Source organism: Corapipo altera, unplaced genomic scaffold (genome assembly GCF_003945725.1).
Source record: "Corapipo altera isolate COAL_440 unplaced genomic scaffold, ASM394572v1 49, whole genome shotgun sequence".
NCBI classification, from domain to species: domain Eukaryota; kingdom Metazoa; phylum Chordata; class Aves; order Passeriformes; family Pipridae; genus Corapipo; species Corapipo altera.
The window spans coordinates 684,603-756,691 of NW_020884879.1; the positions used below are offsets into that span (position 1 = coordinate 684,603).

The following is a 72,089-nucleotide window of genomic DNA, read 5'->3' on the forward strand; positions in this document are numbered from 1 at the left end:
GAGAAACAGGCATGCAGAGCCAAGTACCTGTTAAACTTCAGAAAAACAGAGCCATCTAGCTCTTTCCTCATCTATTAATGCAATTACATTGGATTTTCCTAAATTCTGAAATTTCAGAAATTTCAGGCTTTTCTGGCTGTAACTGAGGTAGGATAAGAAGCCAATGGTCTCCCTCTGTTATTACCTCTTTCATGATGTCAGTGAGCACAACGGAGTATATGTTACCACCTAGCAAATGTGCATCAACATATTCTTGGTTTTTAGAAAACTGTTAGGAGACTTAAACTGAGATCATGTTGGCAGAACTGCAAAACTACGGGGGGAAAACTACAGTTGTAGTTATGCCAGCAGACCTGAGGGGACTGTAATCTACACCTGAAGGAATCGTGATAAGAAAATTAAAGACGTGAAAAAAACAATGGAAATAGATGGGATGCTGAGTAAAAAAACTACACATCTGACAGATGCCCAGTTTTCTGAGATCTCTAAACAGTGCACAACATTTATGTCCACCTGCAATGGTGAACACTGCGAGAGCCAATAGCCTCATCCTGATCAAAGCTCCACCCTAAGGATTTGTTTGGCATTTCAGACTGAGGGAAAAATTTTGTCCCTGGAACTATTCCCGAGGTAATAAACTTCATCACATTCATCTCTAAATTAAGAAGGAAAGTTTTCTGGTCGTCAAGGCTGTCACCAACAATTATCCTCAGGGATCCCTCTTAGGGCAGGAATAATAATCTGGTACATAAAATTCAAAAGAACTGTTAAACATTAAAATATAATAAAGAGCACTCACATAGGCCTGAGGAATTTGTTCATCTTTAATCAGGGTAGTAGGTCAGAGGAAAGGACCATACAGAATCTCAAACAAGGCTTAACTATTGATGAGAATAAAATTTCTTTTTTTTTTTAATTCTGTTTCACTTGGCTTTGTTTTATGAAATCATGTATAAAAGCATTGCAACAGCATGTGTATTCAACAGCAAAAATTCAGGATGCACTAGAAAAGAGGAGATTTTTGATGCAGAATCCCCTAGCAGTGTTCCCTAAATGCCATATTAACTTGGATTCTGCAGCTAGTAACATAACTAAGCATTACTCCCACTGTCATATCTTAGGTAATCAGCACAAATAAATATAACCAGTACATTTATGTGCAAGCCTCCCAAAGCAAGCAGAAATTGCTCCTTTATACTGGCTACCAGATGAGGTCAGAAGTCTCTTAAAGGCTACGAATGACTCAAGCAATGATGTCCAAACCAACGTCAGTTCAGATCAGCTTTACTGCACCTACTTCTTTTGCTACTACCATTTGTCCCTTTCCATTCTGACTAAGAGTATGTGACCTGCTTTGTGAGGAGGAAAGCAACACGTTCCAAATCTCTCAGAGCACAGTGGCCCAAGTAAATATATATTTTTTTCTGAGCATGTATGATTTCACAGGTTTCAGATTTTTCAAATATGAAATTTAAATGAAAAATAAAAAATGAACGTGCCTGTGCAAACTTCCAAATCAAACCATGCAAAAACCAAAGATACAGGATATGTAGTTGCTGCCAAAGCAGGGTTGAATGTTAAGTGTTCATCATACACAGTACTGCCCTTGAAACAAAAGCAGTAGTTATTTTAAGTAACCATAAGCAATACTCATGTGCAATTCAAAGGAGATTGGATATAAAGAGATAAAGATTAGAGTACAGCAATACGGCTTTCATTATACAATGTAATCCAGCGTGTCTGATGTAACTGGATGTGACACAAATGTAAATAGCAACAGGTCTGGAAGTACAGGGTTTTCCAAGTTTAGCATGCTTTCAAAAATAACTTTTAGTAAGTTCAACAACAACCTGTGAAACAATGCTTTTAAAAAAGAACCTGCCACATTCTCGCTAAAAGTAAAATATGCATAAGTAATTAGAAATGCTATTTGGGAAAGAACACAATATTTAATCTTGCAAATAGATGCAGGTACCAAACACAAAGATGCCAGCCATTTGGAGATGCAGATGCATTTGAAGGCAAAATGGATATTCTGTAACAAAAAAAAATTTGAAGTTTAACATAAAGCTTAAATAGAATACTTGCTTCAGAATAGCAAACAATGACAGATCCATCATGCGGTGACACAGCACTCCATTTCCTTACTGCACTACTATACTCGTATATAATTTACATTATATCCAAGGAAGATGTTTCACTTTTAAACATCAATGATTTTATTAATAGCTTTAAGAATATTAAATAGAAATTAACATGACAAAAGCTACCCACTTATTCAACTAACACTTAAAATATTCAGATTCAAAAGAAATATATTTCAGATTAAAGAGAAACACTTGTGTTTTGCTAAACTCCCCAACCTCAAAATATTGATGCCAATGCTCAAAAGCAAGCGACTAATTCTAATTCCAAGACAAACTGCTTTTCATAATATGATCATGCAGTACAATAAGCAATGGGAACTTGGCCCATGAATTTTAGGAGGTGCTACTATAAAATACCATTTTTTCCATGGTCTTAAAGAGTGATAGCTAGAGTGAGGCCTTGACTACCAGACTTATTTCTCAAAATGAAGGAACTAGTTTAGGTTTATCAAAACTTTTTATTTATTTTAAAAGAAAAAATTCTTTGCAGGAGATGCTGAACCCCTACAGTATTTTTCTTTTTAATCTAATTGTTGGAAAACAATCCCACCAGGTGTTTTCAAGAATGTTTCAGTGTTTCCTGGTTACTATCACATGTGCCATAGATTAACCTTTGGCAGGTACTGTTAAAGATCTTCAGAAAATCAATCTGCCCATCTCCTTCAAAAACTCAGGATACAAGTCCTGTATTCCCCAATTACAAATCACTGAACCCACATCAGTGCTTGAAATATCTTGGTCTTCCTTCCTCCATCTCTATTCCTCTGTTCCTCCTTCTTTCTTTATGCTCTTACACCTGTATTATCCCATATAACCCTAAAAATACTTTATTTGGCTTAATATATACTTGATCCTACCACACTTTTTTGGTTTTGTTCAAATTCCACAAACAGATTAAGAATTGTACAAATATAAATGATCACTTTCTTTAGAAAGTAACTCAAATATACGAGAAATTTCAAAGATAGCCTATATTTAGGAAAGCATTCTTCATGTACTATTTGCACAAATCTTCAACATTAAGTTAATGCCAACTAACAATGCAACACAGATGAGGAGTTAGTGAATGCTGAGCCTGTCTGAAGGGATATTTGGGAAACTACATCCAGCAAATGGCAGCAATGAACCCCTGCCCTGGTAGCTTCTCATACCATATTCCAGCTATGCTAAAGCATGCAAGAGCAGCTCCTCCCTCCTTCCTGGGCAAGGTCAAAAATACTAATTTAAGCCAAAAGAAATAAACGGGAGGGGAAATTCCTAAAAGCAGGCACTGGCCTTGGCTGACTTGCAGCTGAGACTGGTGGCAATTTCAGCTGATGTCTCCTGAGTGAATACCAAGTGGTGTCAGTCCACCTGCACGGCTCATAGCACCCAGAGCACTGCAACAGACTTGAGAGCCCACTCAGGAAAAGCAGTGCAGCAGCAGTAAGGGAGCTTTACCCAGGTAACATGTGGCAAACAGGTTGCAGGCTGGCAGGTAAAAGGTAGCAAGTCACCCTGAGTCCTGTCCTGTGCAGGATTAAACGGACTGAACCACCAGGAGTTTGAGGTGTTTAAGTCACCTGTTCAACATTTCCTTATGAAAATGAGGAACGCTCAGACTACTAGGGACAAGTGCATGACAATTTAAGAAGCAGCCAATTTTTCCACTGCAATGAAAGAATGTCTAGCCTGCAAGACTCCCAACTCAAACCCTCAGCTATTCTTTCACACCCATATGGTGTGAGTCTGAGCTTGCTGTCAATTATGGGACTGGTCAGCTCATCTTCTCCCCAGCTGCTCTGCTATTTAAATCACACTGTGTTTGAAACTAAGCGTGATGGTCTCTCCACTACCAACCAAAGTCAGTCTTTGGTGCAACCCCAGTACTATCTGTGGCAGCTGATAGCACACATACATAAGCCAATAAGTGGAAGGCACAGTTAACAGCTCAGCCTTTCAGAAACCCATCCAGTCATTACTTTTATTGGTCTTAAGGAGAGAAAGCAACAGAGAGGGGTGATAGACTGAGAATCCCAACAAACCTCTCGGTGTCACATAGGCATAGCCAGGTGCTATGAGAAAGGACTGCTATGTAATCCCATCCATCAACCCTAAACCTGAAACCCAGAAGTCAAATTACAGTGACAGCTGGCAAGGGCCAGTATGTCTCTAACTGCAAAGCTTTAGACCAGTGCTGAAAAAATTTCTTAAATGAGTAATTCTGAAACATAATGAAGATGATGACACAATAAGGGCTCATTGTGTTTTTCATATACGGAAGTTTTACCATTGTGCTGTAAAATTAACCATGCAGCAATGCTTGCCTGTGTATACAAACCCCCACATACGATACTGGAAGTCAAACCTTGCTTTCACTCAAGACTCCCATAAGCCCAGCTGGACAAGTGAAGAAGCCATGGCAGACCCACAGCTCCAACCAGTCTGTAAACATTCCTGCTCAGTTAAGTAATTCATTGCCCAGGTCAATTTCTAAAACTCACTGTTGCTTTCTAAATTAAAAATCAATTCGTATAATGTTAGACTCCTGACTGAACAGGAAATTATAAACTCCACCACTCTAACAGGATTACAGGACAACAATTTATGGTACCGAGTCTCCAAATCTAGAACAGTTTTGCCTTTTTGTTAACTGCTTAGTGCATTTATTGCCCTCTAAAAGCAAATACATGTATTGTATTTGCTTTATCTGAAATTTAAAAATACAAATGGCTTTACTCTGCAGCATTGCCTGCAAAATAAATTGGACATCCTGTCTCCCTTTTTTTCTTTAAACTAAACTATATTAGGTTATCATTAGTGATCAATACAATTACTGTTTTACAATCAGCCTTTAAAGCAAATAGTGGCAAGAGATATAAATGTAAATTTGACTGAGAGCTGAAAACAATAAACGATAATGTTGAATGAGAATTGCCGATATGCCCATATAAACTTCGATGACTTTGGTTCTTTAGGTTGTTTTTTAATTTATTTTCTGTCGCTTTTTCCTGGAGTCTGCAGTTCTAAGGGTAGATGCATACGAACCATCAAAGAAGCCCAACTTCACACAAATCCCATTTTTTACTTCTTTAAATGTGAAACGCTGACTTCTGGAACTGCGGTGAGTGGGAGACCCGTAACATAAAATACCCCGGAGTTATTGCCGCGTAATTTACGGGCTCGTTCCCTCCTTGCTCGGTATTAGGGCGACAGTTCTGTTCTGCGGTGCAGACCCGGGCACTCTCGAGCCCCGGGCACCGCTCCCCGCCGGCCGCTGCAGCGCCTCGCTCCCCCTGCAGCACCCGCACTGCCGAAGGGACTTTTTGCATCTGTTTGACCCGAAAGAAATTAAATGTACCGAGCCTAAGGCATGTCCCACCCGGAGACGTCTGGGAGAGGAGTTTTAAAAGTTATTTTTGTTCAGCTTTCACGCACCACGCCGAAAGGGTCCGCTGCCGAAGTCTATCACGTTCAGCTTCTCTGCCGAGAGGCTCCTCGAGCTGACCCGCCTGGCACGGCGGGAGGAGCAGCTTCCCCCGGATCTACCCCGACGAGGGTCCCCGCGACCCAGCCCCGGCTCCAGCCCGGGTAGAAAAGGCTGGGAGCGGGCGGCCGCGCTTGGCCGAACGGCGGAGCAGGGCGAACCCCGGCTCTCCGCCCGCCGCCCCCGCACGGCCTCGCACGCCTCCACCATGTTGTCTCGGTGCGCAGCGGCGCGGAGGAGGCACCGCCGCTGCCGCCAGCCCGGCTCCGCGGGGGCCGCCCGGCTCCTCCCCGCGGCCTCCGGCTCGGGCGTGGAGCCGCTGCCCCGGCCGGGAGGCGCGGCGAGCCCGGCCCGGGCCGCATGGGGGGAAGCTTGGCACGGAGGAGGGGCCGCGCTGCCCGCCGGAGAGCACGGCCGTAGGGGCGGGGAGTCTCCTCCTCCTCCACCACCGCCTCCTCCTCCTCCCGCAGCGAGGCTCCGGCTCCCCGCACGCACCGGAGCGCTCCGCTCCCTCCTCCCGCTCCTCGTCCCTCCTCCCTTCCCCTCCTCCCCGCTTCCCTCCCCGGGTCGCCGCGGCTCCGGGAGGAGCGGGGGGGGCCCCGCTTCCTTCCCTCCCTCCCCCCCTCCTTCTCCCACCCGCCACGCCGAGGAGAGGCAGGTGAGGCCCCGGCCGCGTCCCCGCTCCGCCGCCCCGCGGGAGCGGCGGCCGCGATGGCGGCGGCGATGGAGGCACTAGGCCCCGGCCGCCCGCCCCCGGCCTCGCCCCGCCGCCGCGCCCCGGGGGCGGGGGGCGTCCGGCACCCTTGGACCCTTCTCCTCCGCAGAAACTTTCTCGGCAACTTTCTCCCGGGCCCGAGCCCCCGCCCGCGGGGCCGAGGGGTCGGGCGGGCGGGCGCCGAGCTGGGCTGGGCGGGCTGCGGGAGGCGGGCTGCGGGCGGTAAGTTTGTGGGGGGAGGCCCCCGAGTCCCCCTCCTCCGCCCGGTTCCCCTGCGGCCCTTCCCGCGGGGCTGCCGCGGTCGCGGGCGCTGCAGGGCGGCCGCTCGTCCCCCGGCGGCGGCGGCGGCGGCGTTCACTGCCCGGGCTGGTGCTCGGCGTGAACCGGTCCCGGCTCAGCTCCCGGCTCTCGGCCGGAGGATGTAAAAGGGCGAAATTCAGGAAACTGGTTTGCGAGTCGCCTACAGCTTGGCCTGCGTGGATGTCTTTTCTATTAATTTCTCCCCTCTTCCCTTACTGTTCCCTCTCCCTGCATCGAACCTGGGACATGACTGCTTTACATTTCTGAGTCATTAATTTAAGTGTTCAGTCATCACATTTCATCAAGCCTCCTCGTCTTCCTTAGAGTTTAAAAAAAAATGTGTTGGACACACACAGGCCCCGGTTCCTGCGGAGGCTGCGTGTAACTTTCTGCACTGTGTGGATCCGCAGGCTCGACGTGCATAAAGTTGTATGCTCAACCCTCAGGCCCAGGGCTAGCGCGTCTTCTTCTCCATTATACTATATTACAAGTATTATGGGGTTTATTGTTCCAGGTGTCTGGTGTGCATGCGGGTATGGTCCACTGTGCGCTGGGAAAACTAGGGCAGAAGTATTTCTGAACCTCATGTTTTTGAGAAGGTGTATTTGGGTGTACCTACTGGATTTACCTCTGAGCAGAGACTGGTCGTTAATTAAAAATTAGGTGTGTGGGTTTGCTTAAACTGGCAGAATGTTCCAAAACCAGTTTAAAAATTGGGACTGTTGACAAGGAAGAAGTATTGTTTTATTAATTCATAGACAGGTGAATAAAATTCCAGGCAAATTTTACAAGCGAAATTGACCTTTAGTCACGGAAGCAAGATACAGAAGTTTACTTCAGAGTCTTTTGCTTTCCTCTTTGGAAAGTAAGACCTTGAAGAGGGATATCTAATAAAATAGCTTTATCAGTTACACTTGCAGTATCTCTGTTGGTAGGTATTACAGTTTTGCTTGTTTCTGCTTCACAGATGTAAGAACCGTTCCTTTCCAAACAACAAAACCTTACCCTTCCTACTCGTGTTTCTGATGCGTATCTGTAAGTTTAGTTATAGGAGGTTCCTACTGAGCACAGGCATAGGGTGGAGACTGTGTGTGTTTTGCACAGCTAGGGTGTTGCGGGTAATTTTGGGACAAGGTAGCATCTGTGATGGAAACAGAAGGACAGCAGCACTGACACTGTGCTGAATTTCAAAGAAAAAGATCCAGTGATACCAGGCCTGTGAAAGGGTGACAGTAGTTGGTAGCAGCAATTGCCAGTAATTAATTATTCCACATGCATTGTTAGCTTTATTTTCTTAGCAGATGCAGCTCAAATGTAGCTGTAAGATCTGTGTGCCTTCAGTCCTTCTAATAACTTTTCTGGCCTTTACCTGATTTCAAACAAATTTGACAGCAGAGGTCTCCCAGGTGAGCAATTTCTACAGAATTTGTGAAAGTAGGGAAACCAAGTAGAAGAATGCTCTTAACCTGCACACCAGAGAGTTCACGTCAGTACTTACCTGAGGCTGGACACTGATGCAGGAAATGGGGCCTCCCTGGTTTTGCTGGTTGCAGAGCTACTGGTACAGTTTTCAGTAATAATTTAATATCTGGACCCCAGTACCATAACTTTGGAGTAACAGTAGTGAACCGAAGGTAGCTTTAATCTGTATTTCATATTATAAAGGTAGATTTTCAGGGAAATATTTGTTACCCGACAACAATTTTTTGACTACAAAATAGATGAACAAAATTGAAAATATATATAAATTGCTGATTATTTGAAATAGCTAGAAAAATAATAAATCTTTGGTGTACTGCAGACTGTGTAACAATTAGTGAAAAACTTCACCGTTTAGGTTTTTTTATCAATATTCATGCATCATATCAGAACTATGCTTCTGCACTAAGGGAATGCTCTCTATTTTGAGCTTTTTATACTTCTGCAGCTTCTGAAGAATGAAATCATTGCTCTGTTTGGTCTGATAAATGATGGCTGTCATGTGACCATGATGTGAAAGTCTACAGTGTGGCACATGTCAGTTTATATGGTCAAAGTTTACTTTATGAAGAAACTAACTGCATGTTTTTACTTTTCTTATGTGTGCTGCCTTTGGACAAAAGCTGTGTATTTTCAATAGATAATTCCTTGTGTTCAAAAGGTTAGTTAAAAGAAACAATGTTCTTTCATCCATATTCCCTCTTTGCATCCAACTCTTTTGCTGCATACTTTGATCACAATTTGAGTAAGATGCCTTGATGTTAATGTAAAAATTGTTGTCAGTACGAACACAAAGACTACTTTAGGAACGTATCCTTATTCTGCTGTGTCACATCAAGCAGCCTTTTTCAGACAGGACACCTTCCATGTGTACATACACAGCCTGTGGTTCCTGTGAAGTCCTCGTGAAAGGTTTCAGGCTTCTGTTACTGGAAATCCCATGCTTGCTGATGGAACAGATTGATCAGTGAGGGAGAACTGTAGCTTTCTCTAACTACTGTAACAGAATGGGTTAGTTTTTATCCTGGAGGAACAACTCCATATACAAGTAGATAAAAAAGTCTCAGGATATGCTTCATTTTTGTTCTCCTTGAGAGTGCCAGTAGGAGGCTGTTTTATAGTGATGAATTTTATGATGTGGCAACCACTAATTTTTTTTTTTTTTTTTTTAATACAAACTGCGTTACAGTTACCGTATGGGAACTTCTTGCAATCACTACAGTCCCTGGCTGCATTCACACCAATGACTGTAGGGCTCCAGATTGTATTATCAATTGCCAGGTTGTGAAGGCAAACCTGGAAAACTTTCTGAGTGTAGGCTGAATTTAATAGGGAAAAAGTCATATTGAAAAGATACTGTCAACTAATTTTAGGTTTTAAGAGGTTGTTCTTACTGCCTTTTGCACTTATGGGGATTTATCCTTGATGGTGCCAGTGCATCAAAACAGAAACTGGCACCAAAGTAAGTTATTGAAATGGGTGAGACTGCACCCTTAGGTAAAGTTAACATGCCCAACTGAATGCAGGATCAGAGATGATAGTAATGTTAATGCTAAAAATTGAGTTAAGTAAACACTATTACTTATTCATGAGTTTTGTTCCCTTTAGATTTAAACACATATTTTTTTAAAAATTTGAAAAGGCAAAGGATAGCTGGAAATAGGATGGGAAATACTCTTTTGCCACTTCGGATGGGCACTATATAGAGCACCAGGTTTCATGACGTGTCCCTGTAAGTCAGTGGATCAAAGTCATGCTCAGCTGAAATGAGGCCCTCGAGCTGAGGATCTCCTGCAAGGACTGCTAGCCCTGGCTTGTATCCGAGCCCCACAGCCCAGTGGAATACTGCTGTGGGGATCATCACTAAGTGCATCTAAGGCTGTGTTGACTGTTGTGGCCAAGACTGGGGTTTTGCTTCGATTTTTCATGACTGTAACGTTACGTAATGTTACAGAGTATGGTTGGAGAGTGCTGAGGAAGTAAAACCTCAGACTGGAATCATTTCTGTATCAGCTTCTTGAGTACTCTTAGTTGTTGCATAGGAAAATAGATAACTTTTTTTGCTAACCTGACTGTATTTTATCTTTGTATTTTTGGAAGGCAAGTGCTTTTATAATAGTGTTATATGAGACTAATAAATATCAGTATTGACTGCACCTATATCTTAAATGTTTACATAAATTTTGAATTCTAATGGTGCTACTGAACATCAAATAATTTGTCTTTCAAGTTGTTGCTTCAGGGGTATGAAAAACTTCTATGTCTTAAGATGTTTCTCTTAATGTTTCTGTGGCTTTCTTCACACAAGAGGTCTAGAGAAATCTGGGAAAATGATTCTTTGGAACTGTTGAACCACCTTCTCAGTTCAGGTTTTAGGATCAGCTAAACTGATCCTAATAACAGGATCTGAATAACTTTATTTACTTCCACTGGCAGTGAAGTTGAGTAAACACACCCACGTAAGTAAATCTTTGTAGATCAGGGCCTTTAACTTCGTTTTGGACAAACTTTCAGGAGAATTTTGTGGCATTAATCAGACATTTAAAGTCAGTCTTCATATTGGAAGACTGTGATTTAGTGGGGTAAATTTCCTTTGTTTCCACATGCCCAAAGCACTTTGTAATCTTGCAAAACAGAGACAGTAACAGTATTTTATTCCTAATGTGAATGATGGAATAATAATGGAATAAATGCAGTCAGGTCTCATTTATGCTTACCAGGACTGACAGCCCTGTAGCAAAAGAAAGGTCGGACTGGAGGACTCTGTTTGTGTTCCAAATGTTTGCCCGTAGTTCAGGCAAGTGTATTCATGGTGCATGTAAACTTCAGCTTCAGGAATAAAATACAGTATCTGGACTAAAGGTTTTGGAATTTTTGGCCCTGCTTAATGCCCTCACAGTTTTAAGGAAAGGCAGTGCTTGTGTGAGGTATTTAAAGAGTAATTAGAGGGTGCTATGGGTCTCTTGTGTATTGCAATTGTATAGCATTATAACTGTTTTGGCAGTCAGCCAGGAAAGGAAGACTTGAAGCAAATTAATAGTGAACAATCCAGTTTTAATAAGTTATTTTAAGTATGGTTAGATAACAAAATTAATATTTATGCTTAAAATGTGACAAAGGAAAAACAGGCCTCAGTTGTTGAGTGTATCTTCTTGCTTTTCAAGAACATCTTACTGAAAACTCAAATCATGGCTGGCACTTGTAACCACAGAAGACTAAAAGAAAAACTATCCAAAGTCCTTCTCTTCCTTTGCATATTCTAACTATTTCAGTTTGATCTTTACCAGCTTAGTGTGTTCAACAGAAATACTATTTTCTCAGTAACAGTATACCCCAGAGTCCAGAAGCTAAAAGACTGAACCAAGGATAGCACAGCCACAGGCTTTCCTGATTCTTTGGCTCCCTTCCTGAGCATCCAGTATTGCCCAGCATCTCAGATGGTGGGAACCAGTGGTGAACCTCTGGTCTAACTCAGAGGTGTTTGGGCTTTGTGGACTTCTGGTCTGGTTCATAACAGCTGGTCTTTCCATAGACTTAACAGGTGCCTCGAAGATGAACAACACTTTTAAGGTTTTGTTTAAAGTACTCTCCACTGAAAAATGAATATAGAATTAACATCTAGAAAATACTTGTTTTCAAAGTACACATTTATCTGAAACTAACATTCATTTGCCAAACTGTAGGAAAGAAAACATTATCAAAGCTGAGATTGAGGAAGGAAATTTGAAAATAAATACGAAAGTTCTGTATTTCATTGTAAAGCGTTTAGAACAAATCGATAAGTTTAGTCGTACATCTTGTTAGTTCTCTTGTATTTCCTTTCTTTGCCTTGATTTTGACTCTGTTTTTCTGGAGGTCTGCAATTGGAAATTAAAACCTTACCTTACTGATTTCCAAATCGACGTCTTAAGAGGCATATTAACAGAAAAAATGTGTAGTGTTTTGGTTAGAAGTTTAACAAGGTTAGTCTGTGAAAAACAGAGAATTAAGTGTGACATTTAGGTCTGAAGTTTGTATAAAACAGTGGTCTCTGAACATCTTAAAAATTAAAAATCTGCACCAAACCGAGCTGCAAAATTCACATTTTAACGATCTATAAAAATGTAGCATTGATATTCATGTGAGGACTAAGCAAAGATGAGATGAAATAAGAGGAAAGCTTATGGTGATGAAAACAAGTGTTTTGTGTCCTTTTTCCCATAACTTCTTAAACTGAAAACAGAACGTGCCAGCAGAACATTTTATGACTTCTGGTGTTTTGTTGATCCATAGTATTTAATATTTGTGACTAGCTCTGATTGCAGTAGTTCAGTTGAAATACTACACGTTTCCTTAGAGCTGTGAACTTATAGCGATGCTCTGATGAAGCTGCAAGCATAGGTAATAATGCATCTTATGAACTTATAGGTAACTTCTCTTGATAGAAAATCTTGCAATATTTCAGTGACAAGTGAACCTGAAAATATGGTGGGTTTTTTCTGTTTTACTAATGCAAATTCATGCAATGCTTAAATAAGTTCTATAGGGCAAAGACAATTCTCTAGTTTGTGTGATGACTAGCTCAGGTGTTGTGTATCATTCTTATGAGGGTTTTTTTGTTTGTTTAGTTTGGGGTTTTCTTTTTTTTTTTTAATCCACTCCATTCAGGAGATAGACTTAATGTCTCAAGTAAAAGTTTTTGGAAGTTTAGTTAGAGGGAAATTTTCAGAATTGAGTGGTTTGAGCAACAGATGGCACTTCTGATTCTGCCTTTTCTAAATAAAAAGTATTCAGGTTTTCTTCCAGCAGTAATGTCTTAAAATATAGTGTCCTCCTAGTTTTCTGAGACGTGATATATGGGATTTTTGCCAAAGTATGTTCTTTGGTTTTGGTTTTTTGGGATTCCCCCTCCCATATATTCTAGGATAGAAGATACATGAATAGAATGACAAAGTCCTGAAAGCAGAGAGAGAGATAGGTTTGTTTAACTGATACCGATGTTAAATATTTGTTTAAAGGATTATTAAAGGTTATAATAGTATTGGCCAGATCAGCTCATCTCTTCGTAATTGAAAAACATGCACTGGAGAGAAGAGTATACTAGTTTCACTGTGGACAACCATGTTTAATTCTGTTTTCATAGTGAAGTTAAATATTCTACTGAAGAACACTTCCAGCATAAAGCAAAATACTATTCCTTTTGAAAACAATTATCCATGAAGGAAAGAGAAGGGAAAAGAAGGATAATTCCTGAGCTGTTACTACCAGTCACTCGGGGAAGTTTTCCTGAGTAACATTTGTTTTCTCAAACCTGAAAAGGAAGTATTGTAGTAACATTCTGTAGTTGGTGGAAAAAAGGGTTATGTGTTTTTGTTTAGTGTTTTTTTAGAGTTTTGTTGTTGTTGTTCTGTGATTTTAAATGAGTGAGCAAAATGCAAATACAAAAGTCTCAGCTTCAGAAGACAGAAAAATTAAGTGCTGGCTGCATATGGCTTTAAAGGCTAAGATGCAATAGTAATATGGGTACTTTTTTTTTACTTTCAAGTATAGTTCTGTACTGTATTTTAAGTTATAAAACCACAATTCATAAATCATAGTGATTGAGGCTATTTAAAGCGATAAGCTTTCAAAATATCTTGCTGAATAATTGCATATTTGTTTTAGCAAAACAAATATGCAAAATCTTTAGCAAAATGTAATTTGGTAAAGCTATCAATCTTGTTTTTCATTTTGGGAAATATTTCTTAGCTTGTATGCTGTGGAAACCTGTAGAACTGATTGATTCAGGCTATCATGAGGTACGTAAAGTGAGACAAGTATTGGTTTATAGATGAAAAATTATTTCCCTGGAAACCATTTAACTTGTTCATGCATAGTAGATGTATTTAAATATTCTGGAATTAATTTGCATTGATTATACATCTAGGACTCTTTGATTACCTCCCCTTCCCTTTAGTTTAGGTCTGACATACCTTCAGAATGCTATTTAAATTTGGTGCATACATGGTGAAATCATAGCCAAGTTAATACAATGTGACTTAACATTAACAAGCATGACACCTTGATTTTATATGGTTATTTGAAATTATTATCTTAACTTAGATTTACACTTGTGCTTCTTCGTTCTGTTCCCAAAGAAAGAGGTTGTCTTATTAGTCAGTAAAATATATTGACTCTAACTATATATTAGGTTTGCATTAATCTTGTTAGCTTTTTGCCAAGGGCATGGATTTTCTGCGTGTGCATTTAATGTAATAATAAAGTGTCTTAATAATTCTCTTAAGCTATGTATATAATTCTTTAAGCAATGAAAGTGCAATTTCTATGCAAGACATTTTTTTCTTTTCATAATTTGTGTTCAGTGGCATTTGAATGGAAATTCTGATTGCAATTCATATAAATAATCAGTTACATTTATAGTACAAATTAATAATATGCTGCTTTTTAGATAAGAATATAGAAGGCAATAATTCTAAATGCAAACTACATTTTGTTTTAAATCTGATAGATTTATTTACAAAAGGGAATGTTAGCTTTAGTTTGCGAATAATTTTTGGTCACCAAAACCTCTAAGGCATTAGAATGAATAGATCTCATACTTGCAAGTTTGTGGGTTTTTTGAAAATACAAACAAATCTCCTCTCTGTCCCTTATCTTCCCTAAGTGTTTCTGAGATTCCAGTGAACCAGTATCTAAATAACATTAAGTGGAGAATATCCTTTACACTTGTAACAGCTTATGTTACTTCAGATATTTAGATGTTCAGATTCCGATTTCAGGTGGTTACAAATGAACTCTGCCAGTCTGGTGATTTGAATTTGTTTAAAATGTTGGTGACTAACAACGTAGTTTGAATATTTCTTAAATTCAAAATAGGTTATCCCAGCAGTAAATCCATGTCTTAATATAAATTGCACCTAAAAAAAAATTTCTTTCTCACTTTAAATATTAAAAAAATGCCATCAGAAGGGTAATTTACCACTGGGTCAGTCAGCATATGACTTAATTTGGCTGCATAGGTCTGTTGTATTTTATTTTCATTGTTATACAAATAGTTAGAAGTAAACATTGTTTATTGCATTACATGTGCTACAGTATAGCCAGGTAACTGGGTAATTTATGTGATGAAATCAAATCACATTTAGGCCAGCAGAGTAACATGCAAAAACTTCCAAGCCAGTGGACTGATCACAGTCTTAGATGTTCTTCATTAAACCCTAACAGCTCTGATGGAGAACTGAAAAGTAAGTGTTACTGCTGCAGGATTTCTACAGCTTGGAAACCATGCCATTAAACTGTTGCATCTCAGAGTATTTCCTGGATTTGAGGGATTGTTACTTTTCCCCTGAGTTCCTCTGAAACTGAAAAGCCAAAGCAGATGCAGATAGTGGAGTTTTACAGTCAGAATATCTGAATGGGATTATTCTCTTTAAAAACATTGCCATGTAAAATAACTTTTCATGTGCTTTAAGCTGAAATGGAAATTAGCCTTTTTTCCATTTTTAAAGGTTTCTTTGGAGGGGAGGTTTGGTTGTTCATTGGTTTGGGGGGCTTTTGGCTCATTCGGAACTGGAAAATCTGAACCTATTTTTACTCAGATATTTTAGCGTTCCTATTCTAGGACATGATCCTTTTTCGCTCTGAAGTCAAGTGCAAAATTCCCCTTGACTTAGGGAGAGCTGGATTAGCTTTACACAAAAGGACTAAATTATCTGCTGGGATAAGTGGAGGTGACTCTATTGAAGTAGACTTCATTAGAGTATGAAATTAGGACAAAGTGTTGCCTGCCTTTACAGGCAATGAATTGGATCTGTTAGCTCAAACAGCTAGGTTAACTTAGTAGTTGAATCAAAGATTTTTCCTTCTTTCTTTTAGATAGTATGGTTATATTAGTTCACTACATTGAGCAGTGAATGAGATGTCGCTTATGCCTGACTACAAATGTTTTACAGAAGCTAGAATCTGTTTATGATGTATATATGTGGTATAAGAATTATCATGAGAAAACTCAAACACTTTGTAAACTGTTAGCAAACTTCTGAGCAGTTTATCCTTAAGTAGCTGAAAGGACTCTCTTTAAATTGCTGTTTAAATCTGATAGGCTTTATATGACAGATTGTGTGGGGCTTGGGGACCCTTATTTGTATTTTCAGCCTCAGGCTGACATCCTGAGTGGCTCCCTGTAGTCTTACTTTTACACCGAAAGTTTGACTGCATGTTATTCCATGTGTTTGCTGGTGGTATCTGGAGTAATCCCATTGACTTCCACAGCAGAGCCTTTGGCATCTTTTATTAATGCTTTACACAATGGTATCTGTATTGTGTACACAAATGATGAAGGAATAATACTTGAAAAATTAACTCAAATACAGTGATTATTAATGTAATACTCTGCTACACTTCCTGTAAAATGTATCATTTGCACTCCTGCATATTGAATTTTTCTCATTTTTTGACTGTCTGTGTGATTATTTTGACCTCAGCACTGTAAAGCTTTCTTGTACTTTCTCTTTGAAGTTTCACAAAGGGCGGGGGGATGGGAACATTGTAATCTCCTTAGAATAATTTGAGAATGAGTCCTTAAATGCTGCTTGCATTTCTTTATTAACATTTCACATGTGAAATAAAATTCCCTCCCTGGGAAGCTGCACAGAGCTCTTAGCTGTTTAGCATACATAGCTCTGCAAAAAAACCCTCCACAAGTAACTGTTGCTGCAATATTTAGCTGGTGTTAGGGGGTTAAGTAGCAAACTGAAATTCTCTGAAATACTTGAGGTGCTAAATTTACAAAATAAGACACAAGAACTGTTTTAAGATTAGTCATAGTTAGGAAGCTTATTGAACCACAGACATCTTCCTGGAAACATCCTGTACTTTTGTTTCTTCATCCAGCTTCATCTATTCACAGTCTTAACTGCTTTTTGGTTTTTAGAAACTCTTGCTGCAACTTCTTTGTGACTAAGGCGCATTGTCAATCAGTCCGGTCCTCCCCATGCCAGCCAACTGTCCCCTTAATGCAGCAATTCACTTGGATGAATAGTGCTCATACTTTAAGGAGACAATTGCCTACCAGAGAGAGTGCCAAGTTGATTTAACTTTGCACGCGTGTGAAAGAGTTCTTAAATGGCTGCTGTCAACTAGCACTGACCCAGGGCATCAGCTGCTTGAAAATTGTTATAATCTGATTGGGAGTATGTCAGAATTTGTTTAAAATATTTTAGTCAATCACTGGGCTGCAGAGAGCATTAGTACCCCAGAAATGGTTGTCAGACAATTGTCCATGGTGTGTCGGAACTATAGCAGACGTGTCCTGGCCAAATGTACAACATGGCTTTTAAAATGGACTCCTTTTTGGCAGTACATCACTAAATTGGTGAAAGAATACAGGATTCATGTTGTAATCTGCTCTTCCAGTTCCATTTAATGCCACAGCGTGTGTATGAAACACTTGGTCAGATGTATAATACAGTGTAAAACCACAACTGTAGCCTGCCATTACTGTAAGACTTACAGAGCTGAGCTACCATTTAGCCAAACCAACTACGGGATTATCCACTACCTGGAAATGTTTGAAAATGGACAGAATTTATGAAAATTGCATCCCTTCTTTGCTAGCTAATTTTTTTTTATGCATTTTTAGTTCTAGTGGAGGTCGAAAGGATGCTTACCTTCTAGGCACACCACTGCTTGAGTGCAGAGGGTTTAGTGCTGTCCTTTCTTTCATCCCTGATAGTGTAAGCATGGGTCTTTTCTTAGCATAGCTTAGAGTCTGATGTTTCTTCACTGCACTTCTGAAGGGAAGAGAGAAGGTGAAAGACTTCAAGGAAAAAACGTGGAGAAGATGCTCCCTAAAATTCCTGATGTTTCTGTTTCAGGGAAGCCAGGAAATCTGAGAAAAGGAGATATTTCTGTCAAGAGCCTGACAAAATATGGGTTATTATCCTAGATGTGTAGAAAGGATACTATTAACAAAATAGTTTAAAGGAAAGAAAATTTCTTAGAGGCATAGTGGTAAGTAGTGAGTATATTTGGGGGCGGGGAGTAGGGTGTTTTCCTTGCTCCTCTGAGATCATTAGGCCATTACAGCTGCAACAACGTTTCTACTAGCTTACATACATTTGTGGAGAAACAAGAAGCATTGTTATTTCAGTGCCTGGCTGGAATAAGTAGTTTGTTAAGCAGTGCTGTGAGATTGTTAGTTGTTTTAGGGACATTAGTAGATGTGCAACTATTAATAAGTGTACTGTAGACATCAAAAGAAAAAAAAAACACAAACCAAAAGCTTAGATTGGAGAAGATGAAGAAGAGGAGCTAGAATAACTTACAAATACGAAAGACAAGAAATTGATTTGGAGCTGTCAGCATAGCACGGAGAGGAAATCGTGCTTAACCGCCTTGTGTGGTGAGAGGACTGGCTGGGTAGATGAGAGCAGAGCAGGAAACATTGTTTATCTTGACTTCAGTAAGGCTTTCAGCTTGTCTCCTAAACAAACTGATGAAGTACACACCAAGTGAGTGAACAGTGAAAGCAACTGGAAACTGTCTGACCTGACAGGTTCAAAGGGTTGGCATCAGTGGCACAAAGTCAGAAGTGGCCCAAAAGCTGGTGGCCAGTCATTAGCAGTGTACCCCAGGGCTCAGTAGCAGTGCCAGTCCCGTTTAACACCTTTGTTACTGACCTAGGTGGTCATACAGAGGTGCACCCTAAGCAAGTTTGCAGGAGGAATGCTTGATAGACCAAAGAAGGCTGTGCTGACATCCAGAGGGACCTTGACAGACTGGAGGAATTGTCTGATGGGAACCTCATGAAGTTCAGTAAAGGGAAATCAAGCTCCTGTGGAGGAACAACCCCAGGCTCTGGTACATGGTAGGGTCTAACCAACTGAAAAGCAGCTGTGCAGAAAGAGAGCTGGGGGTTCTGGTGGGAAAGATGTACGTGAGCCATCAATGTGCACTTTCAGCAAAGAAGGCCAGAAGTGTTCTGGATGCATTAGGAAAAGAGTTCCCAGCAGATCAAGGAAGGGATCCTTTCCCAGCACTGGTAAGGCCAGACCTGAATTGCTGTATCTGCTTCTGGGCTCCCCGGTACGGGAGAGACATGGACATAATGGATAGAGTCCAGTAAAGGGCAACTGAGATGACTGAAGATCTGGAGAATTTCTCCTGTGAGGGCAAGCTGAGAGAGCTGGGATTACTCAGCTTGGAGAAGAGAATGCTCAGGGGCACCTTATGTGTATAAGTAATCTGATGGGGTGGAATAAAGAGGACAAAGCCAGGCTCCACTTGGTAATATCCACTGACAGGACAAGGCGATTGGGCACAAATTGTAATACAGGAGGTTCCATTTAAACATCAGAAAAAAATGGGGATTTTTTTATGGTAAGGGTGATGGATCACTGGAACAGGTGGTCCAAAAATGTTGTGGAGTCTCCATCCTTGGCAATAACTCAAAACCCAGCTGTACACAGCCCTGAGCAACTTACTGTCATTGACATGCTTTGAGCAGGGGGGTTGGAGCAGGCATCCTCCAGATGTCCCTTCCAGTCTCAGCTGTTCTGTGATTTTCATTAAAGGATTTAAGAGGCCCCAAACGTTAAGTGTTGTAGTTGAAATGAAACAAAATACAGGTGTTGAAAGGCAGAATATTTTTGGTGGGGTTTTTTTGTTTGTTTTGACAGCCAATTTTTTTGTTTGTTTGTTTCTACCAGCTTTCTTATGACAGCTGGGGAAGAGCGGAAAGAACTCTTTACAACTTCATTGTTCTCTTGAGTTTCTTAGCATTCTGCTATTAATATCAAGACTGTGTATGAGCTTGTTGTCTGCTGTGTCCCTTCCCTGCTCCAGCAGCAGCAGCAGTGAGGATACTGTTAACTTCTCTGATGCCCGGAAGACTGAACAGCACAAGAGGCTTTTAAGTGTTTTCATCTCATATTTGGAAAGGTGTTTTTTCAACATCTGTAATAGGGTAATTTTTTTATCCTTAATGCTGTTAAAAACTTAAAATGTGAACACTATGCTTGCTCCAATGGCTTCTTACTAGTCTTGATAATGTTTTGTTTTGTTTTTCTCCCTACATTTGACTTAAACATACTAGAACTACATGTAGAGGTGAAAAAGGAGCTGAAACAGTTGCATATGGATTTAAACACACTGTTATGTCTAACCTTAACATCCTGCCAGTAAAAACATGGTCACAATGAAACCTAGCGTTTGAGCTTGTGCCACAGAAAGGCATTTGATAAGTTTGTAAGATTTGACTCATTTTCAACTCTTTATCTTTGGATTTGTGAGTAAAAAAAAAAAAGGTTGACACCATGCTGACAAAAAATTGGGTAAACTTAGACCTGAAATTTAGATGACCCTTAGAAACCTTGGGATGTAAAACTGCAACTTCACACAATTGATGAGGCTAAAGATACTTGTGTATATTGGTTTAGTTCACATCTCAAGTTGCCTGCTTGGTGGTTGTAATTTCCACAGAGGTTGTCAATTCCAGAAAGATGTTATAAGTTTTACTTCTCTTTGAATGCTGTCTCATTTGCAAGTGAATAACTGTGTCTTCATAAGCTCATTTGTGTTTCGTGGTAATTAGGACAGCTATTACATAGTTGAATGGCTACTCCTGCACAGGAGCATATATTTATGGGACTATTATTTACAGACTGGAAAGATAAGAGAGTTCTTTTCATACAATTAAATGTTTGTAGTGTTACTGTTACAGTAAATCTTTAGCATGTACTGAACTTCCCAAAGACAGTGCTTAAACCTTCTAAGTAAAAAGTGAAAACCACTTTCATCTCTTTAGGCAGACTTGGTTTTGCACGTGAAAGTACAGCTTTCCAAACAGCAAGCAAGCAAGGATCATTGTACCGTGGACAGTAAGCAGCAAATACAATATCTGGCTAAGATATAAATTCATTTATGTGTGATCTCTGATGTCTTAATCTGTTACACTGATTATATTTTTTTTAAAAGAAAAAGCTTCAGAAGAGATCTGGGGAACTACAAATCACTAAGCCTGACATCTGTTCCAAGTAAATCAGTTGAAATAATGATAATAACAAAAATAGCATAGATAAACATGATGTATTGAAGAAGAGTTAAGAGTCTGCTGTGAAGGGATGTCATGTTTTGCAAACTCACTTGAGTTTTTTTAAAGGCAAGCACGTGAATAAGTAAGATTTGACAGAAGTGGCTTACTTGGATGTCCAGAAGCATTTGACAAGGGCCCCCACCTAAGAATTTTGAAGAAACAGCAGCCATAGGATAGGGAAAAAGGACTTGATGTGGTTAAATTAATAACTAAAATATAAAAAAGGAAGAGTTGGAGTAAATAGAGCGGGGTCCCATGTAACAATTCTGCAGAGTTATGTTAACAGAGCATGTTCAAGTTCATAAAGTATATAGAAGAAGGGTGAGCTCACAGACTGTACTGATGGATTTTAGATACAAGGGCAGACCCTAGAATTGCACAAACACTTGACATTGCTCGGCAACCAGACATTAAAATGGCAGATGAAATTTCCCATAAATTGCTTCATGTGTTGTATTTGGAGGTGGGGAGGAACAAGCTTGTCTTCTCATCTAAAAAGATGAGCTCAAAGCTGACTATTGCCTCTAGAAATGGTTAGGGGAAAAAGGGAGAATAACGATTATACCGTTTTAAAAAAGGAATTTGAAAAAATTTCATCATCTTACACAGTTCTGCCCTGCTTACCCCTATCCCTGTCATCACCTCAAAAAGAATGTAGTTGAAGTTTTAAGGAAGACAAAATCGGAAACATGGAACAATATCTGTAAGAGGAACAGCATGAATTTGTTACAGTAGAGAAGGTGACCAAAAAGTGGTGTGACAGAATCCTGTAAAGTGTTCAGCAGCCAACAGGACCAAAATAGGGAGTGTTTATTCACTGTCTTTTTTTAGTGCACACACACTAAGAGGTATCTAATGAAAATAGCAGCTGATGAATTGAAAACAGACAAAAGGAGGTGGTTCTCGACAGAACGTGTAATTAAGCTATAGAATTTCTTGCCTCAGGAATTTAAGGAGTCTAAACATTACATCAGTGTAGAGGGAAACTGCTGTGGAAGAATCATCAAATACCTACCTATTCTTGTTCAGGAAATCCTGCTTCTGCAAACTGTTGGGGGATCAGGGAACTTTCTGGGGAAGCATTGCTGTGTACTTATTGTATTCTTACATGCTTCACTCAGTATCTATTATTGGCTGCTGTTAGGGAGAGGATATTTGAATGGATATGGACCTTTGGATCTTGCTTATTACAGCCATTACTTTGTTGTAAAGCCTGCCCCTTTATAATTTTTATTTCTGTTACTCATTTTCCAGACTACTTTCTAGTTGTAGCACTAAAACTTTGGCCCACACTGGGGTGCTAAGATATTTAAGGGGTGTTTTAGGGCCGCTGGTTATGTATTCTTTTTTTTGTGAGACCTTGTGCATGCCACCAAAATATAAAATCTTCAAAATGTAAAATCTGATTGTGTTCAGAGCAGGGATAGGACTGCAAGTACGTGTCAGTCAATGGCTTAATTTCATAAGACTTTATCCTCTTATGGATGCATAGTACATTTTGGTCATGTAATGGCTGTTCTAAGGAAGAGGTGGTTTTGAGTTTGTATAGGTCGAACAAATGCACAGCCTGGGCTGACTGTAGGCAGATTATTTCTGCTCTCCCTTCAGACTCCTTTGCGGTGATTTTGTATTTCACTTCCCTCCCCCAGACATGCTTATTGATAAAAATATACTACTTTGTGTCTCTAATGACTATTGGAATAATCAAGAGACCTCTCTACTTGTAAATCAAGAAGTAATATTGTGCTGGACAGAAATATTCGGTTTCAGAAGATTTACATTATTTGAAACAAGAGGCTGCTATTTAATATAGCAGCGCTGATCCTTTTGTGAAGGTGACAGCTTTGCAAATCACAGAGTTTAACTCTTTGGTTCAATCTTAATAGATTATTTTGATTTAGTAGTATACTTTGTTGTGCCAATGATTCTTGAATCCTTAGTCACTGCTTTCTGTGGAAACATTCTTTGAGTTTAGGCTGAGTTTAAGAATTAGTAGGCTTTGTAATGTATTTTCATCACATTACACATCATTTTTTGAAGATATAGGCTTCTCAATAGCTTTCTTTATGTGGTTGCATTATTTTAAAATAGTTCTTTGATATTCAGTGGGTGCTAAGATTTGTACAAAGATATCAGAAGCATGTGAGGTTTTATTTGAAAGGTGTGCTTATTTTTCTGTAAACAGACCTCTATCTGTTGTGTAACGGGAAAATAGTGAGTGCTAATGTTTACATACCTCTTAAGCTAATTCCAGTTGCTAATTTGAGTCAGTGCTGCTTCTTACCCTGCTAGACAACTTGTCTAGCCTGATTTTTTGATTCGGTAGTCAAAGATGACCATTAGACATGCTATCCCACTTAAACCTGTACATTTAGCTGTCAGGAGACAGGTTGGTGAACGCCAGCTTTGGTTGCCTATAGGTGAGGCAACTAGTTCTGTAGTGAGCTAGTTCTGTAGGCTCCCTTTATAGTCAATGGAGAGAAATAAGCACTTTCACTGCATGATTCATCTCACCCCCAGATGGATGTCTAAATTTGGAAGATGAATTCCACCTGAAGTCCATTACCGAATATAACTGTCATTAGTTTAAACTAGAGAATTATTTTAAAAGGACACTAGCTTGACTGGCACACCAATTGAGTGGAAGTCTTGGTTTTTTCCATTAATTGGGTTTCAGAGGTTTAAAATCAGCAGTATGTAGCCTGTTTCACATTTTGTGTTATTTGAAACTGCTCTGCTTTTACAGCAGGTTTGAAACTTAACAAGTAGGATATATTCACATTGCCTGATTTCTAAGTACTGTCTAAGGCTATCTGACTAGCTGTCTTGCCAACTGGTTTGATTTTTGGGGTGAGAGGATGACAACAGGGACTAGCATAATGAGAAGAGCAGGGCATATAACACAATTGTCTTTCTGTTCTAAACTATCTGTTAAATTTTAGGAATTAAAAAAAAAAATAAAATTAGGTGTCCTTAAAATCATTGCTTCTCTACTGGAGCCTGTGTCTCTCCACTGGTTTTTCAGCAAGTCTGTTTGAGGTGATCCAGCCTTCAAATTTTGAGGTCCAAAAGGTAGGCAGTGCAGATATGTTCCTTAATTTTTGTTTCTGTTTGTCTGGAGCAGGCACTTGGAATGGCTGGTATCCTTTTAAAATATTTTTTATGCTATGCCATGCTCACACATAAAAGCCCTCGCCCCTTCTTTTTTCCTGTTTATAGATCTTGATTCTTGTCAGTGGAAATCTTTTTTTCTGTCTTTCCTTCTTGAAACTCTACTTTTTTATGTCATGACTTGTGGAAAACTTTTCCTCTTGATCACACTGATCAAGTCCTGCCATCAGACTCTATCCTTATACCTCAGTCAAAAGTAAGAAACTATTACAATCCTATTGCTGTTGTACCAGTTCTATTTTTCTATTATTTAATATTCTTATGTTCAGTTATGTATCAAGGCTGGTGAAGTTCTGTCAAGTTTGTTGCGGTTTTTTTACATTGAAATGAGTATTTTTTTTTAGTTCCTACATCAGCCTGAACATGCTAGAAAAGTGGTTTTGGATTACAAAATAACTCAAAACATTTCAGGTTATGTATATTATAGAAAACTGTATCCTTTTAACATTTTACTTCACCAGATACAATCATGGTGGGAAGAGGAGTTCCTCAGGAGGAGCTTAGGGTAAATCACTGGTTGGAAACTTGGAACCAAAGGATTATTGGGGTTCCTAACTGGGAGAACTGCATGTTGTACAGATATTGTGTGGGCTCCTTGCTCGTACCGACAAGGATGTAAAGCAGTTCTCAGCTCTCTAACAAAAATAGCAGAAGTTAGAAGTAATAGCTATGACATGCTGAGGAAAGATGTGAGGACCGATAAAACACGTCGCCAGCCCCTTAGCACTAGCAGAAAATTTGTCAAATAGAAATTGCTAGGCTCTCTTAGAAAAAAACACCTTCCCTGTGAGAGGGGATGTAAAAAACCCCATTAGTCTCTGTCATTTGGGAGTGGCTGGATAATTTTCCCCGTTCCTAGTCTGGCAGTTTAATGCTGGGTGTTGTAGGAGCATAAAATGCAAACCTTTCAGTTTGTGCGATAAGGAGCAATTGCTGAGCTCTCCACTTGATATCGAGTAGGACTTTGCTTGGGGACAATATCCCTTCTTTGTGTTGAGTTACAACCATTTAGTAGAAATACGAAGTGCTACCTACTGCTTCCCTGTAGACTGTTCCAAAGTTGTTACACTCCCTTCTGTATATTTCTCCTTTCTTTTTACTGTGTATTTGGAGTTTAGTGCTGTATTGTGCAGATCTTACCTGTCTTTCGACCAGTCACCAGTGAACTATGCCACTCTTCTGCTGGCTGCAGGTACAGGTATTTACATCTAATTTTGCTTAGTCTCAAAATTATCACTCCTAGTATTACTCTTCGTGAATAGCAGTGGATTCTAGCAGCAAGCAGTTCACTAATTGCTCCGAACAGCAGAACCTGTTTTTCAGCAGATTCATTTTGTGTTTAGTCTGGGAAACTGTTAAAAAATATGCAAAATTGATTCTTTAGGCTAACCTGTGGGATGATAGTATTGCGTTGCTTCCTGCTTGAAAGATGACATTTAGAAGTATTAAGTTTATAAAACTGATGAGACTTAAGGAATTTTGGTAGTTTAGAAGATTTGGGCTTAGCAAAGAAATCCCATTTCTGCTGGTGAGGGATGACATGTAGCTTTCTCTCAGATACAGCTTCCTATTTGAACCCATGACAAGTGAGAAATACAAGTTCTTACATATCTGTAAACTGTCAGTTAAGAAGAACCAGAACACTGAAATGAGTAAGAAAACCACATAAAAGGACTTAAAATACCTCTTCCCCACCTTCCAGGGGAGATACGGAATGAGACTCTCTTTCCTTTCTGTTGTTTTATGGAGACATGATAAAATAGAATTATTTTAAATGTTTGTATTTTTTGATTTGTTTTCGAAAGTTTCAGTCAGTTTGTCAAATCTGCAGCAAGGTGTGCATATTTAAGCTCTTTTAACCATGCTGCTTATTTTTTAAGATGAGCAATTCTGTTATTGAAAGATTTCTATTATGCAATATTAGTTCTTTTTGAATATTGTTAGTTTGTTGTTTCCTTCATTATTACTCATGACTGAAATCCTTCTGACCTATGACCAAAGTTTAAATAACTTGTGGAGGTTTCTGAGGAGTAAGTTGTTTGATGTGCATGCTTCTGCTGGATCCCTAATACTTTCCCTCCACCCTTCAATTTAACATTTAATTGAAATGGAAATGTCCTTCCTTCTGGCAATACTTTTGGAGTCAAAAGAATATTGCTGAAAGTGATATTTGTTACAGCAAATTTGTTACTAAACAGTAGTTATTTAGCCTGAAGAGAATCTTTAAACATACTCTTGTAAATAAGGTACCTTTTCACACCCCCCTCTCATCTATTTCTGTTTTATTTGGTATTCTGTACCGTGGCTAAAACTTATGAAAGTTATCAGTTGTGTTCACTTTGCACATCTTCGGGGGGTAGTGACCGATGATGTGTTTTACACGTTGCTGGATAGTTCATGTTTGGAAAATGCTGAATTAGAGGGAAGGCCTATTGACTACTGTGGAAAGCCTTTTAAAAAGAGAGACAGAAAACTGATGTCATCTTTAACATGTCCTTAGAAGATGTCTGAAGACTTCAACAATTTTTTTGAGCTGTATTTTGATAAAGCTCCCCATCACATGAAATACTAAGATGGTTTTCCTTTGTTTCACTCCATCAAATAAAAACACCCTCAGGAAAAATTTGTCTTTGACATCGTTTTTACAAATGCTTTTATGAATTGTGTTTAAAGCCCTTTCAATGATTTTAAGTGGTAGAAAAAAATCAGCAGATGAGTCTAAACGAAAGCGAACAAGGAATGGGAAGCAAATGCTTTGTGGTTTTATGTTACATGCCATCATTGCAGGCTTGGTACACCCGCTACAAGTCACTCTAATTGCTGGTGTGGAGCTGGAAAGGATTGAGTGTTTTGATTCCTTAGGCAAATGAAACAACATGAATGTGAGGTAAAGTAGTATCCTTGTTTTTGAAAGCAAAGAATTAAGATTTTTCAGTAGCAGGTTCATGAAATTGCTGCTGAAATGCCCACATTTGGAACAAAACTTTTCAGTTGAAGACAGAGGATATATCTACTTTGCAGGAGCCAACCCTGGTCTAGAACAAGTGGCTATAACCTACAAATAAGGTAGTTCTGCTTCCCAAGACAAGGATGTGAGTGCTTTCTTTCTGCAGTGTACTTACTGAGGGGCAGCAGAAATGTCTTTGTCCTGCAGAAGTAGATAAACTTAGAAGGTAGAGCTACTGCCTGGCTGAGATCCACGCACGTTGCAAAACACAGTGCTGAGTGCTTTCGGGGCAGATCACAGAATGATGAACAGGGCGATGAAATATTGGAGATAATCATAAGAAACCCTGGGTAGGAAAATGGCGAGACTCTTATGTCCTGTTGTTTCCATTTTCAGATGAGTGATAGACTTTAATTTTTTTTCCCAAATTTGTCTCACAGCTCCACAGTTAGTCTGGATTAACTGAGAGTCATACCTGTGTAATACAGAAAAATTATTATACTTTTAGCAAGTAGGATATGGGCCATGCTTTCAGGATGCAGAAATTTCTGTTCTAGAGCAGTACTGAAAAAGATGTGAGAATCATAAGGGACAGTGGCTGCTGTCAAAATAAATACTAGAGATCTCAGATGGGCCCAGGGAACATCATGAATTTCAAAAGGTCAAGTGCGAGGTCTGACACCTGGGTGAGGAAAATCCCCAGGAGGAATGAACTGAGAGCAGGCCTTCAAGGAAGAACATAAAGATATTTGTGGATGAAAAATTGGACATAAGCCGACCATGTCTGCTTGCAGCCCAGAAATCATATTCTGGGGAGCATCAGAAGAAGTGTGACAAGGAGGCCGAGGGGGGTGATTCTGCCCCTCTGTTCCACTCCGGTGAGACCCCACCTTGAGTTCTGCATCCAGCTCTGATGCCCCAAATGTAAGAACAATGTGGAACTATTGGAATGTGTCCAGAGGAGGCCACAAAGATGATCAGGGGGCTGGGATACTTCTCCTGTGAGGGCAGGCTGAGAGAATTGGGGTTGTTCAGCCTGGAGAAGAAATGGCTCCAGGAAGAGTTAGTGTGGCCTTTCAGTACATAAATGGAGCTTATGAGAAACATGGAAAGGGACTTTTTACCAGGGCCTGCAGTGACAGGTCAAAGGGTAGCAGTTTTAAGCTGAAAGATGGTAGCTTTACACTAGGTATAAGTAAGAAATATTTTACAGTGAGGGTAATGAGACCCTTGAAGAGGTTACCCAGAGATATTGTGGATGCCCCATCCCTGAAAGTGTTCAAGGCCTGATTGCATGAGGCCCTGACCAACTTGATCAGTGAAAGATGTCCCTGCTTATGGTTATGGGGGCTGGAACTCTAGATGATCTTTAAAGGTCCTTTCCAATCCAAAACATTCTGTGATTATATGAAAGAAGGATTAAGGAATATCTCTTACCTTGAATCCCATGTTCCTAGTGATCACTCTTAGTGGGAGGCACTGAAAAAACTGAGGGATCTTGGAGAAAATGAGATGGTTGAGTGACTGGAAAGTGACTTGGTAGACTGGAGTCTAGTGGGACTGCATCATTCTTGTCAAGGGGAAGGTTTAAGAGAGGCATGATCTTTTTACTTGCACAGAAAACAGAAACAAGATAGTGGTAGGTCTCCAAGGCAAAGGTGTTTTCTGGATGTTGGCATTAAATTCAGATGGGATATGAGACGTGTACTGTTAGCAGTTACTGTATTCAAAATTTAGGACTTGTCCAGAGTGTGGGTGAGCTTTCCATAACAGTCACTTTGAATGAATTTGAGTGTGTGTGTGTACATTCAAGACCGTAAAAGGAAAAATTAATTCAGGGCAGCCCTATGGCCTCTGTTGTGCAAGATGCCTGACAAGCTAATTAAGATAATGTCTCCTGGTCTTCTTGCCTATGAACACTATTATATTTGTCAGTGTACAAACAGTAGAACAGCAGTAATGATAGCTATTAGGATAATAGTTCTTGTTTAGTTAAACCATCACCCAGCTCTTCCCTTTTAGTAAAGTTGTTATTTAGCAGGTGTCATCTTTCTTTTGTTTAATTTTGAATTTATTTACAATTGTACTTTTCACTTTTTTTATGTGCAAAGGAAAAACACAAGCTATTGATTCATGAAGAAGAATGTACATGTGTGTTTGTAATTGTTTATAGATAGATTCATTTTTTGTTTTAGTCAAAAGGTTGGTATTTTCAAGCTGGCTTCTTGAAATTCCTGTTTTTCAGCAAAGAGCTAATTGTTGAAGGAGGTCTGGGTATATGGCCTGTGAATAAATGAACTGCAATGTTTTGTCAGTAATTGGATTTATTTACTTTAATTACTGATTTTTCTTAACATGGTAATCATGTCAATTATATTAGAATAAAATAGCATTGAGAATAAAAGAGAATTTACTTTCAACTTAGGGTGACATTTGGCAAAATTTTTGTCTCCAAAGCAGGAATGTTCAAATGTCAAGTAACAGTGTATCAAACACGCCAAATAAATAACATCTCAAATTCCATAAGATTCCCTAGCAGTGATCCTGTGCTATAATTTGGGAGGGTATAGCAGTCATTTATTATAGGATCTTTTGTTGATTCATCTCTTTAAGTTCCTGCAACTGTTCCTTTCCTTTATATTTATAAGTTGACTAATGAAGTTGCAAGTGGATTCTTGCTGATAGTGAATTCCTCTGTTACCTTAAAATATAATTGCCACTCCAGCTGAGAAAATGAAAATTATTCATATGAATTTCAGTATCACCGACTTTCTGAGAGCTTGCAAATGTTGTAGTCCATTTTTCATATGTACTTCATAGTTGAACATTGAAAGAAATTGCTTCTTAAATTTATTTTTTTTGGAACAAAAATGCTGCAATTTGTTCTTCTACCTTGGAAGTTTTGTTTTTTCTGCAAGGCAGATGTCCCTTGGGAAGGTGTTTTGCGTGCTTCCTGCTGTGAGACCAGGAAAACAGAATGTTAGTTTATTGTAGTAAAGGGAACTTAAAAGTCACTTTTTAAATAATTTTTAGATACTTTTTAAAAAATAATATACTTCAATAGAATGGTTGAAAACTGGATGGGTGAAAATGGTCTATGATAGCAGGCATACTTTTTGGGTTTTTTCCAAATAGGATTCAATGAAAACAAAATATTTCTATTTATAAATTGGTTCCTAAATCTGAAATATACTAGATAGCTTTGGCAAGGTATATGACATGCCTTAGAATCTGAAACAGTCTTTTGGCCAGACTTCTTAAATATATCAGACTTTAAGTTTTTAGGATAATTGTAATTATTTACAAATTAATAAAAGTAGCTGTTACACTAAAAAAAAAAAAAAAAAGCAGAATTGTCCTTCTCTGCATTTATGTATTGACTGTGTACTTAAATGTTCAAGACAATGGAGCAGCAGTAATACTGTCTAGACAATATGTTGGTTGTTTTGTCTGTGGTATCATTTGTTGTCAGAGAAAATGGTTTTGTGTGGTAAGGGCTTGAAATTGTATGGCTAGACATTGTAACTTTAAATTTTAAAAATGGTCTCGTGTATATGTATTATATATCTCATCACATAAAATTGATTTTGCAATTCTGATATTTTAGTTTCTCCCTTGTGATCTTGACTGCTGGAAAAGAAAATCCATCACTGTTCTGTGTCCATTGGTGTTGTGTATTTTGCACAACACTTAGGTTTGTCAGCAGATTTTTTGTTGTTTGTACAGAAGCTCAAATTATTTTTCACTCTTTCTGGATGTGAACAATATGTTGACTTCACTCAAAATTCACAATACATCCTGAAAACAAACTTTCTTAATATAGAAGCTCTATTTAGCAATTGGTAGAGGTTTTAAAAATTAAGTTTAATTATTTTAATTTGACATATTTTCTCTGCTCTGCTTTGGAAGTTAGAAGCAGCTCCCTCAGGCTCTAAGTCAGGTACCCCCAGCTAGACTCTGTGCCTACAGCAGCTGGGTTTGGGGTGTTAGCTATTTTTACGTTTGGTTGGGGTTTTTTCCACCAAACATCTTTCTTTTGTGCTTTCCATTGTCTTGCACACAAGGTAGGCAGCTTCCAGCTGAAGTGAAAATTGCTTATGTGAGCAAATGGAAGATGAGGTTGATGATGGGAGTGTACTTTTTCAGATGCTTGAACAGTTTGGATGAGGAAGCCTTGCTTAGATGTGTCAGGCTGCTACAGTTGCAAGATCTTAGTCCAGGTCTCGGCTGTGACATTCACCCCCTGTGGGTTTTCCTAAGCCTTGTCTAGAACAGAATGTTTGTGATGTTTAAATCTATATCATTATAGTCATAATTACTTTTATTTTCTTGGATAAGATTATTCTGACTTGAACCAGTAAGCATAAAACAATTCCTGTAAAGACATATGAGGGTACAAATCCTGTGCAGATGTTGCATCAACATAAGTACATTAATTTAAATTCATAAGCCAGGTCATACTGTTGGACTTTTTTTCATATAGCTGAGTCCTTAACCTTCATCTATGGACTTTCTGAGCTGCAGATTGGTGGAGGCTGGAGCAGTCTGCACTCATCCTGCTTTTCTCATCTTCCAAGGCATCTCCTGCCTCATACAAAGAGACAACCTTATTCATTTTCAGAGTCCAGGCCCATGGTGAAGGTAGAACTCCTGGTTAGAGGCAAAGGCTGCTGTTGAAGACAGGATACTGAACTAAGTGGTCTTTGACTAGAAAAGCCTTTAAAATTACAGTAGGCTTGCTTGCTTCTACCTCTAGTCTGGCCATTTACTAGTTTGATTGTAAAAGACACCTTTTCTTGCTATGCTTGCATACAACATCTGGTCAAAGGACACCTACACAATCTCAAATAGTGTGGGTGAAACTCTGATAATAAATAAACACAAATTTCTGAGTGTGCAGCCACATATCATCCATGACATGATCATTGTCTCCAGTATGCTCCTGCAGCCTTTGCCTGTCTTAAAAATGAAAGACCACCTCTACAGATTCACCTGTCCAAGTACAGAGTGAGTGGGAGGAAATGCTACCTGTTTGGCCCAGATAAAAGAAAGAATGTAATTGAGAGGGAAAACTAAGAGTGTGTTCGCATCTCTCCTTGCTTTACCTCACTGATAATCCTTAATTCCAATTTTGTTGTTAGAACTTTTTGTTGTCATGGTTAATTTTTCCTCCAACTCTGTAACCTGACATCCAGTGGGACCTTGCAGTTGGATAGTAGGGCTTGCTGTGCATTGGTACAAGGCTCGTACTGCCTGCTGGGTTAGTTATACTACCTACCTATTAGTTCCAACAAGGACAGTAGGTGTTTCTTCAGGAGAGAAGCCTTTGTCTGGGACGATGCAAACTGGAGGACTGTAAGTCCTCAGACTCCTTCATAGATACGATGTTTAAAGTCTGATACATCTGAGAAAATGTCCCATGTCTAAGCCATTCAAAGCTTAGAGGAAGTATACTTCTGTCAAACTTCTTGTCTTCAATTCCAAAAAAAGTCAAGAAATGGAAGGACATGAAGGATTGAAGGACCTTATTCTTTTTTATGGAATTCCTGCTAATCCTAATTTTTCAGGTAGTGTTTTGAGATCTGGTATTCTTTCAGAGCACAGTTGTGATCTTATAAGTTAAGTAACTAGTTCTTGTAGAAGGATCAGTCTTAATCATTAATTTAAAGCAAATTTAATATTCTAAGTCCTGTAAAAAGCAGAACTAGAACAGAAATATTATATATTTTCAAAAGCTTTTAACTCTGAAATACAAAATGTCCACCTAAAAAAGCATTTTTATACTCATTGTTTTTTCTCTCTTTGTACAGAATCCTCCATTTGCTATGCTGAGTTTGCTAGCTGTAGCTTTATTAGCACACAATTTGGAGTTTATTCTGCTGCTGTGAAATCAAGAGTGACCACAGCAGCCCCAGAATTTTTCCTTTAATATGTTTGTATAGTCGTGATTGAAGAGGACTTGGTCTGTAGAACCACTAGGATTCAAAAGTTCAGCTTGCATTAGTCAGTGATAAAGAGGATGGTTTTAAATATACATTTTAGTGTTTGGGCAAGTTGAGGGCTAATAGTGCTGGTTTATGGGGTTTTATTGGGGTAAAATTGCACAAAGATGTGTGGTAAACTTTGAAATTAAAGTAACCTAAATCCTTGCTTCATTGGGGGTTTTTAATGTTTCTTCCTTTATCTTCCTTTGTGCTCCTTATTAGATCATTAATTACAGGGTCGTGTCAGTTAAACTTTAAATGCATAATGATACAGACTCTAAGGTCTCATTACACTAATGTTACTGCTAATTATAAAACTGAATGCAGTAGAATATCATTCTTTGAAATGCCATGGATTGTTCATGGTAAAATAAGCAAACCTTGCAATTTATGACAGCTCATAAAATATAAATTATATCTCACGATAAGAACTGCATAATTTAAAAAAAAAAGTCTGTATTCTGTGAAGAACACAGAGCAATTCTCTTTAGTTTACTTTCCTTTACAAACATAGCAGGTTGTTTGGTAGACAAGAAAGTCCACTCCTGTTTTCATACCAAAGCAGTGATCTGTTAAAGATGGACTGAATAAGCTGGATGTTACTAGCCAAAGAGGTTTTTAGGCTACCACCAGCTGAAACCAGCTGTTTGGCAGATGCTCTACATTGTTTGCCCAGTGTACAAAAAGCCAGTATAGGTTCTGTGTCTCTGATGACATATGGAATCAGCTCTACACTTGTTTAAGCAAATAGACAGCTGCCAGCTAATGGATCCATTAGCAAACTTCCCACAGAATATCCTGTCTTTATCACTGCATGAAATTTTAATAACTTTAAATCATTATTTTAGTTGAAAGTTAAGAAGACCTTTTTGTAAGACATTTGTTTCACAGAAGTGAGAGCACATCTTTTCTTGACAGAAACAATTTATTTTTTTATGCTAACACTGAGAAGTGAAGGTAAAGTAGCAGTAGAAATCTTCAATGTTTTTTTCATCTTTCTATTAGCAATTTGTGAACCTCAAATGAAATTATTTTTCTATGTTATACAGCATGAGTAGTTATTTTTTAGTTGGAGAATTTTTTTGGTGGTTTTTAAGTGGGACTATATTTGCAGTCTTGCTTTATCTTTCTGGAGGGAGATTTGACTTGCTCGTTCTTCTGACTTTTTCTTCATAGTGAAAAATTACTCAAGTGCTCTTTTTTAGCTGTATGACCAATTTTAGTAATCAAAAGGAATGAAAACAATACATTGCAACCTAACCTGCCCTTCCCTTGGTGATTTTTCTTTGCCCTACCTCTTGCATTTAGTTGTTGTACAGTTTTAGTACCCAGTTTACACCAGAGGTTGAAGAGGGAGCAACTCCCTAGAGCATCTTTCCCTTTGTGGCACGTTGAAACAGCTACATGTGACTGACATTGCTGGCCTCAACTTGTGATGAAGTCTCCAGAAGGCATCTGGGGACACGCTGCATTGTAACAGAAGTGCAAGATCAGAAGAGTGGTTTCAGTTGGCCCTAAGAAGAAACTCCCCATTTTTCTTCGTTTTTTTTTCTAGTGAATGGGTTTTGTTCTCAAATCCACTACAGCAAGTGAAACAAACCTGAGGCTCTCCCAGGCCTTGGTCTTTAGGGTTTCAGAGGCTAACACCTAGCCCTCAAAATCTTCATGCTGATGGGTGGAGTATGGGGGGAAGGTGAATATGGTGTTTAGAGGCATTTGCAGACTGCATTGCTCTGAGGCACCTGGCTGTAATAGACTCAGTTTTCCACCCGAGTTAAAGGCACCTCTTTCAAAGAAAAGTCTATCATCTTCCTTCACCACTGTAGAAGACCTTTCTTGAAGCACTCCTGACAATCTTGTGTCCCAAGGAACCAAGGAGTAACTTCTGTAAGTACCAACTGGAAAGAGCAGAGACACATTGGATGAACAAGTGGTTTCCTTGTGACACTCATCTCTCCAGGCTGGATGGACAAGGCTGCAGGCACCTTCTGAGAATTTGTCAGTATCCTAGAATATGATGGCTCTTGTAAAAACCTTGTTTTTCTTAGGCTGGTAGCTCATCCTTAAATGAAAGCAGAAAAAAACCCCAACAACACGAAGACTTTACTGGCCACACTTTCAGTTGTTGAACAAAGCTTTCTTCATGATCTGGCACACTGCTATAAAAAGGAGTTGGGAAGATAAGAGGGCAGCATTGACTTTTTTGCAGCTTTGTTTGGCAGGGGGTTTATTAAGGGTCCTGTGTCATTGTCTGAAGTGTTTGTAGAGTACTGAATGACAATGAACTTATGCCTTTTATATGACTTCTCCAAAAAGTGCAAGTCCGAAAATGTTAGTAAAATATCATTTGATGATTGCTTCCTGGAGTACTCTTATTCTTCTGTTGATTTTTGTGGGTATCCCGCTAACCTTCTGATATGGTTTGAAGCTGGCTCCCTACCAAGTCTCCAAACCTTACCACAAGAAGTCCCCGTCTCCCCCCCCAAACACCAGGGAGAAGAGGGAGAAAAACAACTAAGAAAAACCTGAAACGATAGAGAGACAGCTAAAGTGATATATATAAATATATTTACACTTATGTTACAGTTATATGCAATTGAAATATATACAATTTCACAAGGGAAAGGGAAGGGGGAAGGGAAAAGGAACAAAACCAAAATAAAATATATATATATATATCCCAATTAGTAGCCCAATATCTATCCGCTAAAAGAGTTAGCAAAGAAATGTCTCACTACGCCCCTTGGGACAACCAAGAGTTGCTCCGGGACGATCGCCGGCAACCTCCACCTGCCAAGGTCGACAAGGCCTTACCAGGCCTCGCTCCCCAACACAACAGACTCAACAGCAGGGAACCTGCACCTCCAAGCCGCCGGAAGGAAAGAGAACGAAGGCCTTCCCTCCTTTCTTCTTATAGTCTGGCTTACGTAAAAATCGTAGGGAATACTCGGTAAATCTGGGCCCTTCCTTGGTTACAAACTGGTCACCAAGGAAGGCCCAGACCAAACTACCACACCTTCACTGTCCCTATAATAATCGTTTTAGCTTCTGTTATTTCTTGCAAACATTCTAGCATAGGTTTGTTTTCATCTAGAGAGCAGATAAGACAGCTGGGCTTGTAGTTCATGCCTTTTTGAACATAGTTTCCTGATAGACCTCCACCCTTCCCTCGCCCAAAACATGTGGGTACAGTGATCAAGCCAATAGGTGAATATTTTTTCCAAAGAAAAAACAAGCTACTGAAGTTACTCAAGTAGATTGCTTCAGACACCAGTCTCCTCTAAAATAATGATTTAACTAACGGGAAATTGGTGGCTTGTGAATAACATGCCTTGGGCCAGTGTTTCTTTGAATAGATGTACCTCTACAGAGCAAACATTCTCATCTGAATCTATTTCTAAACAGAGTTCAATGCTTCAGAAAGAGAGCCATGAATTTTATGACAGAATTGTATTCCTTAATATTTTGTTACTGGTCAGGCAAAGATTGATAAATATAGTAGTGAAGTTATTTCAGTTGTATACATTGTCGATAACAAATGAAGTACCAGAATAATCAAATCCAATGTTGCACACCAGCTGCTTAGGGATTTTTTGTTCTTTATCCAGTAATTTATTACAAGACTAAACAGTACTAAGTCGCTGGGTTTTTCCCCCCATAGGGTGGGCAATCGTTTTTTCTTTACTTCTCACTCTTGGTTTATGTCTTCTTCCCTCCCCTCATGCCTCTAATTCCTCCTCACAAATGCATGCACAGTATTTTACAGAAGTTTATGTCTGTGTTTATCACTTTCAGAAGCTGAGGAGTTTGCTTGCTTAATTTTGTTTTGTAGATAATGCAGTTATAAAAGTAGAACATTTACATTTTTGTCTGCTTATTTCTGAAAGTCTTTCTCTTTGAAGTGCTGATTGAATCTCTGTTGTGAATCTCTGTTGTTAATCTCTTTAACCCCTTAAAGAAGATTACCTTAACAGTGAAGTGGCTGGGGAGGGGAGAGGCAGAGGAGAGGCTGTTTTTCTAGAATGAATTCGGGTCTTCAACTTAAGGGCTTTTCTCTGTGACACTCAAGTATTCCAATAGTAACTTCTTGCTGCTAACCACGGCTTAAGTGGGTGAGCACATGTGGGTGATAATAGTTATAACTGCAGTACAGCCTAGTCTTGTCGCCAGCCATTTGCTCAAATCAGCAATTCCTTGGGCAACATCCAGCAATTTTACCGGACTTGGTAAATTACTATATTTTTTTCTTTCTTTCTTTTTTTTTTTTTTGTTTAAATCTTGAGGTCTTATTGGCCTGTTGCAAGTTAACCAAATGCCAGAATTAAGGGAGGAAAAATATTTGTGGTGGACAGTTTGTCGTACAAATGTGTGTATATTTCTCTTTTAATCTACTTGATTAACAGAAGTAGTGTGCTGCACTTTTAAATTGTATGCTTAACTTCCACCCAAAAGCAAGGAATCAGTGCTATTAGCAAAGACATTTTTGCAAAGGTGAGTGAGTTTTTATTCAGTGCTAGCAGAAAACATTGACTGCAGTTTTTTAAAAAGAATCAAAGAAATAGGCCTCAGAGGAAGGCAAAAATTCACAATAGGCAGCCACATGGCCAAAAGAAAGTGGTTTGGATTACAATGTCTTTTTGCAGTGGTAGGGATGTTAAACGGATATGGTTCTGGGTGTTTGACTTCTATTGTGAATTAATAACTAGCTTTTCTACTGCAGATGGTAAGGCATTTTTTGTAGGGTTTTTAGACATATTACATTTCTTATACATGTATTTGAGCCGTGCTCTGTTGATGTTTGTTCACAGTTAATAAGTTGGCAATAATAGTATAAGTAAGAAAAAAATGAAAAGGTGTGCTTTTGTGATGATTCAGTATTCTGTGGAAAACTCTCAAATACAATTTGTAGAATTGCTGCTTGTTTCTGCATCAGTTATGTTGCAGTATTAGGGGCTGAAATGACAGCCCCTAAATGAAATACTTAATCTTTTTGAGCAGTAAATTTCATATGGTATTTCACTGGCTATGGACCTTGTTCTTTCCAGGAACTCTGATTCATGGTTCTTGCAGAAATTACAGTATCTTTAATATTGTAACGGTTAGTTATACAGAGGGTATTGGTTTCTCTCAGTGTGACTATATTAAGGCAGTATTTGTTTAAGTAAGATTTACTTTGTTCCATATTTCTGTGTCTAATAGTTAACAAGGTAAGAGAAATTGAAAAGGAAAAGAATAATTAGACACACAATGAGAAACATTGTGTTTCCTTAATTGTTAGTTAGAGTCCATGAAATTGTTATTGTAGTTATCAAAAGATGTGGTTTTCATGTTTTTGAACTCCTACTGTTTATTTTTTTTAATTGATTCATTAGAGAATGTGGAGCAGTTGATTTCCTCTTTGTGGAGGTTTCTACTTTTGAAGTTAAAGGAGATTTTTAACTCCCCCCCGTGAAGAATACAGGAATTTTAATGCCACACTAGTGCTGCATCTAATAGACACTCCTGTTTTCTTGCTGATTTGTTTCCCAGCTGGGGTAAGCCGGAAAATGCCTGCTACCAGTTTTCACCACCTGATAAATGGCAGGTGGTGACTTCTTAAGGCTGAGTCATGTTAATTGCTGGCGACAGGTCTCCTCTCTGATTCCCTCCATCAGCAGGTTATAGGTGTCCCCATAGTAAACAGCTCTGGCACAGTCTGCCTGTAGTGGGAGCTGTTGGCAATCCCGGGCAAACGGGGAGATAAATTGTCACCTGTCTGGGCACAGTTCTATTTCTAAACCCTTGTGGATGTTGTCATTACTCTTCTAATTTGTTTTATACTTCTAGTTACACTCTAAAGCTTAACCCTGTCCTTTGGCAGTGGATATTCCAGATTTGTTTGTGAGCTGTATTTGGGGGGCTGGCAATGGATGAAAGGTTCTCTCTATCTTTAAAGATGTTATTTGTAGTGCCACCAGTCAGTCAGGACTTCACTGCACAGGTACTTAAAAAAGAAAGCAGGAATGCCTCACTTGTTTTCTTTGTATGATTGCTTTGGATTTGCTTTGTATAACTGACTCTGGATTTGTCGTATCTGTTTCACCCTCCACCGTGCTAGAGAAGCCTTCAGTGTCTTCCTCATCTGTTGCCTGATTCCCTCGCTTTTGTTTTTCCCCCTTTTTTTAATTTGTTACCATTTGCAGTCCACCAAGAAAACTGGAATGAAGAATGATTCAAATGTGCTGTTAATATGTGATGCTGTAAGGGAAAATAATTAGGGCTTCTCTAGTCTGCTAATGGCTTAGATTTTATTCCAGAACACTTTTCATCAGAGTTTACACTCTGCATGTAGTTTAACAGGAATAAATTAGCATTCAGGGTAACTTTTTGGGAATCTCCTGTGTTAGCTATCAAAAGACACAACATGAAGATGAACTCTTTTTTTTTTTCGTCTTCTTCTCACAGAAGCAACCATGGGGTGCATTAAAAGCAAAGAAGGTAAAGGTCCAGCCATGAAATATAGAACTGAAAATGCTCCAGAACCTGTCATTTCCCATGTCAGTCATTATGGATCAGACTCCAGCCAAGCAACACAGTCACCGTCAATAAAGGGATCAGCAGTTAATTTTAATAGTCATTCCATGACTCCTTTTGGAGGGCCTTCAGGAATGACACCCTTTGGAGGAGCATCGTCTTCATTTTCAGCTGTGCCAAGTCCATATCCTAGTACTTTAACAGGTGAGTGTTACATAAAATAATGCTATCATTATTATTTGTTATTATAGCAGCTTGACAGTCATAGTCAAAAAATGCTATGACACATGGAGATAAATTGCAATAAATTGCCTTTTACAGATTTCTGATTTTCAATATCTCTACTACTGGATAATAATTCAGTCTGGGTGCCTGGGGCTTGAGGGTTTGGTATTTAGGCTTTTTATTTTTTGTGGGGGTAATTAGGATGGCAGCACAGAGAAATTTGAGACTTATTAAAGACAATAATGGGAATTGATGATATTGTGTTAGAAGTTCTAAGCTGTTGAAGGGATACATATGGGATAATGGCTTTAAACTTGGAGAGAGGTACAAAATGAAAAACACTTCAGATTCAGGAAATTGATATTTTAAACTGGGTTTCAGGCTTGATTAGCTGTGAGTTATATTAATACAATGTTGAATCTGTTTATTTATAAAGCTAAGCAGGATATGCAGTATATTCTACTGTATAAACAACATGTGTGAAACAAAAGAGCAGAAATCTCATTGTTGGTGGTCATATGAAAACCAAAATTGAAAACGTAAAAATAGAATTTGCAAGGCACAGAGACCTTCTTGACTGAGATATAGAAGATACAGCATTTTAAAGCAGCTTGCACATCTTGGTGTTATAAACCCACCTTTACATCAAAATCTTAAAACTTTATTACAAAAAATATTGATTTTGTGCACATGTCTAATTTCATAGTTTTGATGGATATTTTTGAGAGGAAGCTGTAATTTATTCTTTTTGAGAGAGAGAGGCAAGAAATAAACACTAATTTATTCTAGAAGCTTTGAACAGACTTCACAAAACAGAGTAAATAATTTCTTATTAGACTATTTCTAGTTTTCCCACAAACCTCTAATGTTGGCACAATTATAGTGCTTAAATGTTTCCTTTGTTACAGTGACATTTAAAGTCTTTTAAACACAAGAAATTTGAGATCCATGAAAACCCACTCTGACTTTGACATTAAGCAATTCAGAAACCAAATATGAATTGTCAGGTAATGATGACCTCATATTCCTTTTCTTTGGAATTCGTTAAAAACCAAATAATTAAAATGAGCATCTAACCTGTCTCAAAATTTATGAGTCAGCTCTGAATCTCCATTTTGGATGAACATATAAAGAAATTAAATAAGGGCAGCATTTCTTTATATTTATTAGCTCTACTGAGGGAAGTTTATTGTACTCATCTCCTCCAAGAACCTAAGTGTATTCTTTTTTACTAGATCTGGTTCTTAGTTCATATGGGAATCTCCAGTAGTGTGTGTGGGCACTTTTGGGCTTTACCAGTCATCGGGTATATAAGCCCCTCCCACGTACCACAAAGCCTTTGCTGCACAGACCAGAAGGGGTGTTCCCTTGCCTGTTCCTGTTCCTGCTGGTAGTTAAGCATGTTATATCTTTAAGCAGACTCAACAAGAGAAATTTCTCATGAAAAGAGAGTCTAACATCAGTGTGAAATTGATTATCAGCAGGCAGGTTGATTTGTGTGAACACTCCCATTGTTTTTCAATTAGGTAAAATGATACTGCATATGAAATTATTCCTCCTTGTTCTGTAAAACCAGCCTATCCACAGATGAACACACTTTTTAAATAAATAAAATTGTAGTAACAATTATTTGGTACATTCAGGACTGATTTTCAATACTGAATGTACCGAACACCAAAATTGGGTGGTTTTGTGAGTTGAATGAGATGACAACCTTCATCTGGCTGTAAGCTTTTTGTATTTGTGATGAATAAAACACTGGCAACATCCTGTTGCCCTTCGCTTCGCAAGAGAGGAGAATAGATGAACTTGTCAAACAGGATGTAAGTGTCAGTAGTACTTATCCAGTTGATCAGTGATGTGTGACAATAGGATGATATGGTTGTCATCGTGGACTGTAGTGAGGCTGAAAAGCGTTGAGCCATCTTTTATTCGTCTAGAGCAGAAAAGGAGGAGAAATCTGAGTTAGTCACACTGCTTCTGTATTACGCATTCTCAGTCATCAGATACTTTGAATTTATACAATATTACTGAAAATCAAAACAGAAAAATGGACTGCTGTTCTTGCCTTCCATGAAGCTATGTGAGTACTAGTGCTCTGAAATCCTCATGCTAAACAAGAAGGTAAAGTCTTCTCCTCAAAACCAGTCATAGATTAGAGGATGGGAATACTGACTTAAAGAAAGGAAAACCTTTAAGGGAAGTCTTGTGGTAACAGATAACTTAAACAGCTAAACTAGATCAGCTCGCAGTGATTCACAAAGAAAACAGCTGCAAGAGACTTAAAATCATTTGACAGTATCTTTGCTTAAAACATTCTGTGCTGATGCTGCTCTCCTTAAGTATTTTATTATTCTTTGTCATGAAATAAATAACACTTGTGAGTAAGAACAAAAAGAGGTTTTAAGGTAGCTGAAGTGTTTTGAGGTTCATGGAGTCTCCCAATTTCTTTATATGCAATTAAAAACTTTTGTGATATTGTGGCTTGAGGGTATTGATTTTTTTTTTCATCTGCTGAAGATATGTCCCTGGGGATGGTTTATTTCCATAAAGTTTGCTTTCTGTTTGTTTGAATGTGGTATGTGTCCCCACAATTTTCTTGCTCCAGGTAGAAGTTTGTGTCATCAAAATAATGTAATAATGTAGTAATACAGGTGAAAATTGGTAGAGCTGTGTTGATTTTTAACCTAAGTTAGGAGCTGTTAACTTCTAGGGAATATTTTCATTCATTCTCAGTTCATAAATCACACTTTAAAAAAAAACCTTCAATTACTCTAACCTCCTGTGGGGATTTTGTTCTGTTTCTCCTAGAGGAACTGTAAATTCATTTCCAGCTGAGGCCTGCTGAGAGACTGTAATCACAGGAAGACTCCAAATCAAATGAAAATATTTAAGAGATTAGGAGCTCTTGCATCAAAAAGTCTACATTGCAAAAGAATATTAGATATAGACTATCCCTGTTGCATTATGTATTCTTCCTTTCAGATCATGTTAATTGTAAGATCTAAAATTAGGTGCAACATGCTTCTGTTGGTGAACTTCCGTATATGTCCTGGTGCATATTAGAGATATAGTATTGTACATTTAAAAATAAGTTATTGCTTGGACTATCATCAGGCTTCCTAAATGTCCATTAGACTGTTAAATAGCATTTCAGGAGCTTAAAAAGTCTTTTTGAATTGTCCATTTGCAGTTTTCTATTTAACTTTCTCCTAGTTACAGTAGCTTGTACATCTCAAATAGCCTGTTCTCCTTTCCCTCTTCCTCTTTTAGCCCAGTTTTGTAGATTAGTTCTTTGAAGTGTAGAAAACATTTTCCTACCAGTCAATGTAGGATTCTTCCTACCATCCATCTCTCTCACATCTGTCCGGTTTGTGGGACACGTTCAACAATGTGCCCTATACCAGAAGTGGGATGGGGAAGCAAATCCCATAGGATTGGTGGAGTGCAGCTGTTCCTCCTGTGACCTGTCTTGGTCCTTGTTCTCTAGAGTAATTCACTGATGTATCATCCTCAGCAAGAGTCTGTTTCACAGCTGGGGAATTAAAAAAATCATTAGTCCTAAAGCAGAGAAATGTCTTTGTACCTTACAAGAATAATTTTTTTCTGGTTCAGTTCCTTGAGTAGATTTTAATGTGTAACCTCAGAAAGTTGGGAACACATTGGTTATTTATAGCTAAGTTCATCAGGAAACTACTTCTGTAAAAATTATTGGCCGATGGTTCACCATTGTGGTGTCGTGGAAATTGCATTTCTTAACAAGAAACAAGCCTAATAGAGAAATTAGGGGATTTTTTTACTGCTGATATGTCATGCAGGTTTCTGTATAGAAGTGCTGTAATTATTAGTGTAGTTCCAGCGATGTATCTAGTGGCCTTTTTTGGTGTGGAAGCATATTTTTAGGATGTCTGTTTATAGGCATTGCTCCGTTTTAAAAAATTAGCAGATTATTAATCCATCTTTCAAAATGAGATACAACCCAGAGTGTTTATTTGCTTTCAAATCTAAATTGATGAGTTGTTTCTTAAGTCCTTAAATCAAGTGTTGCAACATTACTGCTATATCATATGGTATTTTTTTTATTTTTCCTAAGGTGGTGTTACTGTATTTGTGGCCTTATATGATTATGAAGCTAGAACTACAGATGACCTTTCATTTAAGAAAGGTGAACGGTTCCAAATAATAAATAACACGTAAGTGTTCTCATTCACAGACTTCACATGGTTGTTGGGAATAATTAGATCCTCAACTCTTCTTGAAATCTGTGTATCCTATTTCAGTGAAGAGTAGATTGATTTTGTTCTTCTTTTCTTGAATGCATGCAATATTCAACATGCACGGCGTTAAAATATTTATACAGCTAAGACAATAATTGTACTGAGATCAAGATTTGGGTGCAGATGTAGAACTGTAGCGACTGGCGCAGCCCCAAGCCTGTCCTCGGGTGATTGGGTGACTCCCTCCCACTCCCTGCCCCAGGAAGGCACAGCCACCCCCTTCAGGACAGAAAAGGTGGAGATGTGCACCTTCCATCCCAGACTCTGCACCGTGCAGATACCCTCTGACAGGATTCCAGATTTCATGGGAGGTGGGCACAGCTGGCATCACCGCACTGCAAATTCCAGAGGCGAGTGTCCTGTACCAGGGACATCTCAACATGGAATTGCATCTAGCTGGCCTCCACAGTAAACTCATGTACAGATAGTTTATGAGTAGTTTGATGTTCAGTTGCAACAGGATTACTGCGTTACAGTCTGATTTCTAGAAGTCTAGTGAAGAGAAAGTAATTTGTCTGCTTTGGAGGTTTGCTTACACACAACTTTTTGGTGCTGTAATAATTGTAATTCATACATGTAGCAGTTTTCATTTGTTCAGTTCTCTTAATTTTATTAGCTGGCTTCCTGTCCTTTACTGCTGTCAGCATACAGGCAGAACGACCTGGAGAGGCAGATGAAGACTAGAGAACTGGGAAGTTCATTTACACATCTCTGCCATAAAACATTTTGGTTTTACATTTAAAAAAAAACACAACCAAAAAAAAGCCCCAAATCTTGAAAATATGAAATTCTGCTAAGAGGCACTAATGTTGCTTAGAACATAAGAAGATGCACGTAACTGCAGTACAAAATGGTTTAGATGCCTTCATAATTAAAATAACTTGTTACCTGAATTTGCCTGCCTTTCGTATGTGACTACAGGTGCTAGGGAATTATGCATTGTTTATATGTGGAAGAGGTAACTGATGTTTTATTGCAGGGAAGGAGACTGGTGGGAAGCAAGATCCATTGCTACAGGAAAAACAGGCTACATCCCAAGCAATTATGTAGCTCCTGCAGACTCCATTCAAGCAGAAGAGTAAGACTTGTATCCTGTCAATCGGTTCTTATTATTCATTCCGCACTTTGTACCCTGTGATACGGGGTACAGGGATGTGAATCCTTTAATTCAGTATATGTAACATTTTAGGATAAAGTAGGAGAATACTACTAATTAAAGAATAGCAATGCTACTTGAATTGTGTCAAAGGTATAATTATTAGTGTGAGGTGGACACTCATGCAGATGTTTTATGCCTGTTTGCTATACTTGGGGCTAAAGGAAAAATGATAGGAGAATGCAGCAGAGGTAAGAATTGGAGTACATACATTGCATACCACATAAAGCAAAAATGAATGGGATTTAGTTGAACAGTTCACACACCATCAACTCTACATTTTTATCCTTATTTTTGCATGCCAAACCCTGATTCAACATCACCTATATCCTTGGTATCACCTAATCTTGCATTCTAAAATAACATATGTTTCACAGTTATTGCTAATCTATTAATCTATAATAACTTTTTGGTGACAAAATTGTTTGGTACCCTAAGATGAATTTGGAAGATTATATTGCTTTGTGTGCCAGTACTTTCTACGTTTATTTGCAAACAAAGATCCCAGAGAGCTTACAGAATCACATAAAGAGACTGTGGGAACTGTGAGCTGGAGTACGGTTTCAGGTTATGCTTGTTCCAAGGGATTGTATTTGTTGTACGAGAAATATAAAGTTCCGCAGCTCTTGCTTCAATATACAGGCATGGTACTGCCAATAAGCAGTTCCCTGATACATGATCTGTGCACTTCTCTGCTTGCTACTGCACTTCTGGGAAAAGTGCCTGATTTTCAAGATGTTTCCTGAATCTCAAGCTGAGATTTTAGCATGTTGCTGCTGCTGTCACTTGGCTCTTTGCTATTATAAAGTGATTGCATCAAAGCTGCAGTGTTATTTTACACTCTTGAGTTTCATCTGGTTTTAAAATTACTATCTTTTTCTTAATTTTTTTTTTAGACATTGAGGGGTTTTTTTTAATTATGCAATAAAAGCATAGTGTCATCACAACTGTGGTGGTGGTAAAATGGAAATTATAGCCTTTTGCAAAGAAACTGTGGCTCCTAAAGATTGGCAGAACAGAGTGGTGAGATTTGTCATAGGTTTGTGATGACTAGAGGTGAGAGTGAAGGGTGATTAATAAGGAAGGAAACTTTTTTAAAACTGACTGTTTTAAAGAACCAGTGCTAATTTTAATAAAGATCACCACAGCATTTGGAATACTGTTCATTTGCCTTAGAGTTGGTTAGCCCTGTGCTTTGATCGTGTTTACAGGTTTTATGTTGTGACTACAATTGGAGTTACAAGTGCAAAAGTAATATAGAGCCCCAAGATGCTAGGATTTTCTTTAAGCAGCCTTTTCTAAGCCCGAAGTATATATATTCCATTTATATCAGAAACTGCTTGTGACAGGATCCATCTCATTCATGTGTCTTTTGAATTACTCCATAATAGAAATGTTTAATGGCAATAAAAACAACAATTAAACCCTGCCATTATTTCATAGGTAATTAAAAATAAAAAGCACTTTACAATATAGTTTATAAATTGTTGTAGTAGCCTGGGGAAGAGGCATTTTCATGTGAAGTCATTAACTAGGGTTCAGTAAGATTATAGGTTACATCCAAATTGTCTCAAGCAGGTACACCCTCCTGTCCATTTCTAGCTTTGCACATCTGCTTAAACAGTCAAACTCCAAATACAACAAAATGTAAGAATAAGTTTCAAATTTCCCAGAGATTGCACAGGCCATTCTGTTCACAGGCCAGCAAAGTGATATTTCACCCACAAAGCCATTGTTTTTCAGCAGTCTCCAATACTATTTCCCATCACTCATGAAGCCGGATTTGCTTGATGCTAAGATGGTGACAAATAGAAATGTTTGAAATTTACACTTTGCATCACTTTGTTACTTCTGAGGCACATAGTCAAAATAAAACGTAGTTAGAAATAAGTGTTTTTTCAAAGTCTGGGTGTTCATATGAAGATGGACCTTAAAATTATCACTGGCTGAGGACAGTGCATCACGATGTATTCATCATGATGAGCACACTGTGGGAGCATATAAGAAATTCCTTTTGTGAAAGAACTTAAGGCAAGAAAAAATGCAGGTCTTTTAAGGTATCGGCAAAATTTTTGGTATCAGGATGATTCAGCAAAATGGAGTGTTACTCATAGAGAAGTAAATGATATACCTATAATAGGTGTGTTTCTAAATGATCAGTAGAATCATATACTGAGGTAATGAAGGACAGGAGGCAACAGAAATTGAAACAAAAGGGTTTCCAATTGGATATAAGAAATCTTTTAATCCTGAGAACAGCCAGGAAGGGGTACAGGTTGCCCAGGTTGGTAGTTCGTCCTTCGAGGTTTTCAAGCCTGAAGTGGACAACGTCCTGAGCAACCAGCTCTGATTTCACTGCTGACCCTGCTTGCAGCAAGAGGCTGGACCAGAGACCTCCCAAGAGCCCCTACCAACCAGAATGAACCTGTGATCCAGTGATATTTATGCACACCCACTTTGCATTAAATACTGTTTTCTAACATTAAGCCTCTTAGGGAGAAGAGGCTTTATGTTCTTAGAGAAGGTGGTTTCAGCTGTTGCAGTGTTTTGAGAGTTCTACCAAAGATTCAGCCTGACCTATAAACTTAGCCAGAAGAGGGTGTTACTTTCAATGTAAGTACAGTTGATGTCCATTGTCAAACCACCAGAAAACCATAGTATTTGCAGATACAGTCCTCTTTACATGTATTTTGCAAACAACAGAAATGAGAGTCATATAGAAATAGGTCATTTTAATTATATGGATGTCATTACTTCTGTTGATCTGTATCTGCTTTGGGGTATTAGTGGTCCAGTCAATGCTTGAGATTTCCAAACCTTTTGTTATATGAGTACCAAAGAATAGGAAGCTTTTACTCACAAGTTTCCTTTAAAATTTTCTAGGTGGTATTTTGGTAAGATGGGCAGGAAGGATGCAGAAAGGCTACTTTTAAATCCTGGGAACCAACGTGGTATTTTCTTAGTAAGAGAGAGTGAAACCACTAAAGGTATGTATATGTCTGTGTATCATTTCTCTTTCCCATTCCCTCCTCCCCCCCACCAAGGTGGGCATAATGAACATTTTTATGCCTATCACATGTCATGTATGTATGTGGACATGTGTGTGTATAATGACAGTTGTGTGGATAAGTTAAATATGTTTTTAAATTTTAGTGAAGAACCAGGTGTAACTTGTTTCCTAGGTGCTTATTCCCTTTCCATACGTGACTGGGATGAGGTCAGAGGTGATAATGTGAAACACTACAAAATCAGAAAACTTGACAATGGTGGATACTATATCACAACCAGAGCACAATTTGAATCTCTACAGAAGTTGGTGAAACACTACAGAGGTAAGCCCAAGTTCCAGTGTTCCGATGCTGCCTTGTGCCTATTGTGAGGAAGAAGGACTGCATATGTAGCTTATATTTAAAACCAAAACTATAAAATTTTCTTTTTGATTTCAACAAACAGTAAATGGACTAGTTCTTTTTATCAACATTAATATGTTTCTTCCGTTACAGTCTTACCCCTGCTTAACTATGAAGCTTATTTTTTCTGTTTTCCAGAACATGCCGATGGGCTGTGTCATAAGCTAACGACTGTGTGTCCCACTGTGAAACCACAAACACAGGGACTAGCAAAAGATGCCTGGGAGATTCCTAGAGAATCCTTGAGGCTGGAAGTTAAGTTGGGCCAAGGATGTTTTGGTGAAGTATGGATGGGTAAGATCTCAATGTAACACCTTTCAGTTTTTCCTGTGAATGTTTTAATAGTATTTTAGGTAAATCAGTATCAAGATCTGAAAAGGTAATATCATAATGAAATGAAGGGAAAAAGTACCAGTTATGATCAGGCATGTAACACTAATATTCAGTATAGTTTCATTTATAATTATTCTGTTAGCTAAGAAAACAGAAGCAGAAAATCTGTTCAGTATTATAGTGGAGAATAAAACCTGATTTGTTACTTTAGGAACATGGAATGGAACCACAAAAGTAGCAATCAAGACACTAAAACCTGGTACAATGATGCCAGAAGCTTTCCTGCAGGAGGCTCAGATCATGAAGAAATTACGACACGACAAACTTGTTCCACTGTATGCGGTTGTTTCTGAGGAACCAATCTACATCGTCACTGAATTCATGACAAAAGGTGTGTGACAGAATAGTTAGAGGTACCATGTTTAAAAGATTATTTAAGACCTCAGCAGTAAATTAAATGTTTAATTAATGTTAGGTTTAAGCTGACTGGAGTATAAGTGTTAATTTTGATTAAATTAAAATGAGTAACGCTTGACCTACTTGAAGCAGTTCTGATTTAGATCGTGGGTGGATGCATGATTTTTTCTGCACATCTGTGTCACCCTTGGTAATCTTCCAAGTACAAGATTGGGGGGTTTTTTCTCCTCATTTTTGTGTGTACTGCCTGTCACATTTAAATTGGATGGTACAGCTGGGAATGTCATTATATCATCATATCATTATGCCTGTAGACAAGTTATGCTCACAACAGAGTACACTGGGCTTTCGGATTTTTTTTGTGTTTCTTTTCCAGCAGTGTAATAGTAAATTTTAAAAAGGTTGAGGGTTTTTTTTCCAGACTCCCTCCTTTATCTCCTTGTGTTCTGTCTTTCATCCTTCTTCCCTTGCTTTATATCATTTCCCCCTCCCCCTGCAGCTGAAACACAGATTTAGAGATTTAGGCTGAATGTAGAAATAAACATCATAAGGATATTAGTGTTAAGAAGCAGCAGATTTTCAAGTCAATTTTTCCATTTTTTATAAAATGCAGACTTCTGTTCAACTCACAGAGAAATTTTGCTATCCTCGTAAGATACAAAAGCGATGTTTAAGCGATGTTTAGTTGTGTTCAGTACTGTGCCATACATATGTGTTTTTCATTTTTTCCTGTTTTGATGGGGTTTTTAAAGGGCTGTACGTTTGAAAAGGTAGATGGGAATAGAAAATCTAAAAAGTTTCTTCTGCATTGTTGTTATTCCCAAATAACACCAGACAGTATCTCTGTCAGATCTAAAGTTGCCATGCAAAATCTGCTTTCATTGTTCAAAATCAGGTTTTAAAAAGGCAATCAGGAAAACAAATATTTATAACTGTCTGTCTAAGGAAAAGCAAGGTTTAATACCAGAACTGGTTACCTTGCAAAAGCAGTATTAATGAATTGGAAAAATAGTTGTACATTTGTCTAAATTACAGATTCAAAATGCCATTGGAAGTTTCTGTTCACTGTTTTCATTTGACAAACTTCTCACATTTTACAAAAAAACCATAAAGCTTCTTTGGTGGTTCATACTTAAAAGCTAGTAGAACAATTTTTTTATATTTATATTTATCCTTTTACAAGGAAAAGAGGTAGATAAGGACTGCATAGTACCCTATTTTTTTTTTCAGTGTGGACAGGTTACTAGAGATCAGTGTGAAATCTTTGTCCCTCTTTGGTCCTTTGAGCTCATTAACCAAGATCAGAAAAAGTCTGTAAAAACACACACAGCAAACAGCAGCAGCAGTGTGGGTCTGGCCTGCCACATTTTTGCTTTCAATACAAAAATACAGCAAATCACTAAAGTCATGTTGGAGGAATCTAATTCGTGGTTACTGCTATGAATCCACTGCAGGATACACAATTGAGTGGTTTCTTTCCCCACCATCACCACACTTGTAATTTTGTTGTTGTAATTTTGACTGTGACAAGACTGCTTGGTAATCAGTCTTCACCAGTTTCTTAGAAAAAGGTCGTGTTCCTATATCTTATGGCATAATACCACCTGTAGAGAAAGCTGTTGTGTCAGAGACAGAGCTATACTGCACACGTAAAGATTGCTGTCTACAAAGAAACACAGGTCCTTGGAACTGATTTCAGATACTGCTTATGTTGTAATGTTCAGGGTACAATTGCATTATATAAATGGGAGAAAATAATATACTGTAAAGAATTAGTTTTGTTTTCCTCTGTAAGGAAGGAAAAGCAACAGAATAAAAGCAACAATTTCAGGATAATTTCTCTAGTATATAATTGGGACTGGCAGAAAAATTTAAGGGATAGAGGTTTTTTGTTCTGTAATTATAAATCTCACTGTGGAAGGAAGTCCAGCTAGGAAGAGCATTGATACCAGCAACACTGGAAAAATTCTGATGTATTTCTGTATAATCATCAAGCAGCAGCCTGTTTTATTAGTTAACTGAATTATTGAAGTGGATTCCAAAATACTTGGATAAAACTGCTCTAACTAGTTATCAGCGCAGAGGTAACTTCAGGCACGGTCGTTGAGTTATGTATTCTGGTCAATGATGGATTTTCAAATACAGATTTCATGAGATGAATGTGTCAATCATAATGTCTAGGAAATAAATCTCATTTGTGTTTTCGGGTCAAGTTAATTTTTTGGTTTTTTCCTCCCCCCCCAATGTGTCATCTGTTACAGGCAGCTTGCTAGACTTCCTTAAAGAAGGGGAAGGGAAATACTTAAAACTCCCACAGCTGGTCGACATGGCTGCTCAGGTACTAAGAAAACTCTATGTTGTGCTTAGAGAAGAGATATCAACTAAACATAAATATTGAATGCTCTGGCTATTTTATGCTGCTCTGTCTTACACCTTCTGTTGTAGGTTTGTAATGTGTCAAAAAAGAAACAGTCTAGTTCACAATTAGCAGATACTGTATAGCTGGACACACTCTAATCAGTGCTGGCACAAGCTCTTACTAAGCTATATTTCCTATGCTTATACAGTGAGAATGAAACTAAAATAAGGGGGTACAGCTTAATGCTTGGGAGAAATGCATAACGTCATGAAAAATAACCTTTAATAACACTTTCCTTTTAAGATTGCTGATGGCATGGCTTACATTGAAAGGATGAACTACATCCACAGGGATCTCCGGGCAGCTAACATTCTTGTAGGAGACAATCTTGTGTGTAAAATAGCAGACTTTGGTTTAGCAAGGTTAATAGAGGACAATGAGTACACTGCAAGACAAGGTAAGGCCGATTTATTTACTGAATAAATAAGACCTGTTACCTTCAAATGGCAGAGAACTATTACATTTAGCAGAACATGTCTGTATATTCTGTCTTCATGAATAAAGATTCTGCATTTAAGTGGATTTTCACAGCTATGTTTAGGTGACCCCCTCACCTAAGTAACAATCCTCGTAAACTTTTTATTATTCAAAATTATTTGGCAATTTGTTTATGTTCTCAAAAAGTGTTTTTAATTATTTTGGGGGGATAAAACATGCTACAGAAGAGAGATGAGATTCCAGAGAGATTGCTCATCAGGTTCACTTTTTGAAACCTATTTAATTAAGAATCTCAGATGTCTTCAGTGTTTCCAGAAATCGTAGCAGTAGTTGCTACCCTAGTTTGAGAAATACTAAAATACTAAACCACCTCAGTTTTTCTCAATAAAGCAAATGTAAAAATGTTTTGAGTTCAGTGTTCTTTTTTAAATATTTTGCAGTGTAAGCAAATTACCCATTAGCAAGGGGAAAAATTGAGTATCTGTCTTTCCAATGTTTGTAGGAGCTAAATTTCCAATTAAATGGACTGCTCCAGAAGCAGCATTGTATGGTCGGTTTACAATCAAGTCGGATGTGTGGTCATTTGGAATTTTACTGACAGAGCTGGTGACAAAGGGGAGAGTGCCATATCCAGGTAAAAGGAAAAGTTTAATAGATTTTTCTTTCCTTTGTTGTATTGTATGCTTCTGAAGTTACCTTTTGTACTTTTTGCCTTCATTCAGAGTCCACAGTTCAGAAGCAGACACAAAAACTTAGTCACACCTCACTGGTTCCTTTGTTCACAAAGCTACTTTGTTTTACATGCAGATTAACTATCACATATCTTTTAAAGTGCTTTAAGATAATAGCATTTGTATATGTGACTGATAGTTTGTTTCAAATTAGTGGGTATATCCTTATGTTTTCCTATCTGTGTGTTCATGATATTTCTACTTTTGACATTTTCCCAGGCTACAGTGAGCATCAGTAGACTGAACCCACTAAACCAGTTTTTGAAACTAAGTATATTTAAACAGATATTTTGCTGTGACTGCAATTTGTGAGGCAGTTCTGTTAGGTATATGGCCTGATTTCAAATTAAGTGGTCTTTGAATGGAACCTAAGACAGACAGAAGGTATTTGTGCTTGAGTCTCCTTTTTGAAAGGATAGGTTCAAGGCAGTAGGAAAGTGAGAAAGCATACATATGGAAGAAGGACCAGGTGTTGAGGAATTAACAGTGTACTGAAATAATTTTCAGAAAATATATTTAATGCACAATGTAAAAAATTCATTCATTATAAAGTGTGTTCATTAAAAGTTCTGTTCTGGTAGATCCACATGTATGGCAGCTGGAGAGACACTTTTAAAACTTTGGGAAACTGTTCTTTGCATAGTGTCATTCAGAGTTAAAATGCTTTCCTTTTAGGGATGGTGAATCGAGAAGTTCTGGAACAAGTGGAACGTGGATATAGGATGCCTTGTCCACAAGGCTGCCCAGAGTCTCTCCATGAGTTAATGAAACTGTGTTGGAAGAAAGACCCTGATGAGAGACCAACATTTGAATATATACAGTCTTTCTTGGAGGACTATTTTACTGCTACAGAACCACAGTACCAGCCTGGAGACAATTTATAAGCCAACAGTCTATATAACATGCACAAATCTGCCAAATGTAAAAGACTTGCAAAGGATTCCTGAAGTCTCTAAGGAATCACAGGAAAGAAAATCTTCGCTACTTTGCATGCTCTTAATGGCAAACTGGAATTTCATAATGCAGTTGCACAAAACCACTTTTGAAGTGTTATACTCTAATTTACCAATGACATGTTTTTATTTTTTCCTCTTTCCCAACTTATTTTCAGGGTCCAAAGGAAGCTTAATGAAAATAAGGGGCAGAAAAATGAGTGTTGTTGTGAACAATAGCAGAAAAACCAATGTTTCAAATCCTTTATTTTCCCAACATTTGCTAATCATTCTACTAAAGAGGGAATTGTCTGGAATTAGTCACCTTGGGGTAAGGCATTTTTAAAGCAGAAGAACTTTGTGGGACCAAGCAATTCTATTCCAGTTCTGTAAAACTCCCTGTGTTTAAAAATACATGTGTGTGCCCCCCACCTCAAAAAAGAGATGGTACAACTGTATTTGATATATAGTCTTGATATTTAAGCTTCCTCTTGCATGGACTTAATTAGGGTAGGCAGGTTAAAAGAGAAATTGGAACAGTGAATGAGAAATGTGATCTAAATGGTAGGCCTCAATAGTGAAATTAGAGAGCATAATGCACTGTGTTAATACCTGTATTAATATAACTGGAAAGTAGCATGAGAGGTTTTTCTTTTTTCTTTCTGCATAACTAATTAAGAATAATGAAGGTAACTAGAAAATGAGGTAATATTTTATAAAATTGTGTTGATAAAGTATGATGATATTTGAACTTGAAGCTATGTAATACAATCAGGGGGGGAAGGCCTTTAATCTTCTAAGCTCCAATCCAACAGCAAGCTTTTGTATGGGAAGACTACCTGAACAAAGCTCACCAGGAAAGCAAGACTGAAGCTGGTAAATGACCACTCTTTGGTCCTTTTTGAGAGACAAGTTTGGTACTGTTGTATGTGGCTTTTTTGTGTTAACAAGGGTGGGTGCCACAAATGTTATCTGTCACTAGTTCAGGGATTTGATTGCACTTTTGCTTTTCTTGACTATTAAGACACACACACAGTTGCTCTTCCTACTTCTGCCCTTCCTACAGAATTATTTAACTAAAAATAAGCAAAAGAAAATGTGAAAGTTTAAAAACTAAAGGTATAAAATATATTTAATACTATCCAAATAATGAAATTTGCTGGCATTCAGCCCAGCTGACACTACATCTAGATTTACTTTCCTTGGCTACTGACATATCAAGCAATAACGTCATGTCTTTTACTCAGCAAGTTGCATGAGGTTCTTGAATTTCTGATCAAGCTTAATTTTGAAATGCTAAACTCTTACTTAGCTACCAGGTTGGAATTCACATTATCATTGTAAAGCTATCCAACAAATGAATTTCAGAAAAGCTGGTAATACAGTTCTGGTACTAAGCATTCTTCATGGGTTTACACTACATTGAATCCAGCTACCAAACAGATCTGTGTAAGAACAGTGCCATCATTTTTCATTTTCCCTCATCATTGCTCATCAACTGTACATCTGTGGTTATCAAATTTTAAAAGGGCTTTATGTAAGAAAAACAAAAATAAAAAAAAAACACACACACACACAAAAAAATCAAAAAACCCCAAAAATATGATGAAATTTTAATTTTTCTAAATATTTTAAAATTAATAACACAATCATGAGTTTATGTATTACTACAGTCATAACAAGAAATGCCAAAAATGACACTGGCATTGTATGGATTTTTGATTACTGAATGGAACAGTTCATTGTAATAACACTTGTATAGTAAAGGAATAAAACACTAACTTAATGAACGTGTTCATTGTAAATGGTTGTGTATTATAAAACTTCTCCAAAAGAGTTTGTATGTTTATGAAAATTTATTTGTTTCACCTGAAGACCTTGATGTGGTTCTTACCCTAACAGAGTTTAAAATTCACATTCACACTTTTTATATAAATAGTAATAAGTTTAATTATGTAACTAAGTATTTTTATAAAGTATGGCATTGTTGAACTGTTTTGCAGAATTGGTTCAAAATAAACTTCTCCTTGATTGCATCTGCTTATTTAAGGTGGGGAGGGGAGAAGGTGGGAGGGGGTCAACAGCAGGGTACCCTTCATATTGAGGGGAAAAGGAGGGGAGTAAAACCTTCATGAGGTCTTTTTTATCCTCTGTAAATTGTTTTAATGTACTTTCATACAAGATTCTGAGTTCACAGTGCATTTTTGATGTTAAAAGAGAGACATTTTCTACCCTGTTTCAGAGGTCCTTGGCAGGAATTGGGTAGAACAATTCTGTCTGGGCTTAAAACTAACCCCTGTGATGGACAGACAGACAGACTTGGGACAGACAGAGCAAGTTCAACGTAGACTCTCAGCTGGTGGTCGCTGCCGTGCTGTAAGGCAAACACATATCCTCTCTCTTGCTTTATCTGGTATTAGCAGCCGCTGTTTACTTCTGTGCAATTTTTCAGAGAATGTTATACATTTATTCTTGTGATAGCTCACGCTTTATCTCAACCTCATTGAATGTTACCTGTCTCCATGACCAGTACTATTCAAACTGCAGATCCTGGCATGTACATACAGTGCCGCTGTAGTTTAAGGAGCTGGTACTGTGTGAGTTTCAATAATAACTAATACAGCACTAAAATCATTCTTCTTACAGAACCTACAAACTGCAAAGTTTACTGTATTTTTAGTATTTCCTGTAATGTAATTTAATGTTTTACTATTTTTAATGAGAACAATCATGTAGTATCTGGTAATCTTTAGTCTTCCCTATTGTCCATCAGAACCTTGTGATTCCCATTCTGCATGCTAGGCCCACAGACTGTTTCTGTCATGCATTGTTTCAAGCTGTAGTATTTTAAGAATATTTTCATTCTATTTTTGAGTAAGCTGCCAAACATAAACACATGTAGGATCCTATAAAGTACATTCCTACTGGAGCGTAAAGCGTTATGAAAAGAACCTTATGGAAGGTAAAGTAGCCTTGGAAAGGTTTGGAGGGTTTTTTCTTGGTGTGGGGATTTTGTTGTTTGGGGGTTTTTTGGCTGGTGTTTGTTTTGGATTTTTTGGTTGGTTGGGTTTTTTTTGCTTAAAGAAAGTCTCCTAGAGTTTGCTGATGGGCAGACACAAGGCGGAATGCTATCTTACCCGCGTAGTCATCTACAGTACTGTTTATTCTAAGACACTTTATCCACAGCTGGAATGAGTATAAATGAATATAAACAACTGAACTTAATGAGCCCCCACTTTGGTTATTTATTTTCATCTATTCAATCCAATAAACTTCTCAGTTTTTAAGTTTTCCCTGAAGATGCTGTGGATGTTTGTGTTTGTGCCAGCTTACCCCAAACATGCAAGACTTCGCTTAGAGCTACACAGTCACGTTCAGTTGAAAACACATCAGCACTCACATAAACTAAGCAGTACATTGCAAATAGGAGACTCAAATTCTCACACCTGGCTAAGGAATTTAGGACTAGGTTTGAATAATGGATTTGGGCACCATAAGCAGGTCTGGGTGGATAACTGCTGAAGTCCAAATTGTGATACATCCAATAGCTGTTGTCTTGGGCAGTAGATATGTGGACTGTGTTCAAATGCCAAGAAGTGGAGGTGTCTTCATAGCCCCACATCTTGCTCCTACTTCAGTCTGATCACAGTGCAGAAACAAACTAGCCGTTGACCTTCCAGGCACTACAGGAGGCTGGCAGTCATTGTGGGGCTCGGAGCCCACCCCACCCCAATGCGCATCTCTGGCAGACTCCCTTCCAAAACAGGGTGGGAAGAGTCTGTATATGGGAATAGGATGGTTGTATCTATTTTTGATATAACAGCCTTGAGTGTAAAACCTGGGTTCTGATCAAGAGTCCTGGCTAACTAGTTGTCAGCCGTGAGAGACTGTTAGGAGATTGTTGAGAGCTGGGAGCAGAACCTGCTGCAGAACTTCACCCACAGCTGTAGGCTTTAGCATTTGCTCAAGGACCAGATTATTTTCTCTCTGCAGTTTTTCCTACTGACAGAGTGTTAGCTGGAGAAACATCAACAGCTTCCCTGCCTTCCCCTTAGCGTAGGGGAGAAAAAGGGGGAGAGTGAGACAGAAGGATGGAGGCAAGCAGCTGAGATGCTGCACTTCATCACTGGGCAGAGGGAAGCAGGCTGAGGGGTGTGGCATAGCAATATCATATGTTCTCCTCTCTGTCATATTTTGAAAAGAAGGTAGAAATGCAGCAGAACTGAGGAGCATCTGTTCCCTTGGGCACAGTGGAAATGGAGCAAGGCTAATGCCAAGTGCTGCTTCTACTCTGGTGGTTCTGGGCAGCTCACCCTGAGTGGTTTCTAACAGAGCCCCTTCATATTAGCTGAGGCGTCCCAAGCATTGTTTTGCTCTCATTTCTTAGAGTGAATCTTGATCAGCTCTTAGGAAATAATAATAATTTTAAAAAAAGGATACTGAGAGCCTGACCTGAGAAATACTGGTTGCTGGATCCCAAGTTGGCAGCATTTCAGACACTGGGAAGTAGCTTAGCATTTTTGTGTTAGGTTTCCCTCCTCTCTATGTGGGTATGATGTGCCTAGGAACTTAACAAGCTCAGATGTTACCCATGGGCCCTATGTTCTTTACTGGTCCTATTCTTTCAGCTTATTTTGCTTGGTTCTGCATGCAAAAGTGCTTTTTGTAGGTAGCACATTGATTCAATTTTTTAATATTCTCTTTTAAGGCAGAGTTTTTGTCAAATTGTAATAACCACTGTTATTGGGAGATGAAAGTGTTTATAACACTGTGTACTTTTGCAGAACATGGTCCATCTTCTTGTAGTATGTGATTTACTGTAGGTGAGTAGAAGCAGGTGTTGGCCATCCTGTAGTTTTTGTTTTGGTCTTAAAGAAGAGAGGACAGATACCTACTTAAACTCAGCAGGATCTGAGAAACAGACTGGAAATTTAAAAGAGAAACCTGAATACAAGCAGTCTTGATGAATTAGTGATGTACCAACTGGAAAGCTGACTGCTGTGAAAGCATTCCTTTCTTTAATCAAAAAGCTACTCGCAGTAGGAGCACTTCACCCTCTCCTTTGCCCTGGTGCTGGCTTATTGAGTCTCTAGCTGAGGCTGCTGATAAGTACGTACTGGGAAATGGATAGATCTGTGCATCTTACCTTTGGCCCTGAAAATCCATCGTGTTAAAACAATTCACTTTTTTTCCTGGATCTCCACGGGTGCCTGCTGCTGCATTCACCATTCATTCAATACCCCCACACACACTTATGCACGTTTGGGGCAGCCTTCCAGGGGCTAAATGGCTGTTGATCCTTCTCTCAGCTTCAGTGTTTGGAAGCGCCAGGGTTGTATTTGCTACAGTAACAAAGGGTAAGAAAGCACTTCTGCTCTTTCAAAAACAAAATATGATAAATCTCATTTCAGCATGACTCCTATGATAAAAGTGTCACACACAAAGAGAACACCTAATCATTTGACTGCTTCATCATGAAAACAGTTAGGATGGCTCTGCTTCTCCAGCAAGTGTAGAATATGCCACTCAGGGAGATGCTCAAGGTGTGCTGTGGAACAGGGAATGACCATGCTAGATTGCAGCCCCTGTTCAGTTCTGCTAAGGAGGCCAAGTCAGTGATTCTGTCCTTCTGGAAAGTTCTCAAAAGGCAAGAGTGTTGGCTCACATTTCTAGGAGTGGAAGTTGGTGACTACATGACTTATGTTCCTTACATCCTGCTACCCACCTTCGTCTCCTCTCAGTTCTAGCCTAGGTACTCACTCTTCACCACAACTGATCAGCTTTTATTTCTCCATCATGTGGCTGTGCAGTAACAGCATGAACATATATGAGAATTCACAGAATTCAAGAGTAGAAGCATTTAGCAGCCCTATGTACCATCTTTAGGTTTGTTGGTTTTTTTGATGGACAGTGCCTGGTAAATTAAGCAGCTTTGTTAGAGCCAGGTCAAATCTGTATGACTTTCACTGGAGTTTTGATTTCTTTCTACATTACCCTCTTCACTTCTGGAAGGGCTGTCTTTCAAAGTTGCTTATGGCTGCTGTAAATGTATATTAATTCCTTTGTGCTAAAAGACTGGAAGTACAAGAGAAATAATTTCCTTATTTACATTTTAATTTAGTGTTACTTGTTAAAGTGGCCACATTAAAATCCATCCCTTTCATTTTCTTGACATCTTTATCAAAGAACTGCCATTTGCAAGGGAAGATTTTTTTTCTGTATGAAACTGATGTTCAGTCACTTGCTTCAGTGACTTTAAGGTTACAATAAACAGATTACTAGTAGGCTAAATATAATCTAATGGCGCCACTGTCATTAGAATGACCCCAGCCTTTTCAGACTGCTGGTAAGTGTTTTGAAGAACAAGTGTGCATATACTTAGCAGTAGATACACCCCCTGAATTCAACTGATCATTAAGGTAAGAAGGAATGACCCTCTCTGCAACTTGGGGATAACAAAGGGCATTCAGGAAGATAATGGGATACACATCCACTATGACAGGCCAGCCTACCTTGTGGAAATGCTCTTGATCTATTGACAAATAGCACGGCCTTCATTTGTTGTTTGTTCCAAAACAGACAATGTTACATCAAGCAATAGGCCGAAATCTAGGGATAGGAGACATTTCTCCTGGGGGGCTTCCAAAGCATTTGCCATCTTACCCAAAAATCCTTATTGCCTAATACATAGCATTTCTCACACACTCTCAAACACTTCACAAATGAGATCAGTTTCATTATCTCTGGATGGCAAATTAGGGCAAGGAGAGGTGTTTTGACTAATCCAGGGTCAAGTTGAAGACTGTGAGCAAGCTGCAGACAGAATCTAGCATTTGGTCTACTGAAAATTTCCTTTCAGATGGACAGCTTTTAGCATCACCTACCAACCTCAACTCCTGGTCTTGAGCCTGGAGAATTGTTTTCCTAAGAAAAGCTGCAGTAATTTCCCATTATTCCCCACAATGGACATCTGAGCTATTAAAAAAAAAAAAAAAAAAAAAAGATAAAAACTTGGGTAAAACCTGTGGGCCCTGCACAGCAATTTGGTTGCCACAAAGCCTGGGTACCAGTCATTATGTGCAGACAGCATGGAGAATGGAGCTCTAACCTGAGACTTGCCCAAGTGTCCCTGGGATGCAGGTAACCACCTTTCAGATAGCCCACATGTGGGTAAGTGCTTGATCTTGGCCTCTGAGGATGGCAGTGACTGTCAGTGGGATCTGCCTTCCCAGGTCACTGGGCTGCCCTGTCTCAGACACCATGGGGGGGCAGGAGGCCAAGGTTCTACCTCTGCACTGACTCGTGGATGGTAGCCAATGCTCTGTGGGGATGGCTAGGCAGGTGGAAGAAGGCAAAGTGGCAACAAAGGAAAACCCATCTGGGCTTCCAAAATGTGGCAAGACATCGCCACCCAGGTAAAGAAGCTGATTGTGAGAGTCTGCCGTGTAGACGCACACGTGCCTAAGAGTTGAGCTAACAAGAACATCATAACAACGAACAGGCAGACCGAGCTGCCCAAATCAAGCTGTCATAGGTAGATCTAGACTGGCAGCATGAAGGAGAGCTGTTCCTACCTCAATGAGCCCACAGTGCCTCAGGTCATCAGAGCAGAGATGCCACCTACAGATGAGGGAGGGATGGATATAACTGTGGACATTATCTCCCAGGTTATCCACAATTGTGAGACATGCACTGCAATCAAGCAGGCTAAGAGGGTAAAGCCTCTATGGGTAAAGCCTACTACATTACACTGCCGCAGACCCGCCAAGGTAAGCGCTGTGTCCTGGGATGCTGTTCTACAAGTACTGCCAAGCACATGCAAGGGGTCACCCTCTGTTCTTGTTGCTCCCTTCTTGTACCAGATGTAACTTCCATACACCACTGTTTTGCAGCAGTGCTTTATAAGGGCTGCTAGTGCTGTTTCAGACAGTCATTGCCCTAGACCATAGAATGAGCAATTCCTTCTTTGCTATTCAAGTCTAGTGTTTCACTGACACTGTGAATATGTCAAAACCCTCTAAGCACTCAGCTTAGAACACCCACAAAACCTGTGACTTAATGATATCATGCCTTTTCCTCCTTCAATCTACCTTCACAATTGTTTCTCACAGAAACATCTACTTTTTTTTTTAATCACTTAGCAATCTAACAAGCACATACTCGGTTATTTTAAGCTTCTTTAAGAATAAACCATTATCTTTAGTCAGCCTAAGTTTGGAGCCTGTGCATCACCTGGTTATTAGTTACAAGATGCTGAACACCCTTTCTGTCGTCATGAGTGAAACATGCTTAGTACAACCTGCCTAGATACATAAATGACCTCAGCTGTAGTACATGATTCATCACACCTAAGGAAAGTGAGATGGGATGTTCCTCTTACAGTGCAGGTGGGAACAGTAGAGGAACTGAGACACAGGCAAGTGAAGTGTCTTAGCTAGAATCATGCAAAAGAGTTCTTACAAAACTGAGTTTCAGACACTGGTTTCTCGTATTTCAAGCAAATACCCTGAGCATGGATGATCTTGTAGAATTGGAATCACCATCTCATCACTGTCAAGACGTTCTTTATTCCACGCTGCTGAAGAAAATGATGGTTAACACAAGTCTTATGCTGTGTCTGTCCTTTTTCTGATGCTCTTGAGTTTGCTAAACAGGATTTGCATGTGGTTTATCCTAACAAAAACCTTTGCTGGGAATATATGTTGACATTGAGTGGAACTGGAAAAGAAACAGAATTCACCTTCAGCCCTGGGTCTTGGGGACTTGAAACAGCTGGAGCACAACTGCCTTTATCTCACTGCCAGAAACAGAATGCCTTATGAGGAAATGAGAAGTTGAACGTGACTGCAAGTACCAAAACAACTTGGGGAGATGCAGCAGTTGCTTGAAAGGGATGGTATATAAAGGCTCTCTTATTTAGAGAAATGCTGTTTTCCTCAGAGGACAGTGGGATTTGATGGCCTCTGTTTCTTTAGCAGCGTTTTAGACTAGGGTGGCTGTTTTCTTCCTCTGTGGAGTGGGAGGTGATACAAAGCAATTTTCATCTTGAAAGCCCCTTGCGATTATTAAGTTTTTTGAGGAAGGAATCAGCATCTGGAAACATGGCCACGCAACTAAACTGACAGTGGAAACCCAGATCTGGGTGCAAAGTGAATGGTTCCATGTAAATTCAAATTCACAGGCTGTTGGAAATGGTTACTTCTTGAAGTAGCAGCTGAGGAAAGAGCCTGCAGTCCTTCTGTTACAGGCATTTACATGTAATGAGGCAGTAAATTTGGCGATATGGCAGTTGTATGTGCTCTCAAGGCTTTTTATTCATGTGGTCAATAGACACACAGAAGAAATTGTCAACAACTTTGGAGGCTTCTACAGAGAGCTTACCTGCCCCAGGTAACTCTGCTGGGTAAGACACACTGGGGGCACTGTTGTGAAAAGGATAGTAACAAATGTAAGTTGTTCATTTTCTGAGAGCTCTGGGTGAGTATTTGATGCAAGTCATACATTTCAACATCTTCTTCTTTTGTAGTTTTTAACCAATATGAATTGCTCCTTTTTTTCCAGTATCAGTGACTTTTCCCCTTGTCGAGTTATCAACAGTGCTGTTTTTTAAACTGTGGCAAACAAAATATCATTTAACAGAAACTGAGACATCGCTGAGTATCAAACACTGAGGATGACACTGGGGGAATCTACATTTTTTTGCTCAACAGACTGGATCATGAAACAGCACTGTGCACTTGACTATAGCTTCTGTCCTGAAGGCTCTGTGGGTTAAGTGGGATCTCAGCATAAGAATGTTCATTAACTCAGATTCTCTGCTCCTGATTATCTTCATTTGCACATGTGTCTTGATTTTGCAGTAATTAATACATATGTTTGGCTTTAAAATATCAAAGAAAGTACAGGCATCGCCAAGTTCTTGGAGACTCTGCACATGCTTAATTACTGCAAGGTGGAAAATTGTAGCCACTGCACAGTGCTTAGTGGTGGAATTGGTCAGAACATTTCAGAGTAATTTTGTGGAACTCTGGCATTTCTGAAAGAAAATATTTTTGCCTAGTCCTGCTTATCAGATGTTTCTCCACATCATCTTCTTGATTTCATCTTTCTTACATGGATATTTTAATCTCAGATTTTAGCCTTTTAGCCACTTCCCTACTGAATATGCTGTTGATCTGGGAGCCAAACCTTGTATACTTAGTATGTTACTGTTCATTAAAAATAGCCTATTTAGGCAGTGATGTGAGGAGCCATAAAGACAGCCTGGCTAGGAAAGAAAATTACTGAACAAAAGATATTGTCTACTCAAAAAAACTGACAGAGAAAGGGCTGCCAGCCTGGAAATGTGAGCCTGGGGACTAGCCCTGTGAACTATTGAAAAACATCCCTGAGAAGTGCAGCTGGTCTCTTTGAAGTGCAGCCGAGGTACCTAGAAACCAGAAACGTCCACAGATACCACCGATAAACACCAAACAAGGAGATTGTAATGTCAGTTTGTCCTCTGAAGGTGGAAAACAGTCTGAAAAAATAAACTTGCTCTGAAGGAACAGAAAACACCAGCCCCAATTGGCTGGTACAGGTGAAAAATGTAAATTTATTAAATGTAGATTAATGTTTATTTAAATGTAATTAAATGTAAACAGGATCTATTGGCTGCCCCATGTCCTACTCCTTCTTATGAGTCTGTGATATAAAAAGGACCTAATGTTTATCCAAAAATGAGCTGCTGTCTGAGAACTTCTTGGCTGAATCCCACACAAACTTTCTAAAAGCTCTTGAACTCTCCCCAGGGACACCTGGCTATAAAAGGATTCTGTGATGTGGATCATTTTGGAAATGGGACTCTGTCAGCTGTCTTATAGGCTTGGCCCATCCTCACCTCTTTTGGGGTGGGTTCATTCTGCTCTGGCATCAAGTTGTTCCCCCCTTTTTGGATCCTTTGGCTCCTTCTGACGTCTGCCTAATTCACCTCAATATCAATAGCATTAATATTCATATAAGTACTCATAAATATATCTGCTGTTATATCATTGATAAGTTTGCTTCATTCATGATAAGCTGTAGCAATCTGAAATAGTATGTAGATACTTGGTTGCTGCTGTCATTGGTTGTACTATAGTACTGACCGATGCTATTATTGATTGATACCATACTACTGCTTGATACCATACTACTGCTTGATACCATTGATCGCTGATAGTAATTTGTAATAGCTCCATATATATTCATTCATATTCATTTTATTAATCATAGACATGTTTCCTAATGGCAATTTTTGTGATATTTGTGGTAATCTGTAATAAAGTAGAGAAATTTAGAGGACAAAGCTTTTATGTCCTTGTGTATTACAGAATCCTACAAACCCACAATTATTATCTTTCCACACCTGAAGCCAGTTAACCTTTTAAGTGGTGACAGCAGAAACTGGCCTTTTGCTCTGTGATTTAAAACTCTTGGTATGGTGGAGTCCAAGTCCAGACATTTTAGATAGAAACTGTTTCCCTGGCGGTGAGTGTTGCTTTCTGGTCAGAGATGTCCTTCCCTCCCAACACACCCTTTTCACGTGTCTGCCCTCATGCAGAGGTGCAAACTAGTCCCTCTTCTGGTGAAACTGTACAGCTTGTCTTGTCTGTCTCTAGCACCATAGCTGGCAGTGGGAACTGATGTCTACAGCTATAGGAAGCTGTATACTTAAAGACTGTGCTTTAATCCGTAGGTCTTTGTTTATGATTTGGCCAAGAAGCTGCTTTTCCTTAACTCTGGATAACTGGGAATTTGTTTTAGTTTTTTTAATTGTTTGGGGATTTTTTTGCAAAAATAATGCCTTACTAAAAACTCAATAATTGAATTGTCTGTGTTACTATTGGCTGCTAGCAAATGCTTGGGCTTCTTGTGTTGATATGTTTGCTGAAGTGATCAGTCATTTGGGGGGAATTCTGTTCAGTATTAAGATCTAAAAGAGCCTGTTCTAAAATAACTTAGCTTTTCCTTTCCTGAGAGCAGGAGGCATGAGATCAGGGGTGCTTCTCTGTTCTAACTTGACAGCTGAAAAGTGTGACTTGGCTTTCCTGTTTAATCTTTTACTCCTGCTTGGATAGAGTTTAAAAGAAAGCTGAAAAGTGTTTATTATCAACTACTCACAGCCATGAAATTAGGCAAACACATTTGGCAGTGCAACACAAGCTCATGAGGGAGGAGGCTGTGAAGATTTAGAATATCTGCTGTCTCAACTCTCTGCTTGCTTCAGAAAAACAGGGAAAAGATTGACAGCCATTCCTCAACTGACTAGCATTACTTAACTTTTTTTTTCATCATGCTGGTTTATTATGCTATGGGGTTTTTTATTTTGTATGTCATCCTTGAAGCAGGATGCCAAGCAATTGCAATTCTGCATGAATTTCAGATATATTACTGTTTTGCTAACAGAAGAAGAAGCTTATGATAAGTCACCTTTCCTTTAAAGCCGGAATTTGGTACCCTCCATTTTCCTAATCCTTGAGCTGTGTCATCAGTTTTGATGGGAGTAACTCACTAAGGAACACATCACCAGCCTTTGAGACTAAGACAGGCTGGAGGGACAACTGTAGAGATGAAATCTGGAGTGTGGGGAGAAGTAATTTGATATGGTTCAGTATGACTTGATATTTATTCTTCTTCCCTTACAGAAATAGTTCAAAATGGCCTGCGTGGGAAAAAAGAAATGAGTGAGCTTAAATACGTCTGTACCTGATGAAAAGCATTACTTTGCATCTCCCAGGGAAGAGGACTGTGGGAGATGAGGCGTGTTTGCTAGCATCTTCTTGTGTGTCCCAGGAGTGCAACGTCAAACATTCAGTTTTGCTACACTGGTGATTTTTTGCCATGTAACTCTTAACACTGGATTAGTAAGGAGTTCGTGCTGTTCTCTGCTTCTTCCAAGGATTTATCTGGTTTGGAGTTTTCTTGCAATGAAATAGCTAGCAAGAAGAGGGAAGGGCTTATTTGGCAAAGTTGATCTATTTGACTAAATTGATGGCTTTCGAGGGAAAAAAAAGAAGTCAAAACACTTCCTATCCTTCAGTTTTCCCAAAGAACATTATTTGGTGCTCTATTTAACAAAATAATATGCTGTTGACTAAAACACAGCCTGACTTGTAACCGTACTCATTTGCTTCAGAACAGCAAATAGTGAAGTATGGATATCTGTCTTACACAAGGTCCTGTTCCTGGCTGGGCTATTCAGACCAGCAGTTAAAACCGGTTTGAATGTTCAATCCTGTAATGGTAAGATTTTAAATGGTATGTGGAGTGGGGAATGCTAACAGATGATGATGAATTCTCACTGCTTGTCCTAAACACTTAGAAGTTTAGCTGGGCTGACTGAAAATGTAACATAGCAGATCCATTTGGGGAAGTAAAAAAGTGGGCTCAATACCGTTCCAGTAGTTTTTCCAGTAAGGCAGACTGTTACAGTCTGGTTTATGATTGAGGATATACCCAAGGAAGTAAGGTGAAAAGGAAGTCTCTTTATTGGTATATTGTGTGTAACAGTGAGTTTGCATGGGTGCAGCTGTGTTAGCTTAAGCAAGGAGCTTATCCACATAGGGATTCTCAGGAGAGTGATATGAATTAACCAAAATCATTAAGAGAGTTAAAGAAACACATAAAATTTGTGCTTGGATATCATGGCTAGGCTTCGCAAACAAACGTTTGAGAAGGATTCTTTCCACGCTTGCTACAAGCACACTGATGGCCAAAAAGGCCAATGCGAGATAGCTGTGTCGAGAAACACGGTGTCTTAACCTGCAGTAACTCCATGGATGAGAAATGAGGGTATCTCCTTCAGAGGCGACATGAACCTCAAAATTTAAGAAATGCTGGTTTATTCTAGAACTTCTGGTTGCCTACAATTTGAGGGGTACTCTGAAACTGTCAGCTGTAGAGGACCCTTGGCTTCCCTTGTAAACAGCATCCTTATTTCCAGAGAATGTTTGTGCTTGACTTTCTGTGACAGCTTATTGGTGTCAGATTAAGTTAATATAGCTGAGATGTTTCTTTTGGAAAATATACACCTTGGTTTACCTACAGATAGTGTTGCCGGTTCAGGGGATGTTCATACCTAGATGAGAAAAATTTGTCATATGTTGTAGTTGGCTGGGTGAAGGGGTTTGGTTCAGCTAGATGTTATGGATACATCTGATCTCATTTTCTGATTTTTTTTTCCTAGCTACTTCTGAGGAAGAAATAAAAAGCTTATTCTAATTATTTGTAAATTAATATTATCTGAGATGCAGTGTGGTGGAGTTATTTAGAGGTATGTAATTAATTGACGTAACTTTGCTTGCAGTTATACACATAGGCCTTGAGGTTGCACAATATATTTAGTGTTGTTATTCTTCTGTGTTTTGTGCTTTGAACAGTTGAACTAGGCCTAGTCTAACTCTTTCAGGTCTATGATACAGGCACTGATGACTTTGCTTCTGTATCTCTCCCAGACACTCCTCCTTTCTCCTACTGCATAATGCTGCATTGCAGGAAAACAGTAATAGTGTGGCAATGCTGAGGGCTGATCACAAATGAGGATAAAAGTATAAACGTGTTTCCATTGATTTATGAAAAACCATTGCTGTTTTATTTTCAGAGTAGGATGAAGCTTATTCACAAGAGAGGAGAAGTAATAAGAAAGTTCTTTCTGTAAGGCAGTGATGTTAAAATTGTAAATTCTAGAATCTTTATGGATTCCAGTTTACTGCCGCATTAATCATTCAGAAGTGATCCACATCTTGTTCCAAGTATGCATATGTGTTCAAAGTAAAGGTGGGTGCATATCTACAGGATGATATTTACAGATGCAGATTTATATGAGAAATGACTGACCCAAATGAAATAACTGTGGATATCACTTTTTGCTACTATACTATGTTATTTTCTATTTAAAGCCATTAGATGAAATATAAGCTTTTATTGACAAATATTTTTTCTTCCTTCTTCAAATCCTGAATAATGATGGCAACAAATGTTGATATAATTCAACAAAGAGCAGTATTGGATATGACCAAAGTAGATGTATTAGTAAGAATTATATCAGGTATTTCTCTGCCAAAAATTTGAGTGTGCAGGGGAACCCCACTACCACGATTGTCTGGTAGAAGATTTTAATTGCCTTTCATATCCAAGGAGGCTTCCAGAGCTTATTAGTATTTTTCACCAATATTTGGTCAAAAATAAATTGGAAAATATGTTATTCAAACTAAAATATTTGGATGAAAAGGAATAATTAGATGGAAGCCACATGTTTTTATTTGGAACTATTACTTTGTTGACTACTATGGCCGGATTCTTTGCCTCATGTGTTCACTGACCTGCCACAGCTGCTGCGCTGACCCACTGCAGCGCAGCAAGAATCTTTCATGGGGTGTGAAATGCCATGGAATGCAGAACCAAGAACTCTGTGAATACAGAATGGCAAGGACCTGCAGAGGAACTATCGTGTAATTTTCATATGTTTTATTTTTTTATAGGAAGAAAACTTCTCCCTTGTGTGGGAGAGAAATGCTGCTTCAGAAACTCATCTTATTTAAGGTACTTCATTTTTTTGTCAAGAAGCTTTTCTGCTGAAAATTTCAGGCAGCCATGACCATGTTTTAGGGTGCTTTACTCAAGTATATGCTGACAAGATATACTCATTCCCACAGAATGATGTGCTGTACTGTTGCAGTCCGAAATTTGGATACCAACAGAAAAGGAACTGCTAGGATTAAACAGGAAACCTTGGGCCACAGAGGCTGGGAAAAAAAACACCATCTAAAAGACCAGAAAAGATCCATTGTCTTGATCAACCCCAGCAGGTTATAGAGAGACTTTGCATGATGCTATCAGATATCCCATTGTTTTCTCCCTCCCTGTGTAAATCCTTCTTTCTGGTAAAGCTGATCACTCTTCCCCAATGTAATCCTGCTTACTGGAAATATCAACCCTTTTCTCCCAAAATGTAAATACTGTATCCAAGAAATATAAAATCATTTTTCCCCTCATGTCACCCCTGTTACTGGAAATGCTAATAGATTGTGGAAACCTCTGTTTGGAATAACCCTGCCTCCTCATTAGCATGTAAGCCCCCAAGACCCTTAAATAGCACTCGCGTGCTCAATACATCACTCCAGTTTTTACCCCCATATCTTGGATCATGATAGCTTTATTAGACCATTACACTGTACTTCCTACAGGTCCTGATCTGATTGGTTCAAACTGAGTCTGGATATTGATATAGTCATTGCAACTCTGCACAAGTGTGGCCAAAAGCACAGTGCAGACAGAATGGCAATTCCAACTTTTCACTTGCTTTCTATTTCCTGAGTTTCTACCACTTCATATAAATTTTGTAGAAAAAAAGTCAGTAGAATCCTTCACTATATTTGATTCTTATTTTCCTTATCCCCAGATGCTGAATGCAAAGCAAAAATGGGAAGTAAAGGAAGCAATAGAGTGGGTCACTAAACCAGCTGAGTGTGAACCCTCATGGACTAAGAAGCCAACTTTTCCAGATGAGGATATGCATTTCCAAATGGGATATGCAACCATTTCAAAGCTTGAAAATTTAATATTTTATTTCAATAATACTGCAGTGACTCCAGTCAGTACTGTAGTGTAATGTTGATATTGTTCCTTTACATATTCAGAGTTCAGATTGAACTAGTGTTCAGAATAGCATTAAATGTATTTGCTATATGATCTTGATACATATTCTCCACCTGTATTCCCTTAAGTTTAAAAAAATAGTTTCTTTCTTAAAACAATACTTAAATATATTGCAATGCCTACATGAGGAAGGCAGCTGACATTTAGTGCCAAAAGGAAATGGACTTTTTTAAATGTGTGGTTTCCGGTGAAATTGGAAATTTGGTTCAGAATTTGTGCTCCAAACACACTATACATAGCAGCACTGTTATAACCCCAGATGTACAGTGTATGAATTGCTTTATTGCACTGAACACCCTGTTATATAATTCTTTACATTGCTTTTAGAGCAGAGAAAGCAGAAAAAAATCAATAAAATGTTTTATCACGTATGTTACATTTTCTATAAAATAAGTAGAAAACAGTATGCTGCATCAACTGTTATTCCATCTTTTGTGCTACCGAGTAGCTCCACTGGGAATTAAAAAAAAAAAAACCAGAAGCAAGTCTTGAATGTTTATTTCCTTGTAGGCCTTAGCACTTCTAGGAACTGGTGCAGCAATGACAAAACATGTAAGTGTATGTATAAGTGCTTTGGGCTTTTTCCTAATTACTATTTGTTTAATGCATCTACTGCATGGCCTTTGGAGCAGGTGCCAGAACTCCTTTACATTCCTCAAATGAGTTGAAAATCACTTGATCTCTACTTCAGTTATTTCCTACCAATGTTGCCTCACTCCACCTTATCTACCTGGTTCATTCTTCTCACAGGCAGTTTCTGTGAACAACCTGGAAATATCTGATCTTTTAAATTATTATTATGAAAGTAATTGCTGAAATTTCATATTCTTACCTCAGTGAGAAATTCAAAAGAATGCATCTGTGATTGTGATTGCCCATATGAAAGGCAGAAAAGCAAAGTACAAAGGATAAGTCCATGCTGCTTGCTCTGTGAAGGACACTGAAGCTCCATGAGATAGCTTAGATAACATCTGTGCAGGCTGGTGTAGGCTCAACAGTGTGGTCTGTGGAGAACTGCAGGGTTGCTGAAGCTGATATCCCCTGTAGCCCAAGGATAATTATCCAGCTCCCATTTTCATTTTGCTCTGTGGGCTTGGTGCTCCAGTGAGAGTTTTGCTTAGCACAGTAGTGCATATGTAGAAATGACTTTGCAGTGGCTATATGAAGGACTACATTTTAGAGTGGAGAGGTTTCAGGCTCCTCTTCTTGTATTAGCTCTATTTGTGCTGTCCCAACTCAAGTGTAAATATCAAAATCCCAGAGAACAATGCTATTAGCAA

The 72,089-nt window shown here is 38.7% G+C and overlaps 2 protein-coding genes across 2 annotated transcripts in view; both read left to right on the top strand.

Annotated features, from left to right (window-relative positions):
- The first annotated feature begins 6,078 nt into the window (after positions 1-6,078).
- Positions 6,079-56,168, top strand: YES1 (YES proto-oncogene 1, Src family tyrosine kinase). The gene is made up of 12 exons (XM_027638594.1): positions 6,079-6,271; positions 39,726-39,998; positions 44,113-44,212; positions 45,276-45,374; positions 48,336-48,439; positions 48,635-48,784; positions 49,001-49,156; positions 49,407-49,586; positions 51,874-51,950; positions 52,275-52,428; positions 52,972-53,103; positions 53,876-56,168. The coding sequence occupies exons 2-12, from the start codon at positions 39,734-39,736 to the stop codon at positions 54,082-54,084; spliced, it is 1,626 nt and encodes a 541-aa protein (XP_027494395.1). The 5' UTR covers positions 6,079-6,271; positions 39,726-39,733; the 3' UTR covers positions 54,085-56,168.
- A 5,517-nt stretch (positions 56,169-61,685) lies between these two features.
- The window catches only part of ENOSF1 (enolase superfamily member 1), a 14,861-nt gene continuing 4,457 nt past the window's right edge, over positions 61,686-72,089 (top strand). The window contains exons 1-5 of the mRNA XM_027638904.1: positions 61,686-61,901; positions 66,501-66,568; positions 66,793-66,836; positions 67,289-67,371; positions 70,553-70,744. Of these exons, the coding sequence (XP_027494705.1) occupies positions 61,686-61,901; positions 66,501-66,568; positions 66,793-66,836; positions 67,289-67,371; positions 70,553-70,744 (603 nt within the window). The remainder of the gene's footprint in view (positions 61,902-66,500; positions 66,569-66,792; positions 66,837-67,288; positions 67,372-70,552; positions 70,745-72,089) is intronic.

Bases quoted from the DNA above. Each gene is read 5' to 3' on its own strand.
- YES1 (XM_027638594.1), top strand. From the start codon at position 39,734: ATGGGGTGCATTAAAAGCAAAGAAGGTAAAGGTCCAGCCATGAAATAT. The intron at 45,375-48,335 runs GTAAGACTTGTA...AAAATTTTCTAG, and splicing joins GACTCCATTCAAGCAGAAGA to GTGGTATTTTGGTAAGATGG. The intron at 51,951-52,274 runs GTACTAAGAAAA...TTTCCTTTTAAG, and splicing joins TGGTCGACATGGCTGCTCAG to ATTGCTGATGGCATGGCTTA.